Here is a 72,089-nt window from a genome sequence, read left to right on the forward strand (position 1 = left end):
ATTCATAGCAAATGATCGGGTCCTTCTCTTTTGGTTCATCTTTGAGGCCTTCATTTCGTTTGAATTTTCTTCCTCGGTAAGGTCTCATCATTTTTCTGAACCGTTTGGCAAACAATGCCATTTCCTCGTCATCATCATCATCATTAGAATCACTCTCATCTTTTGTGGATTTGAGAGCAACTCCAATGTTTTTCTTCTTCTCCTTCTCCTTTGGTGTCTCTTCAACTTTATCAAGGTCCACCTCATCTTCAAGCATCATCTCATGAGTGAGGAGTGAACCGATAAGTTCTTCAAGAGTTAAGGACGATAGGTCCTTAGACTCGATGATTGCCGTCTTCTTTGATTGCCATGATTTTGGGAGGGAGTAGACTAACTTCCTCACAAGCTTTTCATTTGAGATGATCTCTCCATATGATTTGAGACCATTGACAATCGTTGAAAATCTATCCGTCATAGCTTTGATGTCTTCATTTGGTTTCATCCTGAAATTTTCATAGCTATGCGTTAGAATACTAATTTTTGATTTCTTTACCTCATCGGTACCTTCATGTGTGACTTGAAGCTTGTCCCATATTTCTTTGGCGGTTGTACACGATGAAACTCTTCCGTATTCATCTGGTCCAAGAGCACAAAAGATAATATGGATGGCTTTGGAGTTGAGCTGGAACATTTTTGTATCTCCTTCACTCCACAACCTTGGATGAGTGATAGGCTTAATGTATCCTTCTTCTACGGCATTCCATGCTCCCATGTCACTTGCTTGAATGAAGTACATCATTCTATTCTTCCAATAGGCGTAGTTAGCTCCATTGAAGAAAGGAGGCTTGTTGACGGGACTCGAATCGAGACCGGAGTCGTAATTTGAAGTGGAGGCCATTGATGACTTGGTAATCGATGTAACTCTTCCTGGATCGACTCAAGAGGCGATTAAACCTTCAAATGAGTTAGCCTCTGATACCAATTGTTGAGTTAATCGAATGACGAAATTGGCCAAGAGGGGGTGAATTGGCAATAAAAATTTTGTGGAAGCTTTTGCAGAAAATTGAAAGTAATTGCACAACGATTTACAATGGTTCGACTTTCTCAAACAAAGTCTATGTCCACTACCTTAGCTATCCACACTAAGGATTTTCCAACAACTTCACTAATTTGTTCTTTCTTTTGAGGCCAAAGAGATAACCTTACAATTCCCTCAAGAGTATACCCCAACTCTTGAGAACACTCTTTTCTCAAAGAGAAGATTACAAATTTGCAAACTTACAAGAAAACCTCACAAGGTAAAATGTTTGCACAATTCTAGAACAAAGAAAAGAACACTCAAAGATGAATACAATTGAGCACAAAAAGTGTTCTTGAAAGCAAAATGAATATTGAATGAAAATAGGCTTGAAATGCTCAAACTTGAGGTTTGATGCTTTCTCTTTGATTCTCTCTTGATTCTAGTTGCTTGATGTTTCTTGTTATTGATCAATGGCTTCTAAGCTTGCTTAAATACACCTTGGATCACTTCTGAACGTTGGGGATGATTAGAGAAGATATTATAGTCGTTTTAGTGTGAAAACATTTAATAAAACAGCTTGGAGCATGGGGGGAAATCGGTTCCCCCTTGAAGGGAATCGGTTCCTAAGTGTAAAATTCAAATATTTCGACCGTTGTACAAGGGGGGAATCGGTACCCCCTTGGGGGGGATCGGTTCCCTCCGAGCATACTGGAATTCTCGGAGCAAAACTGTTTAGGGGGAATCGGTTCCTCCTATGGGGGGAATCGGTTCCCTCCGAGCATTATGGAAATCTCGGGGCCAAAACCATTTAGGGGGAATCGGTTCCTCCTATGGGGGGGAATCGGTTCCCTCTGAGCAATTTGTAATTTTTGGCTTTGAATTGGTTCGAAATACTTTGTAAAATTATTTTGAAATTGTTTTATGATTAAAACTTAATTTTACACTTAAGTAAGGATTAAAAATGATTTTTGAAATATTTGGAGTAATGTTTTGATATTCGAATAGTTATATCGAATATACTTAGAAAATCATTTGGAAAATCTTAAAATCCATTTAACTTAATTTGTTATATCGAAATATCAAAATGTTTCAACATATATGATCATTGAAGTCTCCCCCTATGAAAACTCTTTGGTCCTCCGGAATGCTCCTAAGTACATCATCTAACTGATCCCAGAAGCAACGTTTCTCCCCCTCCCCTAGGCCAACGTGTGGGGCGTACACTAAAAGGACATTCACCACTTCCTATTCTATAATAACCTTAATCATCATGATCCTATCCCGGTATCTACAAACTTCAACTACATTTTCCTTGAGCCTAGAGGATACCAAGATACCCACCCCATTTCTAGCGTTATCTACGCCTAAATACCACAACTTGTACCCATTACACTCTCTGGCGCGAGCCCCTTTCCACCTAGTCTCCTGAATACATGCAAAATCTATTTTCCTATTATTAAGTACGTCGGTCAGCTCCAGCAGCCTAGCATTTAATGTGCCTACATTCAACGAGCAAACTCTAAGTCTAGTCTCCTTGTCACCACTCTGTCGAGCCCTCCCCCTATACGCCCCATGGGCTCTAAAAGAAGGACATGACCTCAAGTAATCATCTATAGTCGAAGCTATGAGAAACTATGAAAAATGAATCCAAAGAAGACATAAGATGCACCAATAAAACACTAGAGAATTGAGGGGTACTAAAAAGCCTAGTTGGTTACTAAGTAGGATTTTAATTTATTGCTAGTAAGTTTATTAACAATTATAAGAAATTTGAAGTTTAAAAAAATTTGAAAGATCTAAAACAAAAATTTAAAAGAAGAAGCGAAGAAACAAATCAAAAAAGAAGAGCAAATCAAAGCGATTAACAATACCAAACCCAGATCTGTGAACCTAACATAAAGCAACATCCAAAATCTCGAACCTCAAAGAAGCTAAACGCTTTAAAGCTGAGGTCCACAAAACGAAACCGTTTTAGATGTCGGAAGTAGATCTTTAATCTGTGAAACCTGGTCTTGTAAATAACAGATCTCGGAGGTTTGAGAATGATGATTGAGGTATACACCCTAAGAACACAAATACAGATAACCGGTAACGCAATAATATCAGAATCCAAAAAATTTTGGAACAAGAAAACCAAAACCAGATCTATAAATAGAAACTTCGAATAAAATACGAGGGTATTCCTTCGAGTTAGTGCTGCTGCCCCTTGAGATAACTTGTTAAAAATTTAAAAAAAATAAAAAAGAAAAAGAAAGAGTTCAGAGGGAGGAAGAACCGATGCAGGTAAGGACTTGAAGAAATCAAGAGAGAATTGATATAGGAAAGAAGAAAAAGATTTAAGCAAAAGATAAATAGAGACCTAAAAAATATTGTACAGCATACGAATGTATAGAGCAAAATCAAAATAAAATAGATAGCACCTGGTCCGGCAGGTGCAAGCTCGATTCCGATGGAGCACGATGCACTCTCTCAGGTCAGGCAACTTGAATGGTAATATCCGCACTAAGCCTTACCCTAAAAACAGTTTAAGCCAACGAATTTAAGAAAAAATAACTTACCAATTCCAAAATCCGAAGGAAAAGGAGCAAGGAAATGTCAGATTGAAGTTTGAATCCGATTGGGGAAAAAAACGAGTTGGACAAAGAGTACGAATCAGGGTGAGTGTAGGAAGATCAATTTCAAAATTAGAAATGTAAGCATTATTCAAAGTTTTGTACTTTAATTTTTATTCAGTGGTTTATGAGTAGAGTTTGGTTTAATACGTAAAAGTTTACATATTTACGAAATTAGTCCATTGCATCGAAAATTAATTATTTGATTAATCTTAATCGATATAATTACATTTGGTATAAAATGATAACTCATCGGGTGACTCGAGTGGTTAGAGAGAGTGTTATTATTCTGAGGTTTTGGGTTCGAGCAATTGAGTCTCAGAGTATTATGTGTATCGTTAATTGTTAATAAAGATTATGAACAAATACTAACTTATAATCATCTCAGACTATTAAAAATATTTAAAATGACTATTAGAGATTATAAATGAAAAGATTAGTTGAACAGACTAAAAAAATACCATTAAATTTGTTTTAAACTTTTTAGTTTTTTTTAATTATTGTTGAATTGATTAAATTGAGTAATGATTTGATTGGTTCGACTATCAATTTGATATTCACCGCACATATTTTAAACACATTTCATTTTAAATCCAAGTTAACATTTAAGGATCCAATTAAAATATATTGAAGTTTAATGACAAGTTTAAAATCTTAATTATCGTCTCAAGTAGTACTTTGTAACTAAATCATTGCATGAAACGTCATCGTTTGACTTTAGGGAAAACCAACCAACCAGAGAGTGACAAACTATCCGACACACCACGTGTAATAAGATCATTGGTCATAAGGAAGAACATAATCTTTTTTTTTGACACTGTTGCCTGAATATTTTCACTTTAGTCTTTAATCTTGGTTTTTCTAAAAAAGAAGTTAATAAAAAAAATTGAAGGAGAGAGAGAGAATAAATTTCATTTATTTTTTGTTTTTAAAGTAAATGGGAACCATTACTTGCGTCAGTAATTTCACCAATCTCTCGAGAAAGTCAATTTCTTGGTCCTCATCATCATCATTGTCCTCATCGCTATCAATTTTCAAGAACCCGATTCTAATCTCCCGAAGCTTCAGCTTCTCTTCTTCAATGGCTGCTGCTTCTCTTCTTCAATTCTCAGCTTCATCCTCAACGGGTCTCTTTGATTTTTCCTTTTCCTTTTCCGCTTTCCTTTTTGTTTCTTTTATTTTTTTAAAATAATCTGGGATCTTTTTTTTTAAAATGAAGCAGGGAAAGCAATTGTGGGAGAGAATGATTTGCTAATTGTAGGACCTGGTGTTCTTGGTCGTTTGGTGGCTGAAAAATGGCGGGAGGTAAGTCAACTGTTTGATTCTTTACTTTAATTTACTCAACGCTCTATTGCTTCCATTTCACTCTATGTATTGAGCAAAAAACATCATTCAATGTAGTTTCAGGGGTTGAAATTCAAAGGGTTTTCTTGGATATTTATAAGAATTAGCTGATTGAAGGATTTGGCCTTTTAGTCTTAGTCGTCGTTCATAAAGAAGACAATTAACATATATGTATATATCACATAATTTGGGGAAGCAGGAACATCCAGGGTGTCGAATTTACGGGCAGACCGTGACGACGGATCACCACGATGAACTGCTCTCACTGGGGATTAACCCACTTTTGAAAGAGACCAAGACCGATCAAAAGTTCCCCTTTGTGATTTTCTGTGCTCCTCCTTCAAAAACTCCAGATTACCCTGGTGATATTAGGTAGTTCTGAGATTATTTTCCTTGCATCTCTGTTGTTTATATTTGTGATTTGTCACTCACATCTAGTCACTGGTCATAGTGGTGTGGTAGGGTAGTAATCATATACCAAAGAGCTTTGGCAAAACTTTGATCTTGAATTTTAGATTTCCTTTTAGTGGCAAAATGTTGATTGGCTATTTTTCCTCTTGGAACTGAAGTTGGTGCTATTGATTTTGCCTTGAATTGATCAGTTTGGCTGCTTTAAGCTGGAATGGTGAAGGTTCGTTCGTATTCACTTCGAGCTCTGCACCGTATGATTGCAACAACAATGGACCATGTGATGAGGTATTTAGAAATATCATAACGCATTGTTCTGCTGGTAACACTTCCTTCTTGTTGCTTTGTTTCATTACGCAGATATGTATTAATATCCATTGCTCTGTTTTCTCTATTGTATGATCACTGAGGCCTAATATCCTTGACAGGACACGCTGAATGTGCCGATTGGGAGAAGCCCTAGGACAGATAACCTTCTCAAGGCTGAAAAGGTGGTGCTGGACTTTGATGGTTGCATTGTTAGGTTGGCTGGACTATATATATCCTCTTTATCGGACTTTAATTATCGGATAAATATGTTTATATGTTTCATGGAGTTGTGGATGTTGCCAATATTACATTCATGATCACCTTAAACTTTCACACAAAATAGATAGAGGTGCACATTTCTATTGGTTGCATAAGGGGACTGTCGATGCTCGTCCCGATCACATCTTGAATCTTATACACTATGAGGTGAGAAATCACTCTTTAATATTGGTTATGAATGGCAGGAATTTCAACTTCTTTATTACCCTATCACGAAGCACTGGAAATGATCCCTTTTGGGATTTGCAGAAATCGTTTGGGTACCTTGAATGGTGTTGATGTTGATTTTTATACCTGGTATCACAGGATGCAGCTTCCCTCTCGGTCACTATTCTGAAGAAGAAACTTCGGGGTCGGATTTTCTTGGGTTGTGACAATCATCCTTTGTCCAGGTTGTCTGTTGTCTTCTTTTATGTTAAGACAGATGAACACCTGTCTGATACATTTCATGCAATGCTATTTATTGTCTAAAACGTTTATTTTGCTGAGTTCTTAACACTGCTACTTTCACTGCAGGCAAGAAGTAATGGATTTAGTCGATAAAAGTGGGAAGTTCGACATAAAGTTCTATGGCTTTACAGGTGGTTTTTCTATTTACACTTTCAAAACAAACGTATACCATTGATTATGGATTATAAATCGTATATCGGTAAGGGTTTATGATTATCCAAATACATAGGAAACTTGTACGAAAAGGAATCGAGCGTGCTTGATCACCGGGGTCCGAGTAACATTAGTTTTAGTTGCATGATATGTGAAATTTGCATTCTCTGATGTATGTTGCATGTTGCAGGCACTAGTGATCCCCTGGGAAAGAAGCTGAGCAACTCGAAAACTCGTAAGGAATTAGGATGGGAGCCAAAATATCCTAGCTTCGCCCACTTCCTCGGAGTTTCAGAACTCATATACAGTTTCTAAACGTTTCACATCAGTGTTAATAAGAACACTTTCAGTTGAGTCGTTGTACCTCGGGAGTTTCGGTTTAACTACTAGCCTAATCCGAATTGCCGAGACGTAATTATGCTCGACGAAACCGGATTTACTAGGCACTGCAAGTTCTTGACATGGAGCTGCTGTTGCCAAGAACTTTCATGCCTAGTACTTTAAATTGTCTTCTGAGTTCTAAAAACTTTAACTCGAACTTGATTCTAGATAAAAATTGAACTGTTCGAAAACCCTTCATTAGATTCTATTAAGTTCTTTTACATAGTAAAAGATAAACTCGATTCACGTATTCTACTTCATGCTTGAGTATTTATACTCTAGTTTGAATTGATAAATTTTTAATACTAAGAAAAAATATACATAATGATAAACAGAGCTCGATTAACTTGCAGACAACTCATTTGGAATGGAGATATGAATCTTATTACATTTTTGGGTAAATTGCACGTTTAGTATCTAAGCTATAAGTTTTTGTTAGTTTTAGGATCTAAACTTTCAAATTTTTTCAAAAACATACTTAAAGTTTAGTTATTGTTTTATTATAGTGCTCTTTCGTTAAAAACTTTAGTTTTTTTATTCATTTTAATATCTTCGTTCGAAATTTAACGTTAAATTTTGAAAAAAATAATTAAATGAGTCAAAACTTACAGTCTTCTTTTGATATGACCGTTGATAAACTTACATAATTTGTCATAGTCAAATATATTATATAACAATCATTGTTATTTGTCCTATCAACTGATGGATAACATAACCACTCTAGTAGGGATGATCAAAATACTCGAACTTTAAAGTCCCAACACTACCCTATAAGAAAGTTTCTCTCTCTCCAAATTTTGAGGTTCGAGACGGGACGAGATATATATATAACTTCTTAACAGATGGGGCCCACTTTAAATTGAAAAATCATCGATCCAACTTGACTCGGGATAAATTATTAATTAATTTATATATATATAATATTTAAGATTTTAGAGATTTTTTTATATTGTTAAAATATATTCTTTAATTATTTAAAATGTAAATTATTACAAAATATATTATTTTAAGCATTTAAAATTTAAAATATAATAAAAGATTATATAATATATTATTTTAATTATTTTAAAATATTAATATATATGAATAGGGTCGGATTGAGGTTTTAATATAAAAATTGGGTCAAATTCGGGACAGAAAAAAGTTAAAATTCATCAGGGCGGGACGAGTATAAGCAATATATTTTCGGGTTGGGGTGGCCTCCCTAGAGTCTAGGCTTGACATCAACACTAAAGATAAGTACACAAGTCGCCTTACAAGGTTGAAGAAGGAGATCGGGCTGAATCTCTCTCAATTTCTCACTTAGTTACCACTCTTCTCCTTATTGAATCATCAATCATGATTCTTCATCCAAATTAAACGAGGTTAACCATCTAAAACCATCACAAACACAATTTTGCCATCAAAATAACTCAAAATTTTCAACCATTAATGAATTATTGTGAAGCAAAATTTCCAACCCCAGAAAGCAATGAATATTTAACATCGAGAAGGCAATTTTTATATATTAAAAGATTAGTTGGGCAATGTTCCAAGAAACCAACTTCATAATAAACTATTCCATTTCAAGTTGACTTGAGAGACCAATGACTCTTCTATTTTCTCTATATCTTCATCATGTTTGAACAAAGGCACAAGATCTAAGTGTTCTAACACCAAGTTTTTTACAATGGGGAAGTTTTGTTGTATGGAATCAGATGATGGTGGCGGCTTAGATCTCACCGGGCTTCTCATGGTTTTAATCATAGCCCTAGCTCTCATGGCTCTCTGCTTCCAGCAACCGCGACCTGCCGGTTATACAGTGTACCGTTACAGATGAAAAACCTTCGGTTCAAGCTCAGTCGTCTCGTTTCAACCGTGTTTCGTTGCATCTGCAAAATAAGGTTATGGTGACAACGTTTGTTGCTTGTAAGAACTTGAAAGCTGTCTATTGTATTTCATTGGAACATATCGGATTTTAGATTCATTACTTTTCCCAATCTGAATTGTTGTTTATAGGAATCTGTTTCATTGTTGTTTTATGTTCTCAACTCGTAAGTTGTCGGATATATGTATCTATCCTACTCTATCCGACACTCACATTCGAGTCTGAATAACACAAGGTTTATACTACTGGATTTCTCATTGTTACAACTAACAAAAGATCAAATAATAGCAAATGAAATTGATAAAAGAAAGGTTATATATCAGTCTGCAATACACACACACACACACACATCATGAGATAAACACTGTACATATGCAAATTTGTTCATGATTGTTCCCCATGGTCTAAACTAGTCATTGTGAGCTAAGATTAAGCCAGGCACTGCTTGTGGAATTAACAACAGATATCTGAACTTCTAAAACCTCATGAATCGCTCCTCGGTGAAGTACCCCCAGCACGTCTGTGTCGTCTTTAAATGTTGCAAGATCTTCTAGAGAGAGACATCGAGAATGGAATTCATCACGCATACGGAATCCGTAGAACCATCTACCGAGCTTCCACCATTTGACATGAACTTGACGGTCAAAAATCTTGCTACTCTCAAGCACTTCCTTGACATCCGAAGCCTGCTTGTTATGATGCATTGAAAACATCATTAGCACAAAATCATAATGCATGATTGTAACAGAAAACCACATGAATGTTGAGTCTTTTGAATTTTCTTCACATACATAGAAAGAGGCACACCGGTTCAGTTCAACCCTTAATCTGGTGTTAGCATCATCAAATAAGTCTCCACTCCACTCATCACTAGAGAACGTATTCCATCAAATGGAACAAATAATACAGATATCATACCAACTATTCCGACCCCTCTCCCTCTTATCGTTCTCGATTTAGTCTCCGAAGCAATGTAAACTTAAACCAAATATCACACTACAACACAATACCCCCACTTTTAACATTTAAAACAAGCATCAAGAACATTAATTCAACAATTTAAGCAAAACAAAAACATGCAAGGACGAAAAGAAAGAAAGTTACCGGCACTCGAAGGATGTTAAGGCAGTAGTGAAGTCCAACCAGGTTAAGCAGAACACTCAGCTTTTGTTTGAACAGCAACATTTGGACATCTTTAAATCCGAACTGCAACGATTTCAGGCATTCGACCGCTTTCAGATGGTCGTTTACCTGGAGTGATTCGGATTTCGAACATTGTTCCACAAATTTAATAACGGATTCAGCTTGATCCCTCATCTCCTTGTGCTGCTTTATGTAAAATCCCTTCCACCCCTACAACCATTTATTTTTTTTCCAGGATTTTTAAATCCATACAAACAATTGAATTAGCCTAATTAGAATATAAAAATGTACCAACTATATTTCCAAAGCTATGCAACAAAAGCAATTAGCCAAATTACCCAATAATTCCAAACCTAAATCACAACAAATTAATCATTTTTTTTACAAAAAAGGAACTTCAGAAAACCTTGAAATTGGGGTCTTTCATGGTTTCTTTATACAGAAGAGGCCATCGTTGTTTGAATAGTGGCTCCCATACATAATCGGAGCCCCATATCTCACGCCAAACCCGAGAACAGCAGCTCAAAGAGGAAATATCAGGAACCTGAAAAACCCGAAGACCCGGGAAAATGAATCGGGTTTCGAACAGTACCCATAGAGAGGGAAATTAAGAAGAAATAATGAAATGAAGAGGAAGCAAACCGTAAGGGAAGAAGCGATTTTGAGAGCTACATCGTTATGGATTGAACTGTTTGTATAATCTGATTGATTCATTGGATAAAACTGATAAATTAATGGTTCATGAAATAATTTATCTTTTCCTCCCGGAAAATGGGAAATTTTCTGTTCAGATTTCGTCTTGAATTTGGGAAAGTTGAGCAGACCAGTTACTTGTTCATATTGGATTTCTTGCAAATCTTGGAACTCAATGAGTTTCCACGTGGACGGCTGTATTTGACGTTAGAAACAGCGTCTTTTAACTACAAGATTTGTTGAAGAACATAAAAAATCGTGGTAGATCGACGAAGTCCAATATAAGGTAGAGATAAAACAAATTTGTTTCAAGGAGTTTCTACAATGCAATGACGATGAAGAAAGATTGAGAGTTAAACAAAGATACAAGGGGACAAAGTGGGAAGCCAAGAAAACAGTGTGTTGAACTATGTTTCGATATAACAATTTAAGGCAAAATGGTTTTTGGACTTAAATTGAATTTACAAAATGTATTTGGACTTAATTGAATTTATTCAAAATTTATAAAAATAATTCAAAGTTCTTTTAATTTAAAATTGAGCACAAAAATATTTTTATGAATAGTAATTTACTATTTGAACAGTAACTTACTATTTGAATAGTAAATCACTATTTGAACAGTAACCCGAGGCTCAAAAATTCCAGTATGTAAAAGGGGAACCGATTCCCCCAAGGGAGTACCGATTCCCTCACTGTTCATCAACCCACCGATCATAATATTTGAATATTATGAAGGGGTATCGATTCCCTATGAAGGGTACCGATTCCCCCTATTCTGGACAGCCTAGTTTTGCAGAAAAATCATTCCCAAACGGCTCCAAAACATCCCCAACGGCTAGATATGTCTTCAAACACATTCCAAGCTATAAATACAAGCTAAGGACACTTGAAGAAGAAAGAGAACAACTATCCAAGTAATCAAACACAAGAGAAGAGTTTTTCATTCTTATCTCATCTTTCTCTTGTAAATATTTTGTTCTTGTGAGCTTAATTCTTGTAAACACCTACCTTAGAGAGGTTTTATTGTTTACATCTTTTATCCTTTTGTAAAGGGGAAAGGTTCTAGCTTAGCCCGTGTAAAAACTAGGGAAAGGTTCTAGTTTAGCCCGGAAAAACTAGGGAGTTGTAAGGTTATCTCTTTGTCCTCAAAAGAAAAAACAAATTAGTGAATTTATTGGAAAATCATTGATGAGGAGCTAAGGTAGTGGACGTAGACTTTGATTGATAAAGTCGAACCACTATAAATCACTATGCAATTCTCTATCTTTCAATCTCCTTACTCCCTAAACACAAAACCGTTCCGACCCCTCTTTGCAAATCGTTCCGGTTGTCATTTCGAGCTTCCGGAAATCCTAACACAGTGGCTAAAGCAAATGACAAGGCATATGAGGAAATGTATAAGAGATTAGACACCAAGGAAGGACAAAACGACATCTTCAAGCTTGCAAAATCCAAGGAGAATAAGAAAAAGGATCTAGGTAGCATTAGATATATTAAGGACAACAATGATGTTCTTTTAGTGAAAGATCATGATATTAAGAATGTTTGGGGTAGTTACTTCTTTGGCTTATTTAATGACGGTGCCTCTCCCTGTACAGATAGAACTGTTGATGGGTCTGCCGACCATCATACTACGGCCAATGACTGCCCTATTAGTAGAATTGAGAGTGAGGAAGTCAAAATGGCTCTTAGAAAGTTGAGGAGGGACAAAGCTGTCGGTCCAGATCAAATTCCTATCACTGTGTGGTTGACCCTAGGAGAAGAGGGAGTTAAGTGGTTGACCAACATCTTTAATATTATTTTAGAGACTACCAAGATGCCAGAGGAGTGGAGAGAGTCTACGGTGATATCAATCTATAAGAATAAAGGAGATCCCCAACGTTGTGGTAACTACAGAGGTATTAAACTACTCAGTCATACCATGAAGCTATGGGAAAGGGTGATAGAGGCTAGGTTGAGACAAGTTACTAGGGTTTCAGAAAATCAATTTCGTTTTATGCCAGGCAGGTCCACTACAGAGGCGATTCATCTACTTCGACGGTTTATGGAGAAATATAGAGAAAAAATAGAGATCTTCACATGGCGTTCATTGACCTTGAGAAGGCGTATGATAGCGTTCATCGTGATACGATCTAGAAGACCTTGGAAACGAGACGGATACCATATGCTTATATCCGGGCGATTCGTGATATGTACTGTAGATCTACTACATATGTCAGGACTACAGTTGGCGACACCAAGGTATTCCCGGTGGAAATCGGACTCCACCAGGGGTCGGCTCTTAGCCCTTACATCTTCGCCTTGATTATGGACGACATTTATTGTGCGACACCAGACGGTGTCCCATGGTGTATGCTTTTCGCTGACGACATTGTCCTAGTTGCTGAAACAAAACTGAGCTGAATAATAGATTGACTACCTGGAAGACTGCTTTGGAAGAAAAAATGTCTAAGGATCAATATTGAAAAGACAAAGTATATATGTTCAAACTTCAATGGGAACCAAACCGATGAAGATGTAGAAGTATGCATCGAAGGACACGTTCTCCCCTCAAATAATTGTTTCAAGTACCTAGGGTCTATGATACATAAAGATGAGAGTGTAGATGATGACGTTACACACCGTATAAAGGCGGGATGGCTAAAGTGGAGGGCTGCTACTGGAGTTTTGTGTGACAAGAAGGTGCCTCTAAAACTTAAGGGAAAATTTTATAGAATGACAATTAGACCAGCGCTGCTGTATGGATCAAAATGTTGGGCAATAAAGAATGATCACATAAGGAGGATGGAGGCCGCAGAAATGAGAATGCTTCGATGGGCATGTGGTAAGACTCTGTGGGACATGACACCAAACTCTGCAATTAGGATGTCCTTGGGGGTGGTGACTGTATCCGAAAAATTGAAGGAGGGAAGACTACGGTGGTTTGGGCATGTCCTTAGGCGACAACCGTCGGATGCGGTCAGGAGGGTAGAGTCGATTACAGTCGAGGGTGCCAGAAGGAGAGGACGACCAATGAGGAAGTGGTTAGAGTGCTTGAGATCAGATTTGAATGATTTAGCCCTTACCGAGGACATGACCTCTGATAGAAAATTATGGAGACTTAAGACCAGGGTAGACGAGTAGTTGTGGGTCACAGCCATAGAGTGTAACATCTCTGTCTTCTTTTTAATGTATCTGTAGTAATTTCCATGACTTCTACTTTTTATTTGTTTATGTCATTGGAATTTATGAAGTATTAGAATTAGGGTAGCGGAGTTGTGTTGATTTAGTTTAGGTTTTAACCCATTTGTCTTTATTACTTCTCATAGCTTGCTATCGATGACTTCTGTGTATCATTCTCTTCATGTTTTCTCTTTCTAAATTTAGCCGGTAATTACGTAACTGTCTATATGCAGAGATTTTTATACATGGATTTATTTGCAGGGATTACTTCCCATTACAGACGCACGTATGAAAACTGCATATGATGACTGTTCAACTATGTATTTATTTATTTATACATGCATTGGATTTTTATCTTTATTTTTAATTTTTTTGACTGCCGGAGGTCTTCTACGGAAGCTGTTCTCAACCTGACGTTGATGGCAACCTACTACCCTACCTCCCCCTTACCTTATTGCATATGAGAATAAGGTTTTTTGTTGTTGTTGTTGTATTTGTTGATGAATTTTTTATCACCCAACTTTAAAAAGTTAGAAAATCATCATTTAATTAATTAATTAAATTATTATTTTTAAAATGAAGTGGTTCATGTCAAATTCTTATATAATTTGAAGATATTTTATTTTTATGTTATATTAATGATTTAATTGTACACATAAATTTTACAGTTTTACATCCCCGAAAATTTTAATATAATATATTAAAGATTTGTACATGTAACATAAAATTTTACATTTATTTTTTATTGTTGCTTGTATTGCACCTACTTGAGTTGAGAAAAATGATAATCTCGTTGAGTTAGAGATGAATATAGATTCTACCATCAAATATTGAAAGTTTATTGTATCTATAAAGGCTCGAACTCGATTATAAATATCTCTTTATCCAGGGATAAGAATGAAAGTTTAAAAAGTTCATGGGTGAGACTAATATTTATCAATAACTATGGGGGAAAACAAGTAGTTCTATATTTTTATCATCTGGGCTATCGGCAATATTATCCACTGCCTATCCTCTGTAGATATTTTTGGCAATTTTTTACGATGAACTCACTCTATTGACCATGAAATCGCCTCAAATTTTCACTCATTTTCCTTTCCTTTCCTTTCTTTCTTCAAATTCGAGTGGCAGAGACAAATTTTCCCAAATTTCTCTTCTTTCCAAACACAGGTGAAGAGAGTAGAGAAAAATGTCACTCTGCTTATCATTCAATCCCTTCACAGTTCACTCACCGAAGTCCCAAACTCACAAAACACACTTCAGTTCTCAGTTCATCAAGCAAAACCAGGTAAAACCATCTCCTTTTACTTCAAAATCAAGACCATTTAACGGCAAAAGATCTGAACTTGTAAAAGCTTTGGCGACAAAGCCTTTTGAGACAGCTGTTTCAGCTTCGTTTAGGAACAAAAACCCCAAAGACATCAACGTTTTGGTGGTGGGTTCAACTGGTTATATTGGGAAATTTGTGGTGAAGGAGTTGGTTAATAGAGGGTTTAATGTGATAGCCATTGCTAGAGAAAGAAGTGGGATTAGAGGTAAAAACAAGAAGGAAGACACTTTGAGTGATTTAAATGGAGCTAAAGTATGTTTCTCTGATGTTGCAAATTTAGGCGCTTTGGTTGAATCTGTGAAAAATTTAGGATTTCCCATTGATGTCGTTGTGTCTTGTCTTGCTAGTCGTACTGGCGGTGTTAAGGATTCATGGAAGATTGATTATGAGGCAACAAAGAACAGCCTTGTTGCTGGTAAGAAATTCGGGGCTTCACATTTTGTGTTGTTGTCCGCCATTTGTGTGCAAAAACCCCTCCTCGAGTTCCAGCGAGCTAAGCTGAAATTCGAGGCGGAATTGATGAAAGAAGCCGACGACGACGACGGACTTACTTATAGTATCGTGAGGCCGACTGCATTCTTCAAGAGTTTAGGGGGTCAAGTTGAGTTGGTGAAAGATGGGAAGCCTTATGTGATGTTTGGCGATGGCAAATTATGTGCCTGTAAGCCAATTAGTGAACAAGATTTAGCTTCATTCATAGCCGATTGTGTTTTGAAAGAGGATAAGATTAATCGGGTTTTGCCGATCGGCGGTCCGGGGAAGGCATTGACACCATTAGAGCAAGGGGAGATTTTGTTTAAGCTTCTAGGGAAGGAACCAAAGTTCTTGAAAGTGCCTATTGGGATAATGGACTTCGCCATTGGGGTACTCGACTTCCTAGTTAAGATCTTCCCCGCTATGGAAGATGCTGCCGAGTTCGGTAAAATTGGAAGGTATTACGCTGCCGAAAGTATGTTGTTTTTGGATCCCGAAACCGGGGAATACAATGCGGAGAAAACACCGAGCTACGGCAACGATACGTTGGAAGAGTTCTTTGCGAGAGTCCTGAGGGAGGGGATGGCTGGCCAGGAATTAGGTGAACAATCCATCTTCTGAAAGTTGATTGCTTTACATTAAGTTGGTTAAATTTGGGTGATTCATTGAGTGAACCAGTTTTTTCTTAGAACATGATTTGAGATATGCAGATGCAGTCACCCCAACCTTAAAAACATCAAAAACTAGTGAATCTCATGTTGTCTTTGTGAAGAGTTCTTTTCCCTTGAAAATCACCAATGTTATGAAATAAATAGATTTATTTATATTGCATTGCTCTTCCCACACGGGAAGAGACTCTTCCAAACAACATATCTTACACACGACAAACTTCAATCAATGTCAGGCACAAATTATTAGAACATGATGGATGTATTGAAACTTTGAGACATAATATTTATCGGTAAAATTAAATTTTGAATAAAAAAATTATGATTTTACATTCTACTCTTTGAGAATTTTAAAACCATATATAATATACTCGAAGCAGTTAAGTAATGAATAAGAAAATAATATTTGAAGTAAACTATGTACAAATGTTATTGAGGAATGAAAAAAAAAATTATAAACGTTGCATTCGTAGTAAAATACCTAATAATTATAAACATGCAATATACTCGAAGCAGTTAAGTAATGAATAAGAAAATAATATTTGAAGTAAACTATGTACAAATGTTATGAAATAAATAGATTTATTCAAACGGTAAGTAACTTGATATCGCTTAAGTAAAGTCTCGGGTTTAGATCATTGTGTATGCAAAAAATCTTCGTTTGACAACTTACCCATCAAAACAAGATGTGCGACTTGAGTCGCACCAAATTAGTCAAAACGAATTTGGGCAACCAATATATATATATATATATATATAATTTCATTATATTAAGCAAGAGGGGCCCTTAGATATAGTTTCTAAAATTGTATATTATATGAATAAAAAAAATCAAAGTCAAAAAACCATTGGGGTGAATCTAAGACCATATCTACTGGTTTGGAAAGCAGGATGCCCACCACCTTTGAATTTTGATTCTGCACTTTAGAATTTTTTTAATAAATTATTTTTATAATTCTCAATCTATTTTACATATTTTTATTCCACTCTCTCACTCCAGCCGTCAAACATTGGACTGTACGAAAATTATTTTCAACTAAAATAACATCTTTAATTTTTATTAGGTTAAAAGATTAAGTAAGCTCTTTAACTTTGTCATCACATATCAAATTTTTTATTTTAATTTGTCTAGTATAAAAATAGTTTAATTATTTTCTAAAAGAATTATATGTAGATTATTGAATTATTGATTTTCAGATTAATGATTTAATATTAAATTTTAATATTATTAATTCATGATCTAATAGAATAAAGTGAATAAAATATGAGTCGGTGTACTAGCTCTCATAAAGACATAATATTAAAATGTTATATTAATATTTGATTGAATAATTATTTTTATAATTTTTTGTACTATGACCCTTAATATTTTATTTTAGGATAATTAAATTTTTCATGTGAGAATCGTCGGTCAACAAACAACTAATATATAGAGATAATTCAATAGATATTTCCGGACTATAGTATTGACATAATATATTCATATATGAAAGAAATAATGCGTAGCATGTAATGTCAATAAAAATATATATGTTTTAAAATTTTATATATTAAATTAAAGTGTCATTGCTGATTTAAGAATTAAGATAGAGAAAATAAGAAGAAAAATTAAGGAACAAATATATAAAAAAGAAAATTCCTCCAAATTTAGCACAACGAGAGAGGGAGAGAGAGGCAAAGACCCTTTCTTTCCCTACCATCCAATTTTCCATTGAACCAACGCACGGCACGCTCTTCCCTCTTCCCTCTTCCAGATTCTCCACTCAATTCCAAAATCTCCCCTTTACTTTCTCCTCACCTCAAACTCCACACTTATGCTTCTTTTCTCCCTTTCTTTGCCTTGTTGATCCAAGCACACTGGTGGGTTTTTTCTTCTTTTGTGTTTGTTGTACCCCAAGCTTTAGTTTTTATTATCATTTCAATACCAAGTTTCTTTTTTTTTTTTACCTTTTTTAATTCAATAGTTTAATGTTTTGTTTTATTGTGTGGTGTTAGTTGAACTAGTTGCTTTTATTTGGAGTTCATTGTGTTGTTTCGATTAACGTATTTTTTTTCTTAGTATTCACTGTTTTTGCTGTTTTATTGTTGAATAGTACACAAGATAAGCCCTTTTCGTATGTTTTAAGTCTTAAACGCTTATGTTAGTAATTGAGAATCATTACTTTTTATTATTTATGAAATTGGGTTTTGATGATGTGTTCATGATTCAGATCCAGTTCGTTGTATTCTAGTTTAAGATTCATGACAATGTCCTGCTGATCGTGAGATGAATTTATAGATAGTTTAGTTTTAGCAACAAAAGGAATGATTAATTCTTGTATTGGAAGTTTTGTGTTTAGTTAATTCGGTTTCTGATTGTTTCCTTTTGAGATGTTCATCAGATTTATTTATGTAAAATGCTGGATTTAGATGAAATTTGTATTGATTTTTCGGTCTTTAGTGTGCTAACAAGATGTTATGCTCACATTCTATGCAAAATTTACATAATGGAGATGTGTACTCTCTTTCAGACTATAATGCAAGGAGAAAGTTTCATTAATCCCGAAGGGGAAATTAAGGTTAGTTTTGGCTATCAGTGTAGCAGCCCCAAAGGTATTCCTTTCAGCGCTCCTAATGTGCGTGAAATCTGGTCTAGAAGTGAACTGCCTAGGAACGGCAGTTTCTCTTGCTTGTCGGGTGCTGCCTTAAGTGCCAATGCTACATTGGCCAATACGAATATCTGTAACGGTGTGATTGGAGCTGAAATTCTTCCTAGTTTGGATTCCCCTAATTCATTTCGTAGAGTTCCCTCTTCATCATCTCTTGCAAGGTTGGATATATTATCATCTTCGCTGCAAAGCAGTATCTCAAACTTAAGTTGCAGTCCACCAAGTCCAGTTTATTCACCTGATACTGATTCGTTTTTACTGAGACCGATGAGTGCTCCTTCTAGGACTGATAGTTTCCTTAATGCTATGGAAGTGCAAGTTGCAGGTGGAGCCGCTGGTGAAGACAGGGTTCAAGCTGTCTGCTCCGAAGAGAACGGGTGGCTCTTTTGTGCAATCTATGATGGTTTTAATGGGAGAGATGCAGCTGATTTTCTAGCTGGGACATTGTACGAAACTATAATATTTTACCTTAGTTTACTAGACCGGGAATCAAAGCAGGATGTCCCCAGATCACCCAATGGTTCGACTGCAAATGGATACTTTGGATATTTTCATGATCATATTACGGTTGGTAACAAGGAAAAAACCCATTCTAGGGTTGAAACCAAGAAGTATACGAGCGCTGAAAGCTTGATGAAGAAAACTGCAGATCGTAAAGTGGAAGTATCATCTGATTCCTTTAGGCACGGGGTGCTTGATAGCCTCCAACGTGCTCTAAGTCAAGCCGAGAGTGATTTCTTGTACATGGTAGAGCTGGAAATGGAGGACCGTCCTGATTTAGTTTCAATAGGATCTTGTGTTTTGGTTGTTTTTCTTCATGGTGACGATTTGTATACACTCAATTTAGGCGACAGTCGAGCTGTATTGGCCACATATGATGACGCCAATGACAAGGGTCAGAGTGAAAGGTTGAAAGCTGTTCAGCTGACCGATAGTCACACTGTTGATAACGAGGTTGAAAGATCTAGACTCTTGCATGAGCATCCTGATGACTCTATGCCCGTCGTAGCCGGAAAAGTGAAAGGAAAACTGAAGGTCACTCGCGCATTTGGAGTAGGTTACTTGAAAAAGGTAGGTGCTCTTATTTCTAATTACAATTTCCTTGTATTTTTGTCATTTAAATCTGCCCTCTCGATAAGAACCGCTGCATGCTAGTCAGGTAGTATTACTCTGACACGAAGATCACGACGGCTTTGTATTTCTAATCTTTATACCACTTTTACTTTATCCTAGCGTGGAAACTAATATTCAAGACTTGGAAATACCGGTTAAGTAATCAACAAGTGATATCTAACCTGCCTTGTTATAAATCGTGGTTGCTACTATTTCTGCAATCCCGTAATGGTTTATGCACGAGAACAACTGTTATATAACCTATCTTATTGTTGCTGATCCAGTCTTTACCGTTATCAGCATACCATTTTTGTTATTCCTTGTAGAAAAAACTGAATGATGCTCTGATGGGAATTCTTCGAGTTCGTAACCTCATTAGTCCCCCATATATCTCCACTGAACCGTCGCTGAATGTGCACAAAGTATCAAGATCCGATCACTTTGTTATAGTCGGTAGCGACGGTTTATTTGACTTCTACAGCAATGAAGAGGCTGTAAAGCTCGTCCATTCTTACATCTCAAGCAACCCTTACGGTGATCCTGCCAAATTTCTTGTGGAGCAGCTTCTAATAAAAGCAGCTCAATCTGCAGGTAAATTTTCTAATAATTTTTAGCTTTTGTCCTAATTTCATTTGAACCACGAACTGAATTTTCTTACTGCCTGTTTTTATGGTTGTCGACACACTCAGTTTTGTATAAAAGAACATACAACAAAACCAAAATGCATGTTTCGTAACTTTAGCTGTATGTTTATTTGTGGACTGGAATTTCTAAGACATGAACTTTACTTTACCATCACAGGTTTCAGTAAGGAAGAACTGATGAATATTCCAGCTGGTAGGAGGAGGAAATACCATGACGATGTTACCGTTATCGTGATTATTCTCGGGACAAATTATCGAACATCCAAGGCATCAACCTGTGCGTGAATTTTATGTCAAAGCTTTGCACATTTTTCATTTGTATATAGCTTAAATTCAGATAAGTTTCTCCTGATGTGTTGCAGACAAAATTTTGTAGTAATTAAATCATGCATTAGAGTCTTTGATGTAAATGTGTAGTTGAGTCTTTTCATTTTTCTTTGACATTTCACCACACATTCTAAAGTCTCATCTTCAAGTACTTGCATATGAATAATCAGAAGATTTGTTAACAGAATTGACACTATTCTTTTGAAAGTTGCTTGTTCATGCTTCCATCATCTTTCTTACCGGCTTTCTTTGAATGGCATTTTGATCTATGTGAGTAATAAAATGCAATAATAATAATAATAAATCCGAATCGAACCAGCTGAACCAATTCAATGGGGAAGCATGCTTTAATAAAGACAAATATTAACATCGAAGACGAGATTGAGGATGCTTTGGTTTCATATTTAAGCTGATTCTTCAGCTAGAAAACAAGATAGACTAGTGTAATTTTAACCTAAGAAACATGATAGTAGTTCACAACAACTCAGAGAAGAGTCATAAGTACAAGGATGCACATTCTATTTGTTCACTTCCTTGCCATTTTCATTTATGGGTGAAGTATGCATTTCCACATCCTTTCCTTCAACCTTACAATCTTCGGCCTCTTTCGCACCCTCTGACACATCCTGCGGCTGCAAAAGTTCCAATTGGTTCAACCTAGGAGCAGATTCTCGTTTCTAAAAGAATAGACGACTGAAAAACAAGTAGCATAAGCTTAAGTTATTCGGACTCGAGTGTGTTGGATACGTGTTTAACACAGAAATGTTCATTTTCTTCTATTTTTCCTAATGCCACATATCCAAATATGTGCTGAACACAAGTGTTGGATTTGAGTACTTCAAGGAAAATGAAAAGTCAAAAGCTACCATAGGTGTAAGGAATGTAAGCAAAAATTCGACACTAAACTTACCCCCAAATTTCTTAAGCTGGCAGTAACATCATCTTGTTGCTGATGTAGAGTGTTCCTCAGTTCTTGAAATTCCTTATCTCAAGAACGAAACATTTTAGATAACTTAAGTTTCCCTCACTTCGGAATGAAAAATCTTCTTTCTTTTAAGGGAAGAACTTACCGTATGGAGTTGCTCCACTTCAACATTAAGTGTTTTCTTCAGGTCAGTGAGCTCCTGCAAGAATACATGCAAATTAACCTAAGAAATGACAGCACCAAATGGTATTTTTGATTGAGATACCTAACTAAAACTGCCCTAAGACAAGTTATTGCTTGATTATAAGCATTCTTAGTAAAAAATCAGCCCTTCCATCAATGTTTTCAAACAATGACAAGATCCACGGCGTCAAATGGTGCGGATCAGACAAGAAAATAAGAGCCAGGTACTAGATATGAGACCAACATAGGTGATAGGTGTGCTTATTTTCTAAACATTTTTCTCATATAATTGGATGGTCATACATTTGCAACCTCGTGTTTATATCCGAGTACGTGTCAAGACGTACTCCAACGCAAATGAAGAATTTGCAGAATTCAACCAACATAGGTCTCAACCATTCCGTAGCAAGAGGAAAAGCATCATATGAAACAAGATTTCAATGAGCAACAAAAGGCAAACAAAATATAAGCAAACATAACAGCATTTTATTGAATTGCAGTTTAGTACAATAATATACCAAGGAAAAAAGTTTTAAAGCAGGGTACTTGGGTGTTTTAAGCCAGATTTCCCCCCTCGACTTGATATTACTTTCTCAGGAAACAAACACCCACATGTATATTTTCTTATCATGAACTTTCACTTGATAGTAAAAGGTTCAACTTCAACTGTTAACTACATAACTAGCATAACGTGAAACAAACATTCCCACAGATTTCATACAATATCAGCATGAATCAACAAATAAGAATGAAAAGAATCCGTGAAATTGTGAGATAAAAAGCAAAATTACTGAACGTACATCGCAGTAAATTTTAACTTGGGTGTCCAGTTTAGACCTCCAATTTTTCAGATACTATCGGGGAGAAAGATCAAACTCAGAATTGAAATATATATAACCCCAAAAAAGGACAATGTAAAACTTGTAAAAGAAAAAAAAAAGTTAAAATTTCCAGAATGACCTGTTTCAATCCTTGAATTCTATTGAGCAGCTCAGTCCTTGATTCTTTCAATTCCTAAAGCCCCGGATAAGATTAGATATTATAAATGAATTAAACCAAGCAAGTTCCTTTTTCCTATATACACAAATTAAATACAGACAAAAAGAAAATCCAAAACTTACTGCAATTTTTGAACCTACTGGAGTGGTATTCTCCTTTTTCTGTAAAAAGGGTACATAAAATTCCATTAATATTTCTAATATTGTAAAAGAAAAAGAATGATATTAAACCATAACTCCAAAAACAAATAGGAAAAAATGGGGAGATAAAAAAGGGGAAAAAGTAAGTACAGGAGATGGGGCGACAGGAAGAGGAGGGGTGGAATCAGAGGATGTCATTCGTATCAAATAGAAACAGAGAGTATTCTATGAATTGATTTGGTTTTAAACTTTGGGTTTTTCTTTTTTTCCCCCTCTTTCGTGGTGTGAAGAAGAAGAAGAAGTATTTAAAGTTTTTAGCAGTTACTTGTTTCTCAAGTAGATCTGGAAACTGGAAGAAAATAGAAAGGTGATAGTGAAAGATTTCTTCCTAAAGAAAATGGGATTTGATGAACTGGATTTTGAATTTGGGGAATTGGGGAGTGTTTGAGCGGGCAAGTTGCAGATCTTTGAAGGTTGGTTTTCTTTCAAAGACGGATAATTTATGAACATCATGCAAATGTTGCACCTTTACTTTTCCTTTGTTTGTTCATTTAGTGAAAGATTTACATTATTTTCCTATATCATGCACATCTTTGTTTGTTTGTTCTTTTGACTATAAGATATTATTTTGTTGAATATTTCGATTATTAAAAGTTATAAAAGGATTATTAGACTATTTATATTCTCCAAACTCGTCTTTTTCGTTAAACATTTGGCGGTAGTCTGAGCGAACGTTAACCTGTTGAATGAGATATGATAAAATTTGACCTAAAAAAAATTGAGTCGTATAGTCATTTGAGATTTTGATATAAGATTTTATCATATCTCATGCAACAAGTTAACGTCCAGCTCAAACTACCTCAATATTTTAATAGAAAAGGACAATTTTGGAACATATCAATAGTTGGATAACTATTTTGTAAATAGTCAAAGGATTAAAAAAATAACATCTTATTATTAAAGGATCCCTTTGTAATTTTTAATAATAGATAAATTCTACATTCTATATTCGAGAGATCATTTATATACTTTACCTTTAAAAGATTTGATTTTTAACAATTTCCCAATTAAAATTGAGTTAATTTCACTCTACGTCCTCAAACTACACCTTAGTTCTAAATTGGTCACAATATTCAAAATATTTTAGTTGACACAAACTATAAATATCTTATCAATCATGTCCTTCCTTTAATCTAATCATTAACTTGAATGTTAAATGTTAGCTTAAATATAACATTGATTAAATTGTACTTAGTTGTCCCATTAAAAGTCTCATTTTTTGTTTTTAGAATTATATTATTCAAAATGTTTTATTAGAAAAGTCAATCAACGACAACACTTATATTTTCTTTTTACCCTGAATGTTTCAATTTTTTTACATATATCAAAACAAATTAGTCAAATCTATCAATCATCTTTTAGGGATAATTTCAAATTATGGGACAGAGGAAATAAATATTTATACTAACCTACCACATGAACATGTTTGTTCTAATGTATTTATAAGATAGTCCTCCTAATTTTTATCGATTAGAAAATTTTGAGTTCGTCAAATTTAAGATTATTATTTTATCATTTAAGTAAAAAAATTAAAACATATAATTGATGAAAGAATGAAGAAAAAAATTTATAAAAGAAAAGAATTTGTAAAGAGATATAATCACAATATCAAATTGAATAAAATATAAAATTATATAATTAAACTAAAATATAATTATCAAAAGGGAGGAATTAGAGTTGTTGAGAAATATGTGATTTAAATTTAATCCGAAATGAAATTTAAACAAAAAAAATGAATAAATAAGAATTTTGCAATAACTTTGTTTCCCGATTTAGTCTAGAAAGTGTTGGTTTAAAATGTGAGAAAAATTTCAAGCCAGAGGCAGCCTTTGCTCCATAAACTAAAGTAGAATGTTGTCACCTGAAGATTAGATTCGAACAGCTGTATATACAGGATAATGCGTATATTAATAAGCTCTGTTATCTTGCTTTCAAGATTTCGAAGGTCAAAAGTTTGATATTGGTTGTTTCGACTCAATTTATGCCAGGGAATTCCTAGGAGATGTCTTATAAAACTACCCAGATTCATCCTGTGAGTTCACATCCTGAGGTTTACGAACCCCGTGATGACACGTTCACATTAGTCGATCGATGCGCTTTTGTCCGATCAATGATGCTTGCTGGAACATAAACCGGTATGGAAGTGGTCATGTTGTTGTTCGATATAAGAACTGTAAAACTACACCGTTAGCACTGATTAGAAATATAAACAGTAATTAAAATGAACAGATTCGTAAACTGTGTCGTGGTATAACCACTGCCTTAGAAACGAATTCGCCCCGATGCGTGTAATTGCTGCAGTAGGTGGACCGTCCCCCGAGGTTAACACGGTCGCTCCGAATTCCGTACACCCGAAATCGGAGTGGACTGCCGATGGTATTGCTCTTCTTATCGGAAAGCACAAAAAGAATAATTGCATAAAACACTTTGAGAGTGAATTGTGAATGTTGAGAGTGAGTTGAGAAGCTGAATATAGCCCTCTATTTATAGGCTATAAATATGGTTAAAATCGTCCATAAAATTTCAGGATTAAATCTATTCTTTTGTAACAGCTGAAACGTCTAGATGAACCTGACTCAAAAATAGTCCAGGTTCATTGCATCATTGTTCAGCTGTTATAACTGTCGAAATTATATCATGTAACCCATGGAATTATATCAAATAACTCCTGTAACTCCTGATATTAACAGCTTGTCTAGTTTGTATAAAGCTGGAAATCAGTCCAGATACATTTTAACGTTTTTGATTTAATTTAGGAAAAGCTTTTTAATTTCTGATAACTCTCATAAACCAGCTGTTATCATTCGAAATTAAACAGTCCTCAGCAGCCTATAAATATCAGTTAAAATCTTTCACATTTTTCCATTTGTTTCTTTCAAAGAGAAATTCCTCGAGAATTTTCTCTAAAAAGATAGTATCCGCGCGGACGTGTCGAAGACACGTATTACCACGACCACGACCATGACCACGAGTCGAGCCGTGCCGAGCCGAGCAGAGACGGACGACGGCGGTGGCGGTGCGCTAGAGTCCCCATTGTTCTCTTTCACTCAACAAGGTAGTGGGAATTCCATACTATAAATACCCATTCCCAATAATGTTTCCAATACTATGTGGGATTGAGCATTACCAACATTCCCCCACTAATGCGAAAGAATTCTTCTGAAACTCGAAAACAAACTTTCCAGAAGAGCAATAGCGAGATTAGTTGCTTAAGCACTAGTGAACGTATCTGTAACTAGTACATAGTGATGATGAGCAATCCTTCTCTTAGATAAGTGAAACTAGTCTGGAACTTTCTAAGATGAGGGTAAACTCATAACACACAACTAACCCCTTCATCCACCTGAGTCCTCGATGTGTAAGATATATATATACAAAAGTATATATTTGGCCATCTTACCTCAGGATTCTAGTAAGTGTGCTAGAAAAATGGCCCAACATTTTTCATAGAAGGCGGCTAACCCTTCTCACTTACATATGTTATTTCATCAAGTTTATCTCAACATAAACCACCCTTAAAAGGGATATAAAATAATTAAGAGCTTTTATAATAGCTCAACCTCACAAAGGGTATGGTGACTTTCTTCAAGTTCATTATAAATGAACCACCCAAACTCTGGCCTAAGAAGTCATTAAGAATAAATATTTAACCTCATTTATCGGTAAATTCAATAAGTCCTTCTCACTAGAACCATCCAAATACTTGGATTTGAATTTATTAAGAGTTTAACAAACTCAATCTTTCTGTCGGTAAGTTCATCATTTCCTACCCATTCACTCTGGGTTATGAACTTATTAAGAATAGATATTCAGCCAAAATCGGTAAATTCATCAAGTCTTTCTCACTAAGACCACCCAAAGCCTGGGCTATGAATTTATAAAGAGCTCTTAAGCTCATTCTGGGTATGCACATTATTCGTCATAGGGATAGGCAGTAGGAATGTGCACTATGAGTCTTTCCATGGTTTCGTTTGACCACATGGAACTTAGATAACTAAGTTGGGTATCCACCATGAATTCCTCAACCAATGGGCTTTAGACCCATCCCCCTCGACGAATCTAGGACCAGTTTCCGACTTAACACTTTGGTAAGTGGATCTGCTAGGTTCCTTTCCGACTTCACATACTCTAAAGAGAGCACTCCATTCTTTATTAAGTGTCTAACAGATTCATGTCTTATGCGAATGTGTCTTTTCTTACCATTGTAAGATTGGTTCTTAGCCACACATATCGCAGCTTGTGAATCACACAATAATGAAACTGGAGGAGTCGGTCTTCCCCACAATGGAATATCTGCTAACAAGCTTCTGAGCCACTCGGCTTCTTGCCCAGCTAGGTCAAGAGCTATAAACTCTAACTCCATGGTAGAACGAGCAATACAAGTCTGCTTTGATGATTTCCACAAGATTTCTGCTCCATCCAAAGTAAAAACATACCCACTCGTAGAGCTTACCTCATCATTATCAGAAACCCAGTTGGCATCACAATATCCTTCCAGTACCGTAGGAAAGCCAACGAACTCAAGTTTCCAATCCAAAGTACCCTTAAGATACTTCATTAAGCGTTTAAGAGCAATCCAGTGTTTACCACTCGGATTATGAGTATATGTACTCAGTCTACTCACAACATAAACAATATCAGGCCGAGTATAGTTCATTAAGAACATTAAGCTTCTGATTAATTTAGCATATTCAGTTTGGTAAACGCTACTTCCTTTATTCTTAACAAGATGAATGCTAGGGTCATAAGGAGTTCGAACAGGGACGACATCAAAACTGTCAAATTTCTTTAGCACTTTCTCTATATAATGTGCTTGACTTAAAGAATATCCCTTTTCAGTTTTGGTAACTCTGACTCCTAAGATTACATCAACTTCTCCCAAATCTGTCATCTCAAACTTAGTGGACAAGAAACTCTTAACTTTGTTAATGGACTCGATGTTAGAACTAAAAATCAACATGTCATCAACATACAGTCTTATTATGACACATTCAGTGTCAAACATCTTCGAAAACACACAAGCATCCAAACCATTCACAACAAAACCAAAACTAAGAATAGTTTTATAGAATTTTTTATACCACTGTTTAGGAGCCTGCTTAAGTCCATAAAGTGACTTTTTAAGTCTACAGACTTTCCCTTCCATACCAGGTGCTTCAAAACCCAGTGACTGCTCCATGTAAATCTCCTCATCTAGATCCCTATTCAAGAAAGCAGTCTTAACATCCATTTGATGTATATGTAACTTATGAATAGAGGCTAGCGCAAATAATGCACGAATCGTTGAGATTTTCGTAACGGGAGAGTATGTATCAAAGTAGTCTAAACCAAACCTTTGAGTAAACCCTTTGACGACTAACCTTGCCTTGTACCGCTGAATCGAACCATCTGGCCTTAGTTTCTTCCGAAAGACCCATTTGTTGGAGATTGGTTTAAATCCCTTAGGCAAGTCAACTAATTCCCAAGTATGATTAGACATTATCGATTCTAGTTTATCATTAACAACGCTTTTCTAAAAAATAGCATCAATAGATCTTATAGCTTCTTCAAAAGTTTTAGGATCCTCATCTAACAGAAAAATTTGAGCTATATGATCTGAAATGGAGTCTAAATCATTTATCTCAGAAATAAAGAAAGTAATAAAGTCTGGTCCAAAAGAGGTTTTAACTCTTTGCCTTTTACTTCTTCTAGACTCAAAATCAATTTGTTCAGAAGAGCTAGCAAGATTACTAGAAGAAGTTGATGGAATATATTCTATTTGTGTTTCGACATTTAATCTCGGTTCCTTTAAAGGAAAGGCATTTTCAAAGAAAACATCATCTATTGACTCACAAATAGAATAATCTTGTAAAAGCATAAATATGTATGCAACACTATTCGTAGCATACCCTATAAACACTGCATCAACGGTTTTAGGTCCAATGGTGGACTTCTTAAAGTCTGGCAAACCCACTTTAGCCAGACACCCCCACACTTTCAGATATTGTAAATTAGGAGCGTATTCTTTCCACAATTCATATGGGGTAGAATCTAATTTCTTATGAGGAACTCGGTTCAAGATTTGAGTTGACGATAGAATGGCTTCCCCCCATATGTTATCAGATAACCCTGAACTTATTAGTAAAGAATTCATCATCTCTTTTAAAGTTCTATTTTTCCTTTCAGATATACCATTCTGTTGAGGAAAATAGGGGGCTGAAGTTTCATGAATTATGGCATTCTTTTCACAAATATCTTTTAAGAAATTATATCCATATTCACCACCTCTATCAGTTCTAACCCGTTTGATTCTCCTATCTAACTGATTTTCAACTTCTGCCTTATAAATAAGAAAGAAGTTTTCAGCTTCATCTTTAGTCCTTAGGAGATAAACTTTTGTATATCTTTAATAATCATCTACAAAAGTTATGTAGTAGTGTTTTCCTCTTTTACTTTCAGTGTTTCTAAAATCTGCTAGATCAGTATGAATAAGTTCTAACATCTCAGTCTTTCTATTAGAAACAATCTTAAAGTGAGGTCTAGTATGCTTAGCTTCTATACAAATTTCACATTTGTTAAAGCTAGTTGTGTCTAGTTTAGGCAGAACATTCATATTTATCAATTTCTTTAAAGCATGAATATTCACGTGTCCTAATCTAGTATGCCACATATCAATGGATTCAACAATATAAGCAGAAGTGGTAGCTTTATTTTCATTAAATTGAGTTTTTATGACAAATAAACCATTGCTTAAAAACCCTTTCCCAACATAATCACCATTTCGGGAAAGTACAAGTTTATCTGCCTCAAAAACTAACTTAATGCATGCCTTATTCATAAGCCCACCACTTATCAAATTTCTACGCAAGACAGGTACATACAGAACATTATTTAAAGCCAGAGTTTTACCAGAGGTCAGCTTGAGTAAAACCTTGCCTTTACCTAGCACTTCAGAGCTGCTAGAGTTCCCCATGTACACACGTTCACCTTCGTTCCCATCCTCGAATTTGATGAAAAACTCATTCCTTGCGCAGAAATGCTTTGAAGCGCCAGTGTCAATAACGCATTCTGAATTATTTTCCACCAGATTGACTTCTGAGACCACTACAGTAATGATCTCATCATCTTCTTCTACAACGCGCATCTGTGGCTTGTTGTCATTCTGGCGATCTGAGCGGTGTTGGCATTGGTAAACTTTGTGGCCGGGTAAACTGCAGACATAACACTTGAGCGTCTTTCCTTCAAGTTTGGCCTTTCTTGACTTTTTGAAGTTGGTAGCCTTATGAGGTTTCGTATTCTTATCTTGATTCCCACGTTTCATGATCTTCTTAAATTTAGACTCAACCATGTTAGCTCTAAAAGATAAATTACTCATAGAATTAGTAAGATTATCTTTTAAACGGTTGGCTTCTTCAATCTTCATATGGCCCATAAGCTCTTCAAGCGAAATTTCTCTCTTCTTATGCTTAAGAGAGTTACGGTAGTCAGACCAGGACTTGGGCAGCTTCTCAATGAGAACATTGGCTTGCAGCACCTTACACATTTGCATCCCTTCGGTGATGATGTCAACAACTAAGTTCTCATAGTAATGGACTTGATCCATTATCGGCTTGTCATCAGTCATCTGGAATTTGAGCCATTCACCGACAACGTACTTCTTGATTCCAGTATCGTCCGCACTATACTTTTTATCGAGAGTATCCCATATTGTCTTGGCACTCCTTTCTCTAAGGAACATATCAAATAATTTATTTGACATGCGACTGAGCAGATGTCCTCGCACCGTTTTGTTGTCTTTCTCGTACTTCTCGTAGGTAGCGAGTGCAGCAGCGACAGTTGCTAAGGCATCATTATTGAGGACCGCATCAGCATCATTACCGGTAGCTGGGTTGGCAGCATGGTAGGTGGTGGCTTGAGCAGGACATAGTTAAGATCAAGTTGCTCGAAGAATATCAGGATTCTTTGGGACCACCTTCTATAATTCTTTCCATCAAGTGCATCGAGCTTGGAAAGATCGGGTATCAGTTTGCTCAAAGGTGTTGACATGATTGTAGTATATAGAATTCGTTTCTAAATTGTTGGATATATGAACTGCAAAACTACACCGTTAACACTGACTGGAAATATAAACAGTAATTAAAAGGAACATATTCGTAAACCGTGTCGTGGTATAACCACTGCCTTAGAAACAAATTCGCCCCGATGTGTGTAATCGCTGCAGTAGGCGGACCGTCCCCCGAGGTTAACACGATCGCTCCGAATTTCGTACACCCGAAATCGGATTGGACTACCGATGGTATTGCTCTTCTTATCGGAAAATACAGAAAGAATAATTGCATAAAACACTTTGAGAGTGAATTGTGAATGTTGAGAGTGAGTTGAGAAGCTGAATATAACCCTCTATTTATAGGCTAGAAATAGGGTTAAAATCGTCTATAAAATTTCAGGATTAAATCTCTTCTTTTGTAACAGCTGAAACGTCTAGATAAACCTGACTCAAAAATAGTCCAGGTTCATTGCATCATTGTTCAGCTGTTATAACTCCCGAAATTATATCATATAACCCCATGGAATTAAATCAAATAACTCCTGTAACTCCTGATATTAACAGCTTGTCTCCTCTGTACAAAGATGGAAATCAGTCCAGATACATCTTAAAGTTTTTGATTTAATTTAGGAAAAGTTGTTTAATTTCTGATAACTCTCATAAACCAGCTGTTATCATTTGAAATTAAAAAGTCCTCAGCAGCCTATAAATATCAGTTGAAATCTTTCACATTTTTCTATTTGTTTCTTTCAAAGAGAAATTCCTCAAGAATTTTCTCTAAAAAGATAGTATCCGCGGGGACGTGTCGAAGACACGTATTACCACGACCACGAGCTGAGCCGAGCTGAGAAGAACGACGGCGGTGGCGGTGCGCGAGAGTCCCCCTTGTTCTCTTTCACTCAACAAGGTAGTGGGAATTCCATACTATAAATACACATTCTCAATAGTGTTTCCAATACTATGTGGGATTGAGCATTACCAACATTCCCCCACTAATGCGAAAGAATTCTTCTGAAACTCGAAAACAAACTTTCCAGAAGAGCAATAGCGAGATTAGTTGCTTAAGCACTAGTGAACGTATCTGGAACTAGTACATAGTGATGATGAGCAATCCTTCTCTTAGATAAGTGAAACTAGTTTGGAACTTTTTAAGATGAGGGTAAACTCATAACACACAACTAACCCCTTCATCCACCTGAGTCCTCGATGTGTAAGATATATATATACAAAAGTATATATTTGGCCATCTTACCTCAGGATTCTAGTAAGTGTACTAGAAAAATGGCCCAATATTTTTCATAGAAGGCGGCTAACCCTTCTCACTTACATAGGTTATTTCATCAGGTTTATCTCAACATAAACCACCCTTAAAAGGGATATGAAATAATTAAGAGCTTTTATAATAGCTCAACCTCACAAAGGGTATGTTGACTTTCTTCAAGTTCATTATAAATGAACCACCCAAACTCTGGGCTAAGAAATCATTAAGAATAAATATTCAACCTCATTTATCGGTAAATTCATTAAGTCCTTCTCACTAGAACCATCCAAATACTTGGATTTGAATTTATTAAGAGTTTAACAAACTAAACCTTTCTGTCTGTAAGTTCATCATTTCCTACCCACTCACTCTGGGTTATGAACTTATTAAGAATAGATATTCAGCCAAAATCGATAAATTCATCAAGTCTTTCTCACTAAGACTACCCAAAGCCTGGGCTATGAATTTATTAAGAGCACTTAAGCTCATCCTGGGTATGCACATTATTCGTCATAGGGATAGGCAGTAGGAATGTGCACTATGAGTCTTTCCATGGTTTCGTTTGACCACATGAAACTTAGATAACTAAGTTGGGTATCCACCATGAATTCCTCAACCAATGGGCTTTAGACCCATCCCCCTCGATGAATCTAGGACCAGCTTCCGACTTAACCCTTTGGTAAATGGATCTGCTAGGTTCCTTTCCGACTTTACATACTCTAAAGAGAGCACTCCATTCTTTATTAAGTGTCTAACATATTCATGTCTTATGCGAATGAGTCTTTTCTTACCATTGTAAGCTTGGTTCTTAGCCACACATATCGCAGCTTGTGAATCACACAATAATGAAACCAGAGGAGTCGATCTTCCCCACAATGGAATATCTGCTAACAAGCTTCTGAGCCACTCGGCTTCTTGCCTAGCTAGGTCAAGAGCTATAAACTCTGACTCCATGGTAGAATGAGCAATACAAGTCTGCTTTGATGATTTCCACGAGATTGCTACTCCACCCAAAGTAAAAACATACCCGCTCGTAGAGCTTACCTCATCATTATCAGAAACCCAGTTGGCATCACAATATTCTTCCAGTACCGCAGGAAAGCCAACGAACTCAAGTTTCGAATCCAAAGTACTCTTAAGATACTTCATTAAGCGTTTAAGAGCAATCCAGTGTTCACCACTCGGATTATGAGTATATCTACTCAGTCTACTCATAGCATAAGCAATATGAGGCCGAGTATAGTTCATTAAGAACATTAAGCTTCCGATTAATTTAGCATATTCAGTTTGGGAAACACTACTTCCTTTATTCTTAACAAGATGTATGCTAGGTCATAAGGAGTTCGAACAGAGACGACATCAAAACTGTCAAATTTCTTTAGCACTTTCTCTATATAATGTGCTTGACTTAAAGAAAATCCCTTTTCAGTTTTGGTAACTCTAACTCCTAAGAATACATCAACTTCTCCCAAATCTGTCATCTCAAACTTAGTGGACAAGAAACTCTTAACTTTGTTAATGGACTCGATGTTAGAACTGAAAATCAACATGTAATCAACATACAGGCTTATGATGACACATTCAGTGTCAAACATCTTTGAATACACACAAGCATCCGAACCATTCACAACAAAACCAAAACTAAGAATAGTTTTATGGAATTTTTCATACCACTGTTTAGGAGCCTGCTTAAGTCCATAAAGTGACTTTTTAAGTCCAAACCTTTGAGTAAACCCTTTGACGACTAACCTTGCCTTGTACCGCTGAATCGAACCATCTGGCCTTAGTTTCTTCAGGAAGACCCATTTGTTGGAGATTGGTTTGAATCCCTTAGGCAAGTCAACTAATTCCCAAGTATGATTAGACATTATCGATTCTAGTTCATCATTAATAACGCTTTTCCAAAAACTAACATCAATAGATCTTATAGCTTCTTCAAAAGTTTTAGGATCCTCATCTAACAGAAAAATTTGAGCTATAGGATCTAAAATGGAGTCTAAATCATTTATCTCAAAAATAAAGGAAGTAATAAAGTTTGGTCCAAAAGAGGTTTCAACTCTTTGCCTTTTACTTCTTCTAGGCTCAAAATCAATTTGTTCAGAAGACCTAGCAGGATTACTAGAAGAAGTTGATGGAATATATTCTATTTGTGTTTTGACATTTAATCTCGGTTCCTTTAAAGGAAATGTATTTTCAAAGAAAATAATATCTCTTGACTCACAAATAGAATAATCTTGTAAAAGCATGAATCTGTATGCAGCACTATTCGTAGCATACCCTGTAAACACTGCATCAACGGATTTAGGTCCAATGGTTGACTTCTTAAAGTCTGGCAAACCCACTTTAGCCAGACACCCCCACACTTTCAGATATTGTAAATTAGGAGCGTATCCTTTCCACAATTCATATGGGGGTAGAATCTAATTTCTTATGAGGAACTCGGTTCAAATATGAGTTGACGATAGAATGACTTCCCCCCACATGTTATCAGATAACCCTGAACTTATTAGTAAATAATTCATCATATATTTTAAAGTTCTATTTTTTCTTTCAGCTATACCATTCTGTTGAGGAAAATAGGGGGCTGAAGTTTCATGAATTATGCCATTCTTTTCACAAATATCTTTTAAGAAATTAGATCCATATTCACCACCTCTATCAGATCTAACCCGTTTGATTCTCCTATCTAACTGATTTTCAACTTCTGCCTTATAAATAAGAAAGAAGTTTTCAGCTTCATCTTTAGTCCTTAGGAGATAAACTTTTGTATATCTTGAATAATCATCTACAAAATTTATGTAGTAGTGTTTTCCTCCTTTACTTTCAGTGTTTTTAAAATCTGCTAGATCAGTATGAATAAGTTCTAACAGCTCAGTCTTTCTATTAGAAACAATCTTAAAGTGAGGTCTAGTATGCTTAGCTTCGACACAAATTTCACATTTGTTAAAGCTAGTTGTGTCTAGTTTAGGCAGAACATTCATATTTATCAATTTCTTTAAAGCATGAATATTCACGTGTCCTAATATAGCATGCCACATATCAATGGATTCAACAATATAAATAGAAGTGATAGCTTTATTTTCATTAAATTGAGTTTCTATGACAAATAAACCATTGCTTAAAAACCCTTTCCCAACATAATCACCATTTTGGGAAAGTACAAGTTTATCTGCCTCAAAAACTAACATAATGCCTGCCTTATTCAGAAGCCCACCACTTATCAAATTTCAAGCCAGAGGCAGCGTTTGCTCTATAAACTAAAGTAGAATGTTGTCACCTGAAGATTAGATTCGAACAGCTGTATATACTGGATAATGCGTATACTAATAAGCTCTGTTATCTTGCTTTCAAGATTTCGAAAGTCAAAAGTTTGATATTGGTTGTTTCGACTCAATTTATGCCCGAGAATTCCTAGGAGATGTCTTATAAAACTACCCAGATTCATCCTGTGAGTTCACATCCTGAGGTTTACGAACCCCGCGATGACACGTTCGCATTAGTCGATCGATGCGCTTTTGTCCGATCAATGACGCTTGCTGGAACATAAACCGGTATGGAAGTGGTCATGTTGTTGTTGGATATATGAACTGCAAAACTACACCGTTAGCACTGACTGAAAATATAAATAGTAATTAAAAGGAACAGATTCGTAAATCGTGTCGTGGTAGAACCACTGCCTTAGAAACGAATTCACCCCGATGTGTGTAATCGCTGCAGTAGGCAGACCGTCCCCCAAGGTTAAAACGGTCACTCCGAATTCGTACACCCGAAATCAGAGTGGACTACCGATGGTATTGCTATTCTTATCGGAAAACACAGAAAGAATAATTGCATAAAACACTTTGAGAGTGAATTGTGAATGTTGAGAGTGAGTTGAGAAGCTGAATATAGCCCTCTATTTATAGGCTAGAAATAGGGTTAAAATCATCCATAAAATTTCAGGATTAAATATCTTCATTTGTAACAGTTGAAACGTCTAGATGAACCTAACTCAAAAATAGTCCAGGTTTATTGCATCATTGTTCAGCTGTTATAACTCCTGAAATTATATCATGTAACCCATGGAATTAAATCAAATAACTCCTGTAACTCCTGATATTAACAGCTTGTCTCCTCTGTAAAAAGCTGGAAATCAGTCCAGATACATCTTAACGTTTTTTATTTAATTTAGGAAAAGCTGTTTAATTTATGATAACTCTCATAAACCAGCTGTTATCATTTGAATTTAAACAGTCCTCAGCAGCCTATAAATATCAGTTGAAATCTTTCACATTTTTCTATTTGTTTCTTTCAAAGAGAAATTCCTCGAGAATTTTCTCTAAAACGATAGTATCCGCGCGGACGTATCGAAGACACATATTACCACGAGCCGAGCCGAGCCGTGTCGTGTCTTGTCGTGCCGAACCGAGCCGAGATGAGACGGACATCGGCAGTGTGCGAGAGTCCCCCTTGTTCTCTTTCACTGAACAAGGTAGTGGGAATTCCATACTATAAATACCCATTCCCAATAGTGTTTCCAATACTATGTGGGATTGGGCATTACCAACATTCCCCCACTAATGCGAAAGAATTCTTCTGAAACTCGAAAACAAACTTTCCAGAAGAGCAATAGCGAGATTAGTTGCTTAAGCACTAGTGAACGTATCTGGAACTAGTACATAGTGATGATGAGCAATCATTCTCTTAGATAAGTGAAACTAGTCTGGAACTTTCTAAGATGGGGGTAAACTCATAACACACAACTAACCCCTTCATCCACCTGAGTCCTCGATGTGTAAGATATATATACACAAAAGTATATATTTGGCCATCTTACCTCAGGATTCTAGTAAGTGTGCTAGAAAAATGGCCCAACATTTTTCATAGAAGGCGGCTAACCTTTCTCACTTACATAGGTTATTTCATCAAGTTTATCTCAACATAAACCACCCTTAAAAGGGATATGAAATAATTAAGAGCTTTTATAATAGCTCAACCTCACAAAGGGTATGGTGACTTTCTTCAAGTTCATTATAAATGAACCACCCAAACTCTGGGCTAAGAAGTCATTAAGAATAAATATTCAACCTCATTTATCGGTACATTCAATAAGTCCTTCTCACTAGAACCATCCAAATACTTGGATTTGAATTTATTAAGAGTTTAACAAACTCAACCTTTCTGTCAGTAAGTTCATCATTTCCTACCCACTCACTCTAGGTTATGAACTTATTAAGAATAGATATTCAGCCAAAATCGGTAAATTCATCAAGTCTTTCTCACTAAGACCACCCAAAGCCTGGGCTATGAATTTATTAAGAGCACTTAAGCTCATCCTGGGCATGCACATTATTCGTCATAAGGATAGGCAGTAGGAATGTGCACTATGAGTCTTTACATGGTTTCGTTTGACCACATGAAACTTAGATAACTAAGTTGGGTATCCACCATGAATTCCTCAACCAATGGGCTTTAGACCCATCCCCCTCGACGAATCTAGGACCAGTTTCCGACTTAACCCTTTGGTAAGTGGATCTACTAGGTTCCTTTCCGACTTCACATACTCTAAAGAGAGCACTCCATTCTTTATTAAGTGTCTAACAGATTCATGTCTTATGCAAATTTGTCTTTTCTTACCATTGTAAGCTTGGTTCTTAGCCACACATATCGCAGCTTGTGAATCACACAATAATGAAACCGGAGGAGTCGGTCTTCCCCACAATGGAATATCTGCTAACAAGCTTCTGAGCCACTCGGCTTCTTGCCCAGCTAGGTCAAGAGCTATAAACTCTGACTCCATGGTAGAACGAGCAATACAAGTCTGCTTTGATGATTTCCACGAGATTGTTGCTCCACCCAAAGTAAAAACATACCCGCTCGTAGAGCTTACCTCATCATTATCAGAAACCCAGTTGGCATCACAATATCCTTCCAGTACCGCAGGAAAGCCAACGAACTCAAGTTTCCAATCCAAAGTATTCTTAAGATACTTCAGTAAGCGTTTAAGAGCAATCCAGTGTTCACCACTAGGATTATGAGTATAACTACTCAGTCTACTCACAACATAAGAAATATCAGGCCGAGTACAGTTCATTAAGAACATTAAGCTTCCGATTAATTTAGCATATTCAGTTTGGGAAACGCTACTTCCTTTATTCTTAACAAGATTTATGCTAGGGTCATAAGGAGTTCGAATAGGGACGACATCAAAACTGTCAAATTTCTTTAGCACTTTCTCTATATAATGTGCTTGAATTAAAGAAAATCCCTTTTCAGTTTTGGTAACTCTGACTCCTAAGATTACATCAACTTCTCCCAAATATGTCATCTCAAACTTAGTGGACAAGAAACTCTTAACTTTGTTAATGGACTCGATGTTAGAACTGAAAATCACCATGTCATCAACATACAGGCTTATGATGACATATTCAGTGTCAAACATCTTCGAATACACACAAGCATCCGAACCATTCACAACAAAACCAAAACTAAGAATAGTTTTATGGAATTTCTCATATCTTTGTTTAGGAGCATGCTTAAGTCCATAAAGTGACTTTTTAAGTCTACAGACTTTCCCTTCCATACCAGGTGCTTTAAAACCTAGTGGATGCTCCATATAAATCTCCTCATCTAGATCCCCATTCAAGAAAGCAGTCTTAACATCCATTTGATGTACATGTAACTTATGAATAGAGGCTAGCGCAAATAATGTACGAATCGTTGAGATTTTTGTAACGGGAGAGTATGTATCAAAGTAGTCTAAACCAAACCTTTGAGTAAACCCTTTGACGACTAACCTTGCCTTGTACCGCTGAATCGAACCATCTGGCCTTAGTTTCTTTCGAAAGACCCATTTGTTGGAGATTGGTTTAAATCCCTTAGGCAAGTCAACTAATTCCCAAGTATGATTAGACATTATCGATTCTAGTTCATCATTAACAACGCTTTTCCAAAAACTAGCATCAATAGATCTTATAGCTTCTTCAAAAGTTTTAGGATCCTCATCTAACAGAAAAATTTGAGCTATAGGATCTGAAATGGAGTCTAAATCATTTATCTCAGAAATAAAGGAAGTAATAAAGTCTGGTCCAAAAGAGGTTTCAACTCTTTGCCTTTTACTTCTTCTAGGCTCAAAATCAATTTGTTCAGAAGACCTAGCAGGATTACTAGAAGAAGTTGATGGAATCTATTCTATTTGTGTTTCGACATTTAATCTTGGTTCCTTTAAAGGAAAGGTATTTTCAAAGAAAACATCATCTCTTGACTCACAAATAGAATAATCTTGTAAAAGCATGAATATGTATGCAACACTATTCGTAGCATACCCTATAAACACTGCATCAACGGTTTTAGGTCCAATGGTGGACTTCTTAAAGTCTGGCAAACCCACTTTAGCCAGACACCCCCACACTTTCAGATATTATAAATTAGGAGCGTATCCTTTCCACAATTCATATGGGGTAGAATCTAATTTCTTATGAGGAATTCAGTTCAAGATATGAGTTGACGATAAATTGGCTTCCCCCCACATGTTATCAGATAACCCTAAACTTATTAGTAAATAATTCATCATCTCTTTTAAAGTTCTATTTTTCCTTTCAGCTATACCATTCTGTTGAGGAAAATAGGGGGCTGAAGTTTCATGAATTATGCCATTCTTTTCACAAATATCTTTTAAGAAATTAGATCCATATTCACCACCTCTATCAGATCTAACCCGTTTGATTCTCTTATCTAACTGATTTTCAACTTCTGCCTTATAAATAAGAAAGAAGTTTTCAGCTTCATCTTTAGTCCTTAGGAGATAAACTTTTGTATATCTTGAATAATCATCTACAAAATTTATGTAGTAGTGTTTTCCTCCTTTACTTTCAGTGTTTCTAAAATCTGCTAGATCAGTATGAATAAGTTCTAACAGCTTAGTCTTTCTATTAGAAACAATCTTAAAGTGAGGTATAGTATGCTTAGCTTCTACACAAATTTCACATTTGTTAAAGCTAGTTGTGTCTAGTTTAGGCAGAACATTCATATTTATCAATTTCTTTAAAGCATGAATATTCACGTGTCCTAATCTAGCACGCCACATATCAATGGATTCAACAATATAAGCAGAAGTGGTAGCTTTATTTTCATTAAATTGAGTTTCTATGACAAATAAACCATTGCTTAAAACCTTTTTCCCAACATAATCAACATTAAATTCCTCAAGAATTTTCTCTAAAAAGATAGTATCCGCGCGGACGTTTCGAAGACACGTATTACCACGACCACGACCATGATCACGACCACGAGCAGAGCCGAGCCGAGCCGAGCCGAGCCGAGATAGACGTCGGCGGCAGCGGTGCGCAAGAGTCCCCCTTGTTCTCTTTCACTCAACAAGGTAGTGGGAATTCCATACTATAAATACCCATTTCCAATAGTGTTTTCAATACTATGTGGGATTGAGCATTACCAATAGTTATTACTTCTTTAATGCTTATGTCGGGGGATGATGCCAATGGGACAGTTTATTGCCACCGACATCAATCCTGCTACTAGAGCGACTCGGGAAACAATAGAAGCACAATGAGTTCATGCGGAGTTGTTAAATACCAACATCGCATTTAGGCTGGATAACGGTTTGTGTGGTTCAATAGACCATCTTGTCGTTAATCCACCTTATGTGCCAACACTTGAAGATATAGTGTGTAGAATGGTCCAAGTGTGATAGATAAGTAGGCCTGTAAATGAACCGAACGCACGCGAACGGAGGTATGTTTATGTTCGTTCATTTAATAAATAAACGAACACGAACATAAATGAACAAAAAAGTTTTTGTTCATGTTCATTCATTAAGGAATATAGCTTGTTCATATTCGTTCATTAAGGAGTATAGCTTGTTCATATTCGTTCATGTTCATTCATTTAAGATCATGTTCGTTCATTTAAATGATAAACGAACATAAACGAACACAAACGAACGAACATAAACGAACAACACAAACACACACAAAAAAACTTATTCGAACACAACAAATGAATGTCAAAAAAAGTAAACAATAAGAATAACAACTTAAAATTCTTTAATATAACCTGCAACTTTAGAGTTAATTTGTTCGAATACGACAAAAACATACATAAATCATAAATAAGCTATATGAACAAAATAAAGTCTTAAAGTTAATTTGTTCAACAAACAATCTTCTTGAAATCCAAACAACTTCAATAATCTTCGTAACATATTCAACTTGTCATCTGTTCGAACATAAATGAACATAAATGAACGAACATAAATGAACATAAATGAACGAACATAAACGAACGAACATAAACGAACATACACGAACGTAAATGAACGAACGAACCATTTGTTCGTGTTCGTTCATTTAATTAAACGAACGCAAAATATTGTTCATGTTCGTTCATTTAATAAATAAACGAACATAAACAAACTTTCCGCCATACGGTTCATGAACGATTTACTGAACGTTCGGTTCATTTATAAGCCTATAGATAAGAGCACAAACTACAAATACAGACGTTGAATTTTATGTTAAAGAGCACGAACTTGGAAAGTTATATTAAAAATTTAAGGGATATAAAATTATAAAATCTCAATGGTATAAAATTAAATCATTAATATAAAATGCAAAGATAATATTTAAACTATGTGATAATTTAATATTTTCAAGGATGAGATCGTATCTAAGTATCCATGAAACTGAAGGAAGTTTTTAACTATGATATAGATTTGATTCTTTTGGTAAAGTAGTTTGATTATATTTCTAGGTTTATCTTGCTGGAGCGTTCTTCATGAGATAAAAGAAGTAAGAAGTTGATTTAATTGATCTGTTCAGGCTTGTCCACTTAGTAAAAGTATTAACTCGATTACATGTTCATCAAACTCCATTATTCATGTTTGAGTTTGGGTTAAGATATTAAAATAAAAAATATTATGACTATAAAATTGGTAAATTACAAATTTCATCATTGAACTTTATTTTCTCTCCTATTTTGCTCATTAAACTTTAAAACTTTTTAATTTCCTCATCGAACTTAATACATTGGGTTTTTTTGTCTCTGAATTTTACTCTCTCTCAAATTTTGACCACTCCACCGTTAAATATTTAACGACATTAAAAACGATGCTATTTTAGAAAAAAAAAATTTCAACAAAACGATGTCATTTTGCATTTATATAACAACTCATTTTAACGCCGTTAACTATTTAATGGATGAGTGACAAAAAAACATAATATATTAAGTTTGATGAGAAAATTGAAAAGATTTAAAGTACAATGAGTAAAATAGGAGAGAGAATAAATTTCAGTTACCAAATTTGTAATTTACCCATATAAAATGAATACACGCTTTGGATTAGGAGTTAATTTCAATTGTTCGTACATCCAACTGTCGGGTGAGATATTCTCTTTTGTATTTTATAAAACGCGTAATATATAAATAATTGTTTAAATTATTATTTTTATTTAAGTGTTTATCAATGCTACATTTTTAGGTGGTTAGATCATCACAATTGTAAAATTCTGTCATTAAATGGTACATGTCGCCTTCATGAAATTTTAAAATTTTATATATGTTCTTTTAAAAAATTAAAATTATATATTTATATATAATAAAAAAACCCCAAAAATTTCTCAAATATAAAAAACTCAAAATTTTGAAAATCCTAATTTCTGTTATTATACCCATGCTTTTCCCTGTAATTTATCGTCGTTACCGTCGAAGAAACCTCTACCCTACAAACAATTAAACACGACAATTGATAACCCATAAACCCAATGAACATTCTACAAATCAAAGCTTGAAAATCACGATACCTATGTGATGCGACAACAACAACGACAACGAACGACAAGAGAGATGTCAAGGGTGGCGAAGGTAACTGCAGTTGTGGCCAACAATAACGATGGTAAGGTTAGGAATAAGATTAGATATTTTAGGGATTTAGGTTTTTTTTGCAATTTTATAAAAACTAAGGGTTTTAAAAAAATATAATTTAAGTTTTTTTAAATAAATTTTTTCAAAATCACTTGAATGTGACACGTATCACTTAGCGACGAAATTTAATGTCTGTTACGATTGAGGCATCTAAAATTATAACATTAAAAATATTAGGCAACTGAATTGATCAGGGAAAAACTAGACACCTAAACGAAAAGAGTGTAAACTTTTTTTTTGTATCAAACCTTTATAAAAACTATATATAAAAACGGATTGATGAGTACTCGTAATTTGGATCTAAAAGTCAACAGATTGATGAATACTCATAATTTGGATTAAAAAGTCAACACATTAATGCGTACTCATAATCTAGATTTAAAAAAATCTAGGACGGTAAAATTTGATTTAATTTAATTTTTTGAGTTATTTATGTTAATTCAAAATTTTGTTTTAGATTTTAAGTTCGATGTTGCGTGTTGTGAGTACTATAAATTGGACGCAAAATATGTGCAAGTATACACAATCACACAAATAATAAAGAGTGAGTATCGTTCCCACGAGGATTGGAGGAAATTGCAAGTTAAGTTAAAACACAAATACTAAATAATCTAAGTATAGTTAGTGTAGTAGTATGCACGAATGAGAATCTTATGAAAAAGTGGAATGTGTGCGGATGTGGATTTAATGATATTGTGGAAATGTGATGGCAATGTGACAATGTAGTAAATGGAAATGTTGTGGCAATTGGAGATGTTCTTAAAATAAAAATAACTGAAAATGTCAAAGCAAAACGAGTTGAGAATTCGAAAATAAGTAAACTTAATAATCCTCACACAACAAGCTATTATGAGAATGAATGGTGGGGTTACTAAGGAATCCTAATCCTTGTCATTTAGAATGGTCTAAACTTCTATGGTTCACTTGCTCAACAGAGTTCATTAAGAGTGCTCCTATGCTATCTCTAGTCATGGAACCTGACAGACAATAATGCCACGAAAAATCCTCTCGGCCTGAGCAACAATATCTAACCTATCGAAAAAGCTAACTCTTATTAATCGTTGAAATCATACCTTAGTTTCTCTATAACACTAATGTTGGATTAGGCTCTAGTTATCCGCTATAACCCATTGTTCATGTTGATCTTCCCCTAGTTTCTCTCGAACACTAAGGATCTTTAACTTAGTTTCTTTTGAACACTAAGTAATATACTTAAGAAATTGTTACTCTCATGCCTCCTACAATCTTAAGTAATTCAAAACAATGAACATAAAAGTATAAACCATTCATTAAAGCAAATACTTAATCATCCATAAAACCCACACCACATAAGGTTTAGTTCATGGTGGAGTTCAAAATATCCAAAAAATAATTCAAACCATAAAACCTAAATATTTGAATGAAAATGAAAGCATAGGGGTGGAGGAAACTCCCAATGCTCGCTGCCGGTTGCTCCTCGGACCAGCATGAACGACAGCTTAGCGTACTAGCTCGTCTCGGATGTCTAGCTCGTCACTCTCTCGATCTTGGCTATAGAGGAACCCTTTGAAAAGATGAAAGGGGAAAGAAAGTTGAGAACTTTCAGCCGCTTCTTGCTTAGCTCACTCTTTCCCTCTAAAGAATCATCCCCTAATTTTTGTGGCCACCTTTTCTGGTTATAATATGAGAATGTTCTAGGTTTTAGTGCAAAAATTCATATAGTATCCTAGGGTATATTTCCCTCAGGTGAAAATGGGTACAAAGGTGGCAGTGGTCCCTTCATTGGTGGTTAGCAGCAGAAAACACGTGAGTGCTGGACAGCTGGCAGCTCCCATAAAAATATCTTCTTCATTTTTGTCTTTTTCTGCGCATATGAGTAATCCCAAATTGCCTTGGCAATTCTCCTTTGCTTATCATCTAGGAATGCTACGGCAATTCTCCATGCTCACCCTTTGCTTCATCAACCTGCACATCATCAGGAAAATACAATCTTCCCCGTAAAATAGCACCATTTAAAAAATAAAATGTCACGACAAACATAAACCACCAAATGCAATTATATGCTCATAAATGCATCTATATGAATCTATATGTGCCTTAAGACAATCCATAACTTAAGTGAAAAGACCCTAAATATATCTTTTTTACGGAGCTATCATTTGAGTCAAGTTTGGATTTAAAAGTTTGAAAAAAAAATCAAAAATCAAAATAAAGTTTTTTAATATTTAGTCAAATAATTTGATTGTATTATAATTTGGTTCTTAATTTCATTGTTTCTTTAATTTATTTTGTCTTAAGTTTATTTTAGCTAAATCTTAACCACATGTCCCTCAACCATTGTAGAATACATATATAGTTTTAATTCATTTTTTGACAACAAATTCTCTTTTTTACAATTTAGTATTTCAATTGTGTATCAATTTTTTGTATTTTTTTTTAATTTCACTTTCGTTTTAAGTTTATTTGATCAAATTTTAACCACGCACCCCTCAATCACTATAGAATACATATATAGATTTTTTTTTTCCTCTTTTTGTAATTTAGTCTCTCTTAGGGGTTCTTCGTTTCTTCAAATTGTCCTTTGTTATAAGTCCATTTGAAATAATTTTGAACCACATATTCCTATACCACTATATAATACTTATATAACTTAAATTCTTATTTTTTACAATATTGTTTTTGCATTTTAATCTTTCAACTTTACATTTTATTTATTTTGGTCATCTAATTGTAACTAATTACAAATTATTTCTTCTCATCCTTGGCTACTTATACTATCATCAACACTTTGTCCTCAAAATCTTACTTACACAGGTAAAAAAATGCCATAAAAATATGTGTGCATATTGTATATATTTAAGAAGAGTCATTTAAAATGGAATCAACATGTATCATAAAATTATAATAATTACATTTTAATTTAAACATCAACTTTAAAATATATTTTGAATCGACTAATCATCCCTAAATATAATTGATACAAAATATTTTAATATGAATGGTCATGTGTAATATGTTAATATGAAAGACAAGAAAAAATGTATGGGTTAAACCCAATAATGGATCCAATGAGGGACGGGTAGAGTAGTCGTCTCACTTGAAAATTTTAAATTAGTATATATTTTAGATATCTTTTTATATTTTTAATTGATAATATATTTTCATCCCTAAAGTTTTATAAATTTGTTCTTTCATAAAATTTTAAAAATTTATTCTCCTAACATATAAGTTCACCATGGACTAAAACCCTAAGGGGCGTTTCGTTCACGGAAAGTAAGATTACCTTTGAGAATAATATTACTGGGATGCAACATTACTATGAGAATGTTGTATTACCTTGTTTGATTTGTTTATAAGGAATGTAAAATTACAATGTTTGGTTAGACTAATATAAAATTATTTGACTGTATATTTTACCCAATTATGATTGTGATATGTATATTATTAAAAAAGTTAAAATTTTAATATTAAATTATAAATATTTGAATGAAAATTCATAGAAATATTTTAATCATTATATTATCCAACATTTGAGAAAAATATATGTAATATATAATTAGTGTATTAAACTTATATTTTTAAATAATTTTCATAAGCATCATATTGTATATTGAAATATAATATAATATGAAAAAATTAATATTATGATCTCGAGTGAAAAAATATTATTTTTAATGTATAAAATCTATTTTTTAATACTTAAAGTTAGATATTATTTTAAACAATTATATTTTTACAATCATATTAATTTTTACCTCATAAAATTATAAATAATTAATATTTTACTAAATTAAACTCTTCATATATTATCATTATATTTATAATTTTGAGTAAAATACACAAAATAAGGATTGAAAAGGATTATTATAAAAAGAATTCATTAATCTATGAATATTATTATTCAAAATGGTGAGAATTGTCTAATACTTAAATATTTAAAGATATTATCATTCCCACTATTTTAACAAAAAATACTACTATTAAAAAAATATTATTTCATTATAATAATTTTTTTCTCAAACCAAACTTAAAAATATAACTTTAAAAAAATTATTCTCTTTAATAATATTTTTTTTCGTGAACAAATACTCTCCCAATAAACTTTATAAGTCGTTAGGTCTCTCTCATTTCATGCCGTTGACCCATGCAGGTTACGGATAGGATAACAAAGAAGCAGCTTTTCTCTTCGCATCATGTTCTTTTCTGACACTTCCATCTACTTTTGTAAGATATTATTTGATAGGATTAGATTTTTTAAAATCTTTTTCATCAATTTCCTTTTTTTTTAAAAAAAAAACCTTCATCTTTTAGAAAGCTAATTAAATATAAGCGATGGGTTTTTATTAATATTTATTTGTAAAATTTAAAATTTTTATTATATATAACAAGTATTTAATAAAAGAATAGGACGTATTATATATTTTATAAAAAAATTAAAGATAATATTATTAAAAGAAATAAATACGACTCTTAAATCAAATACAAATATAAAAATATTATAATTGCGATTCCTCCGTCCACTGGCGGAATGAGCTTTCCAATCTCCCATAACTCAAACTAAGAAACAAGATCTCTCTATAAAAAGAAGCTTTTATTATGAGCTTTTCTCTGCAATAATAAAAGCTCATTTCCACACAAGTGTGTATCTAAATTTAGGACCAAGTCTTAAAGAACATGCTCCTAAAACTTGGGAAGTAATATCTAATTTTCTGCCCCTATTTCCCTTGGTCCCTCGAAATTGTCATTTCATCAACAAAGTTTTTTCACCCTTCCCATGAAGATCAATCTCCTTTTAATTAGTTTGTATTTTTTTTATAAATCTGAGGTGTGTAACAAAGCAATATCTATCTAAATACTCTCAATCATTTGATAATGAACGTTCATACTCCTGACATATGCGGTGATCGAACCTAAAACCTCAAGGGATAACAACAAGTCCCTTAACCACTTGATATGTGCAGTTTATCTATTTTTTTAATCAAAGTTACGTTGTTTTCTTGTATTATTTCTTTTGATATTTAATAATCATATTAACATGTTATCTTATTTAATGTAAACGATTATACAATTTATAATTTTTTGGTTACAATGAAAAACTTACATTAGATAAAGTTTAGGGTTTATAATCGAAAAATTATATAATTTATAATAATTTCGATTACAATCAAACATGTTATGAAAAGGATAATATTTTTTATTTCAACTTGAAATGCTATTCTATCTAACCTAAAAATTACTGTTTTGATGAGATTTCCAATTACAATTAGGGTTTGTTTTATAGACTATAATTGGTTTTCTGATTTTTTTTTTACAGAAAATGGATAACCTGAAAACTGCTTTATGTAAAATGAATTACATGAAAACTGTTTTACGTAAATAAATTACATTTTCTGGAAAATATTTTTTGAAAACTATTTACGGTGTTTTGATCATATTTTGTAAATCATTTTTCACAAAAGTTTGGTATACTATAATTAATTTTATAGAACATGATTTACATGTTTTATAATTAATTTTATAGAACATGTATATTTTACAAAGAAATACCAAAATCGAAAATAAATCCATCATTACATACCCAAATGTAAGGAAAGAAGAAGAAATCAAGATGGTCAATAGCATGCAAATTAGTGTTGTTACATATCTCTAACTTCAAACACATTCCGGTTTTTTACAACGATATTGTACATGTGAATCGACTTGAACTTGTTGAAATCTTTAGGGAGAGAGATCAAATGCACGGTCGATCTTTTGTGGAATTGGAGGAGATCAGGGTCGTCATAGTATCTTTCCCATCCGAGAGACCATAGCTTGCGCTCGAGCACCGCGTAGGAAGTGATCACTTCGTTGGAAGGAGTGTGTACAAGCACTTTGTTGCGGGTGTTGGAACCTTGTCGGCTCCTGTCCAATGACTCGGTCCCCGGGTTCTCGACCAAACGAACCACACCATTCTTGAAAACCCAAACGCCGGACATTGTTGTTGCCTAAGAAGAAAACTTGAAACTAATGGATGGAGCCAAAGAGAAGACGATAGTGGCCTAAAGCAAAGCTAGCTCTTGGAGATGGGGTACATGGGTTGATGGGATTGTAGGGTATATATATAGGGTGGCTTGAGGGATGAAATAGGGATGTTTAGTCATAGTTAGGTAGGTCCAAAGTAAGGAATCATAATATCATATTCATGATAAAAAAAAATTACGGTATAAATTTAAAGTACGGTCGGTATAGATTATCATGATTAAATATAATAAATATTTACGATAAAAAATAAATTATAAAATAACAATCATAATATCATATTATAATCAAATAATCTGAATCGAAGTTACTAGAGACACCCAAATTGTACAAACAATGTGGGCATAAGAGGATTGAAAGGAATCATATTTCTTTTTGGCAAGTCTTTTAAATAAACCCCACAATGGGAATCTCTGTCTTTGTTTTTGTAGAGAAATATAATTGGGGTTGTGTGAGACTAGTTCTACAGAAACCTAAACGAATATGACTTTATATATGTATTACATATTAAACAAATGAATATCCATTTATATATATATATGGTTATTGACTATTCATCCCTTTTCATTTATGTGGAGAGTTATGCGACTATAAAATGGAAGAGGATAAACAATGGTATTAGAATGGAAGGTTTTCAGAAAAAGAGAGAAGTCACATGTTCAATTATACATGAGATTTATATACATACTTTTAGTGTTGTTTTCTCTAGAGGTCATGAGTTCGAACAACTACGTTTACAGAGAGTGTGTGCGTTGTTAATAGCTAAAAAAAATTATGAACAAATATTACCTTATAATGATTCTAGACTAATAAAAAAATATAACCTTGATCATAACGACGTAAATGGAATTAGAAGATTTCAGCAAAGGGAAAGTGAGTGTGAGAATGGGTTTTGTGAAGATTGTAAGGAATGAAATGGGACCAAAATGAAAAGAAAAAAAATTCTAAATTGTGGGAATGGTTGGGAAATGGGAGAAGTTTTGTGGGGTTTTCCTAACTTTGGCCTAACTGTTTTTTTTTTGTTACTATTTTCTCCTAAATATTTCCAAAACCATCATTTATAGAGGCATTGCAAGTTGAATGTAATGACAAATGATGTGTGAAAATTGTATACGATTGCATCAAGTTAAAATTTAGGGTAAAAAACTTAAATGATCACTTAATTATGGATTGGTGTCGATATGACTTGTGGATTTATGTCGATATGACTATCATATTTTTAATTGTTGCAATATGATCACATAATTATTTATGTGGTTTCAATGTAGCCACTTGCCGTAAAAAACAGATTGTTTAGCTTATGTGGACCTTTGACTCACCGTTAGCCAATAACAGTCGTCAACTATGCCACCTATTTTTAATGGTGAGTGACTACATTGAAACCACTCAAATAATTATGTAGTCATATTGTTACAATTAAAAATATGATTGTCATATCGATACCAACCCCATAATTAAATAGTCATTTGAATAATCTACCCTAAAATTTACATATTTTATTATACATTTGGTCAAAATTCTCATATACAAATTTAAGACCTATGCACTTCTTTCATATCATCTAAGTCTACAATAATTAATCTTTATTTAAATCGTTAAACAAATAAATTAGTTCATAAAAACTAAATTGTTTTATGTAATTAATTAAAGCAACATTACCAATTACTATTGTTTATTTGGTTAATTTGGGGTAAGTACATGATAATATTTGTTTATAAATAACTCTTAATCTTTCGATATTGATCACTCACACCCTTGTCATCTATAGTGTTCGAACCCGGGTCTTCAAGGAATAATGACAATTCTTTTACCACTAAGACCACTTGGTTTGTGCTCCTATTAAGATTGAGTTGTCATATATCAAAATTTTTAGGAATAAACCAGTAAGTGTAATTGATGTGGGCCGAGGGATAGTTGAAGATAATCATTTTCTAAAAATTTAAAATAGTTATATATTTTAGATTTTTATATATATTTTTTTATTAAAAATCTATTTTATTCCTTTGAAACTTTATAAATTTGTCTCTTCTTAAAATTTTAGAAATATGTATTTTTAATAAAATTCTGCGTAAGTTTCTTAGTTTCTCCTTGTTTACGATGAACGGAGACCTAACTTCATCAAAAGCGGACATTGCCATTCTCATTTCACGTGACCAAGATCTCCTAATCATATTCCCCATGCTCTCGGGTTTTTCTTCTTTATCGTAAAACACATGCAAAAATTACTATTAACGTCTTATCGTCACTATGAATTGTCTTGGATTCCGGGTGTTAATAACCAGAAATCGATCCCTTTAACATCATCCTATATAAATATAAATACGTATAAATTCTTTTTTTGACTAAAAAATACGTATATATTCTTGAATCTCTATACCTTAATTAGTTTAATGTTTCTTGATTCACAGAATATGTTATTATTGAATGTTTAATGTTCTCTTTGAAATATATGAATATAGCTTTCATAAATATGCCGTTTTTATATGTATTTATATAAAAATAATAATGAGATAATATTGTTTTATTCACTTATATTATTCTCTATTATATTATACAATATTAATAAATGAAAATATGAAATATAAAACCAAACATTGATACTTATCTTTTTATTATATTTTTGAAGCTAAGGTTCCAAGATGATACCATTAGGGTTGAACAATGAAACCGAACAAATCGATCTAAACCGAATTATATGGTTCAATTTGATTCAAGTTTTTAATTTTGTGATTTAATTTTGATTTGGTTTAAAAATATAATTTTATTTGATTTTAGTTTTGAATATAAAATTCGTTTATTTCAAATCAAATTGAATTAAAAAAATAATTATTTAAAACAAATTTATTTTGAATTTTTAATAAGATAAACTTAAATAAATTAGATCTTAAAACTAATAATATTTTTATGAATTTAAAATTGTATTTTTGCACTCGATTTAAGCTTTAAGTTTGCTTTCTTTGAATGTTGAGTTTGAAAAGTAATGAACAATTAAAAAAACGCAAACCCAAACTAAATTGTACCAAATAGAATTGCAAATCATTTTTTTATGTCGTTTGGTTTCGGTTTCAATTTTAAAAAACGTAAAGCATGATTTAGTTTATCTTTTTTGAAACATCGAACCAAACCGAATCGGATATACCCTACTTACCATTGCAAGAATTGATCTAATTTTCTAAGTAATAATGAGCTACTGGATTCCACTTACATACTTAGTGATCAATTTTTAGATACCAAAAAAGAAAATTCTCTCTTAAAGTGAAGTGTCCACCTTATTCCAACTTATATATATATACTGATCCATCGACTTTCTATAAATACATACATCAACACTGAATTGGATTTTATCACTTAATTAAAAATTAAAAATAGATATATATTTTTAAAATATTTTAATAAAACAATATCATCTAATTTACTAATAATATTATATAGTATTAGTGCACTAAATATTTTATTAGTAAATGATCTCTAATGTAGATGAACTTATTCTCCACAAACTTCATGTTAAAAAGAATGAAGCGATATAAACTCATTGGGTCCATAAAAGTTTTGTTGTATATTTCAATGGGGAATTGTGTGGAGATCAATTGGAATTTTTTTAGAGTATTTAGAGAAAGGAATTTTTGGTATAATCTCTATAATTATTTGTTAGGAATATAATTAAAAATAAAAGTTTAAATAAAGAATGCTTTGCTTATCTATATATAATATAGTGCTAGGATTATGCCCAGCTTTGATTAAAATAAGATAGAATTAGGCTATTCACATTGATTTTGAGAATAAGGTACTAAAGACATTTGGAATGTGGTATCAATCATTAATTCATATATATATATATATATATTGATAAGAACAAACACGTCACGTTGTTCATACGTGATTTATCCCTTTTAATTTAAGGAACAAGTAGCAATCATTGGTAAAATGACTATCGGTCAGTGTCAAAGTCTTCCATCTCCATAAGGAGGTAAATAAGTGATTAGTAAAGAGAAAAAAGCCCACTCCCTTCTTTTAGTCTTGATCAAAAGATTTTATAGTGATTTTAATGTTCATATCAAATATAAGACCATGATGGCCATTCATATGATGACAAGATAGATGGACCCAGTTGATGTGGCTAGTTGTTAATCAATTTTGACTTGACAAATCACGTGATGCTTGTCAAAAGTCATAACAAAGATCACGATTTCTTGAGAGATGTAAGACTTCGAAGACTCCATGTCTAAATATGTTCTTTCGATGCCTACATTGCAAAGATGTTTTGTCAAAAGTCATTACCAAAAAGGTCATGACTTCCCGAGAGAGATGCAAGACTCTAAAAACCCTATGTCCAAAGATGTTCTTCCTAGGCCTAGAATGCAAAGATGTTTTTTTGGAAGTCTTGATATACTAAAATGGTACAACAATATTTATAAAAGAATGACGTTATAAAAAATCTTATAACAAGATTATTATATATATACACATACATTGTCACAGGATTATTATCCTTGTTTGATAAAATGTCCAAATATCAATTTTATTTCAGGTCAACATATTCCATAATTTATTGAACGCGAGTGAATTAGATGCATCATATATTAATAATTAACCAAAGAAATGAATTAGTAAAAGTTACATTGTAAGTAGACCATTCCATGAAATGGCACAATCAAATAAAAAGAATTCACGGAAATGACAACCTACATTAATGTGCATGCATATGAAGCAATATAGCGTTTGTTTTGCATCTTTTAAGCGTGGAATATTGTGAATATATATTACATTTGTGTTAAATATATGAATCAGAGGATGAACATATCGAATAGAACAAGTAATTGCGGACATGACACATACATGAACTTGTCAAAAGTTATACAAACACACATGCACAAGACACCTTTCAACAAGTTTATGATATAAAAAAGTACATGAACACAATACGAATGCACGAATTCGCGAGTCTGCTATCGAGGTCCATTGGAACACTTTTAAACATTCAACATTTGAGTATAGAGATAGATGAACCCAGAAAACCTAATCTTAACAAGATCATGTGTAATGATGTTAGTATACAAGATCATGCAGAACATAAATGCATGCAAAACAAACAAACAAAACTCCAGAAAAAAATTCATCTGAAATTGTATTAACATGAATCTTGCGTATAGTTGTATTCACATGGACTAAATTTAAAAACAAAGATCAAAACATCATCTTGTGTGAGACTTCTGATGCGAAAGCCAAAAGACAACCAATTGTTCGCACAATCACAGTTTCCAATCTTGACTAATGGTTTTCATATGTTTGAAGCAATAAGAAAACTATACTACCACCAAGCTGAAACTTAAACAAAGTAATGAAATTCCAAAGTCAAATCTTTCATAGTTTCACAAAAGATAATATTAGACAAGACAATATATATTGAAACACCTCAAACATGAATATAATACGAGAAAATACACAAACAAAGAATACACTAATAGCTGAGTCTATCATTGAATAAATCTATCGGCAACCAATCCATTGGAAAACTGCTACACAGATTGGACTTTGGGATAATATGAACCAGATAAAAGTAATCTTAACAAACCAAAACCTGTAGGAAGATTTTATCTGAAACTAAATCAAACCATATTTTCAACATATGATTGTAGATATAATTATGGTCTGCAGATTTATATAGACAATTGAAAACAAAAATCAAAACATAGTCTTGTGTGAGACTTATGATGGCCAAACAATTAATTTGTCTTAAACGTCAAAGGATTCAAACTGGAATTCAGAATAGCTCAGAAAATTTTATTCCCGTGGTATTTATATGTTTCAGGCAAGAAGAAAAACGGCATACCGAGCAGAATGTTAAGCAATGTTATGAAAATCCAAATTTGAGTCTTTCATATTTTCACCTAAGATAAATCAACAGACAAATTGCAACGATAATGATAAAAGAAAAAACTTACATTTCTCACTCATAAATTTAGACTAATACAAAAAGCTTATGCCAAATTGATGGTAACATAAGAAGCAGCAAATACATAAAATAAGAAGAAGAAAAAACAGGGTACAAGTTGAACCAAGCTCCCCAGAGTAATAGTAAAATCCAGCCTCAAAACCAGAAAAAAAAACTGAAAACTACCGGATAAAACAAATACCCAATTCACTCTTCAATTAGCTGCTCACTTTGATTCTCCATCCTCAAATACTCCCCAATATCAGCCTGGTGAAGCACAACAATGGCGTTAGGATCCAATTTCCTACAATCTTGAGTACTCTTAGCAGCAACCCCAAACCCCAAAGGCAAATCCGACATGGAAAAAACAACGACCCCATCACCAGGCGCAATGCTCTCGGTTATCCTTCCTAAACCGCCTTTCAAAACATGATTAGCGTAGAGAAACGACATCTCCGAGGTGGGTTTCAGCCAAACTTTGTGCTTGGCGTTGGTAGCCAACAGGTTTAAACACTCGATGGTCAAATGGAAGTTACCACCGTGCGTGAACCTGCCTATGCAGGTTCCGATGGACGCAAGCTTGGGTCTGGCGACGTTGGTGGCTCGCTTCACCAGCGAGTCGCTGACGTAGTAGACCTTGTTCTTGTGGAGGCGGAAGCAGTAGCGGCCGGGGTCTTTGTCGGGGCCCTCGTGAGATGGGTTTTCGACTATGTTCTTCAGGTTGTTGCCGGTGAATTTGAACAGCTTTTCAAACACCACGGTGGTTTCTTTCTCGTCTAAGGGTCTCATCTTGGAGATTTGTGGATTTTTTTACTAGGGTTTTAGAGTAGGGAATTTGTGTGTTTCGGCTAATAATAATTATAATCTCGTGTGTGCGCATAACAGGCCAAATGGACCCAATACCACTTTTATTCATGATCCGCATCAAAACCAAAACTCTATAATCTTTTTCTGATGAACATCTACTAGATTTAGTTCAGTTTTATAATTTTAAGGCATGTCTCTATATTATTTGGATTAATATTGATTTTTTAAATAAAAATCGTTAGTCTTAATATCATTATAATACGAATCTACAATTATTATTGTAGATTAAATATATAATTTGGTTATTTTTTTATAACATTTAAACTAACCACTTTAAACCGTGTGAGGACTATACATGGAAATGTTAAAAACCTAACAAAAAAGACTTAAACGAAAAATAAATATGAACAAATTCGATTGCATCAGCAAACAAACCACAAAAAGAGATTAAATAAGCTATTGAAAGACCATAGAGATCCGCAAATCAGAGCAGAGAGTAAAGAGAAACTATTCACCAACGCGAAATCGCATATCCAAATTTAATATGAGGGTCCATAGCATGAGAGATCAACAAGATTACAAATAAGTGTCATATTGATTAGTTGTGGCATCATCAAATCAAACCTTGAGAAAATATAAAATAAAAAAATCGATCAAACGATCGATAAAAAATACGAAAAATCTGTCACAAAGATAAAAAAAATGTACTACAAAGACGAATCGATAGTTGACAACTAACATCAAAACTGATATGTTGCTAGCTAAACAAAATCAAAGAAAAAAATTAACTCAGTTTAAAAACTAAAAAAAAGAGAAGAAGAATAAGAAGAAGAAGAAGCAACTAGGGTCAATTACAATTGAAATTTTAAATGAAAAGTATAAGAATAAAAGTTAACTGAATTAAATGTTGAAGTATGAATTATAATATCTTAATATAATAAATATTTATAAAAATATTTTTAAGTTTGATTAAATATCTAAAAAATAATATAAAATAAGAAAAATCTAAAAAAATCATTTTAAAATGCTTTTCAACAACTTAACTAAAAATTTTCAAAATATTCCATATTTGTCTTTACACCTGAAAAAAAGTTTTCTAGCTTTTAAGATTAAAATTATCTATCATTTTCAAAAGAATTAATTCCTACAATTTCAGTAGTAAAAAATATTGATTCTTTCTCACGATGAATCGATCCCTTGAATGACAACAATCATATTTTATTAAAGAAAGATTGATATCTTTCATAAAAATATCGATCTTTCATGTTATAAATATTTAATTTCTTTGTATATAATGATCATTTTGTATCCCGACGATTTTTCACAACCGATAACTTCAGATGGTATATAAAATTAAGCTCAAAGCAACTCAACAATTATGAGAAACAATCTTAAGAAGATAACCAACGTAAAAATGAATTCTTAATACTTAATTATCTTATTCTTGTTGTAAGAATATTAGTGATCATTGTTAAAATTACTCAAATATTTATTTGGTTGAGAGTTTATTTTTGCAAACGTTTAGTTATTGCAAGGATTATTTTCAATTTATGTATTTATATTTCTATTTGAGTGATTGTTGTAAAGGTCTTGGAGAATAAATCTTAAAGGTTTGTTGTTGTAAGGTTACATATTATCCTCAAAGGTAAGCATATTTAGTGAATTTGAGAAAACATTTAGCATATATAGTTAAGCTAGTATATGTAGATCTGGTTTAGAAGTTGCATCACTCTAAATCATTGTACAAATTATTTATTTTTTATAGCTTCTATAAAAATTTAAAAGAGTCAATTCACCTACTATTGATATTATTCAATTGATCAATCGAGCTAATAATTAGTATCAAAGCAAGTCTCTATCGATAGTTTAAAAAAACTTAAGAAGGTCTTCGGAGAGCTTTATTAATATATATATATACATACCGTGAAAATGACTTTCACATTCGATTCTTATTTCATCGAAGATTCTCAATCGATCAATAAACCTCTATCCTTTAATGAAAAAAATTATGTTTATTAGAATAAACTTCTATATAAATTTTAGTTTGCTTATTTGTATTTCTCTTTAAGAAAGTGTTCTTAAGGTTTTGGATATAAACTTTAAGGGATTATTGTAATGTTATATTTTATCCTCATAGGAAAACAAATCTAGTGGATTTGAGAAAATCCTTACTGTGAATATAGACTTGGTTTAGAAGTCAAACCACTCTAATTTATTACATACTTTTTTCTATTTTTCTATAGCTTCCAAAAAAATATTAAAGAGTCATTTCATCCACTTTTGACATTATTCGGTTGATCGATCGAATTAACATTTAAGGACTAATTCCATAAGTTATACATAATACATATACGAACAATATAATTTGACCTTCTGTAGCATGATAAGGACTAAATTATTTAATTTTTGCATATTCTTTTATTTATTTATCTTTTTTTTAATATGAGAAAGTGACCAAAATGGGATTTGAACCCAAACTTATAAGAGAATTATGGAGCACATAAACCATTTAAGCAACTCTAAAAATTTAACCCTAGTATCTTTTATAGTAATTTACTCCTAATATTTCAAAAATTACAAAACAGTCCGGACCTGATGAAATTTTGATCTAAGTCTATCGACAATCCCAAAATCGCAAATAACTGAAAATGATTAATTTTAATTTAAATAATAATTAGTTTTATAAATCCAACATTAACAAAATTAATTCGTTAATTGAATAAACAAAGAATCAAATTAGACATGTTTATCTCTTTCTTTGACATTTTCCTTTTAGTCGAGATAAAATGTAATGTCTACATTATATACATACATTATTCAGGTTCATGGTTTAATTTCTTTAAAAGCATTTTTGATAATTTAGAGAGTCGTATGCTTATGCTCATTTATAGACATATGTAATACAAATATTGAATATATGCATATATATTATAAAAATAGATAATACAATTAGCATAAGTTTAAATTTGATACGTTAATATTAATCAGATCATTATTTCTATAATTTTTTTAGAAAAACTGATTCTTCTAAGTTGAAAAATAAATAGAAAATGGCAAAGGGGAATCGAAGAATGGTTTATCAGCAGACGGCATAAAAACGAATTTAGTGAATCGAACCCCGATCGGTACCGTAGGAGGGTACTATGATGCCGCCACGCTAGATGCAGTAATGTATTATATTTTCTGTTGCAGAATCAACTAATCATGTGTAAATGAGATTGAGAATTGTTTAATTTAAGAGAAAATAACCTCAGTGGCCGAAAATGCCTTATAATATATGATTTTAACTAACTTTTTTTGTATTTTCCAAAATGACCAACAAATTCGCAATGCGAACTCCAATTTCGCAACCCAGTTTCCATTTTCGTAACGCGAATCTGTAAATCGCAACGTGAATTTGTAAATCGCAACACAGAAGTCAAATTCGCAACGCGATAGTCAAATTCACAACTGAATTTCAAATTCGCAACACGAATTTAGTTTCGCAACACAAATATTTTGGGTATATAACAACGTAGCAGCATCAACTCATAACCTAAATCCCTAAATCGCAACTTATTCCATCTCCATCTATCATTCTCTCCGGTGACATCCGTTCCTATATCCAACGACATCCTTCCCCATCTCTAATTTTTTTTTACATAATTTTATTTCTATATAATTTTTCAATGATTTCTCTCCCAAATTATCAACTATCAACTTAATAAAGGTATGTTTTTCTCTAAGTTAGTGATGATATCTAGTTTATAGCTCGTTTGTTTAGTAAATTAATTTACAATTTGTAGAATGAAATCATCTAATGTTGATCATGTTTTGATAGATTTGTGTTTTGGAGGGTCATGGGAGAATGTTCATGGTGTTTTACAATATGTGTCTTTACCCATGAATCTTCAACTAAAACTGTCATTAAAAAAGTTAACTTATGAAACTCTAATGTTACGTGTTGCAAAAAATTGAATTTAGAGCCTTTAAGTGGATTTAGGCTATCTTATCAGAGAAAAGGTAAAGTTTATTTGTTAACCGAAAATGAAGATGTTGAACGATTCATTGCTTACATTAGTGTTTCACAAGAAGATGATGTTACATTGTATGTTGTTGAACCTAGAAGTAGTGAAGTTGGGTCATTAGCGGGTAGTAATCAACTAAGTTCTTCAACCCAAAATTTAATGGTTCCACCACAATTTCATCGCCAAGCAAATTTTGTTTCACCACATTTCCAATACCAAACACAATCTCAAAACCCACAACCTTTTCCTAATCCAAATCCCAATCAACTTTCAGCACCAAATTCCGGTTTTCGTATTGACCAGTTAGACGATTATGAGCCAACAGAAAAAATTATGAGTACTAGTCAGTATTCAAAATTTGATCTTGGTCAATACCTGGACTTTGATCTTGGTCAATACTCAGATTTTGATGATGTGATGGAAGAAGAAACAGACCCTGCATGTAATGATTTTGATGGTCAATACCCGAATTTTGATGATGAAACAGCCGCTGTCGAGGAAGATGTTGTTGATGATAATGAGGAGGAAATTATGACTGTGAATGAATATGTTGAACATCCATTATGCAATTCATATAACCCTGAAGAAGAAAAAGAAGAAGAAGAAGTCCCCGAAGAAAGGAAAAAGAAGAAAATGCCACGGGAGTATAACTGGAATATGCCAGAATTACTTCAGATACCGGAAGAAGAGTTGCTAAAGATAGCAGTTGATTGTTACATAAAAGTTATTCGTATCAAGAAAGATGATTGTTTTGATACAAAGGAAGACTTGAAGATAGCTTTGCATACGAAATGTGTGGAAGATGGATATCAACTAAAAGTTAACAAATCAAGCAAAGATCGTTTCGAAACAAGGTGTATGATTGACAAAAACTGTAAGTGGCGTATGATTGCAAAGAGGATAAAAGATTGCTAAATGTTTCAAGTTAGGACTTTTATTGATAAACATACATGTTCAAGAACCCAAGTTTTTCCTAACCATAGACAGGCAAACAAAAAGGTTTTGGGTGGTTTTCTGGCTGAGTTAATGTTTTTAAATGGAAGGGTATATCGGGGACATGAAATTATGACGGACATGAATGCTCGGTTCAAGATTAGTATCTCATATTCTCAAGCTTGGAGAGCCAAATGTTATGCCTTGGAATTGTTGAGGGGGTCTCCAGAAGCATCGTTTGCCCAACTGCCGGCTTATTGTCACAATTTAAAGCTGAAAAATCCTAGGTCGGTAACTCATATCAAAACAGATAGAGATGGACGCTTTGAGTTGCTATTTATCGCCATTGGTACTGCGGTTAGTAAATAATTATAATTTTGTTGACTAATTTTTGTTAGTTATATGCATTTCACATTTAAATGATTATGTTTCTAGTGTATATGATTTTGTAGATTCGTTCGTTTATTACTTGCATGCGCCCAGTTATTATAGTTGACATAGCACATTTGAAAGGTCGATACCTTGGAGTAAACTTATTAGCAGTAGCCATGGATGCTAATAATGGGATACTGTCAATAGCTTACGGGGTTGGCAAATCTGAAACCTCTAATTCATGGACATGGTTTATGGGGCATCTTAGGGATTACATAGGTCCTATTAGCAATCTGAAAATCATATTTGATAGGGCAAACTCAATTGACAATGCTGTTAGAAGGTGTTTCACATATGCTTTTCATGAACTTTGTGGTATTCATTTGTACAGAAATCTAAAATCAAGGTCTGCTGGTATAAAAAATCACAAATGGACATACTAGAAGGCTGTAAAAGCTTATCGGGAAGTGGATTTTAATAAGCATATAAATTGTTTAAGACGTGTTTTGCCTCAATGTGCTCAAACACTAGAAGATGTCGGGTTTGAAAGATGGTCAAGAGTACATCAACTTGGAGTAAGATATGGTTTCATGATGTCTAATAGTGCAAAATCAATCAATGCTCTAAGTCGTCATTCCTGAAAATTACCCAATTACTATGTTAATGGAGTTTTTTCGAGCCTCTATTCAACAGTGGTACTACAAGAAAAGAAACTATGCATGTATTATTTCTTTAAATTCGTAACTTATCATATTTAATATATTTTACTAAGTATTATTTATTTAAATTTACAGGAACATTGGAACGTCGTGTTACACCATGGACTGAAAAAAAAAATAACGAAACGTGTTGTGAAGTCAACGTCATGGAGAGTTGAACCATGTTCAAACACTTTGTTTGAAGTATTGGATAATAACTTAAATGGGCTTGTCGATCTAAATGCAAAGACGTGTAGTTGTAAGAAATGGAAAACATCTGGTTATCCGTGTGGCCATGTTATAAAAGTTGCTCTTCATCTAAACCAAGATGATTCAAGCGCATACGCTATGGATTGCTACACTATAGTAGTATATCGACATACTTATGCCGAGATTGTCTACCCATGTCCACATCCTTCTGAGTGGGACATACCAAATGACTTACAAACAGTTTTGCCACCAGTCATGGACAATGCTACCTGGCCGACCAAAAAATCACGATCGTATACCGTCTAAGGGTGAAGAGAAGAGGATATTGACATGTAATCGATGCAAGGAAAATGGTCATACAAGGTTGACCTGTGGATCACCAGTGCTATCACAATCATCTTTTCCTCTACCAAAAAATGGATCCTCATCAAAATCCAAAGCTCATATGGTGCCAAGCAAAAGGAAATCAAAATTGCAATCAAAATCAAAATCCCAATCACAACCGGCTTCACCTTTTGGGACTTATTAACTTAGGTATTTTTAAATGAAAACATTGTATTATGTGTGAATGCATACATTTTTAGTTAGACATTCATTAGTAACTTGAGTTTGAACATTTCTATGATCTGTTCAGTTGTTATCATGTTGGGATTTTCTCTTGTGTTTGATTGCTTGGATAGTTGTTCTCTTGCTTCTTCAAGTGTCCTTACCTTGTATTTATAGCTTGGAATGTGTTTGATGTTGTATATAACTTGGTGTTGTATGTTGCGATCAACGAGAAAGTCAAATTCGCAACGCGAAATAAGCGTTGCGATAGCCAAATTCGCAAACCGAAAATCGCGTTGCAAATTTGACTTTCGCGTTGCGAATTTGACTATCGCAACGCTTATTTCGCGTTGCGAATTTGACTATCGCAACGCTTCAACAAGTCTTTTTTCCTTCAAACATAATGCATATTGAATTTTTAGAAACAACATATCAACTTTTACAAATCAATTAAACAAGCAAAAAAATAATTCTTATTTACACATCAAATTAAACAAATCAACTTTTACAAATCAATTAATCAAAAAATAAATCTTATTTCCTCATCAATAATCAACTTTCAATGTAAAATTCAATTAAACAAAGAAAAAAAGTATACCTCAGACTGTTGTTTATGCACAAATACATCAATTTCACTCAGCTCACTTCAGGATTAACCTTTAGAAACCAAACATTTGCTCAAACAACACTTTCTACACATCTAAAACCAACAAACAACAAATTACTGAATTTTAGGTACTTAACCAAATATTTTCAAACCAATTAAAGAGTATATATGTTAACAAAACTTGCTCAAACTTACCAATTGTTTATGCACACTTTCAGTATGCGAATGCAGGTAGGCAACGTCTCGTATATATCGATCTGGCCATATAATGCCAAAACCACAATCCTACTGCACCTTTATCTCTATCTGTGGGAGGTAGATAATGTTTACTTCCTGTCGTCAAACGTTCCAAGCACAAGCATACGAGAGGACCACATTCCCCTCTGGCTCCCTACGTTTATTGTGGCACAATCTCGTCTCTGATCATTGTAATTTTGAACTTCTTTGGCTTCTTGTTTCCAGAATTTATTTAATAATCAATCGCATCCAAGTATTTAGCCAAATGATCGCTCCATCCCTTTGTAATAATATCTCTCAAATCAGACAATGGTATGTAATTCAACATGCTGTCATATATCATTGTCTTCAGGGATGGGAGCTAAAGCTCGACGAGAAGCCAATGACGACATTCCAAAACAGGGATAAACACCTGGAATCATAAATAATTGCGCACATCAAATAAAATTTATGAAAACCTTTAAAATATTCAAAAAAATAAATACTAACCTTATCAACCTCCCACCACGCAGGATAAAGTTTAGCTTTTCCATTACCCAACGTATATGAAGCATCTATAATTTCCTTATTATTAGAAGACGTGACACCCATGCATCAATATGTTGTTTTATAAAAAAATAAATATATTAGTAAATTTATTAATAATTTAAAAAAATTTAATCAAAATGCAATATAAGAAGAATATAAGACTTACCACCCATTCGAGATAGTCATTATCTTCAACCCCTAATAAAACACCCCACCAAGACCGATCAAGAAACAAATGAATAGCATCATCGATTTGGCATAGGTCAGAATAACACCCCTTGCTCCGCTCATGTAGATAAAAATCAACTGCGGTCTTAGCCTAAAGGGTATTATCCGTAATTGTATCCGGTAGTGTTTCCCTCTCCTGCTGAGGAATGGTACTGGTCGGTAACACATACGAAATCCAACTCGCATCCATCATATCGGGCACGGTAGGGGGTTTATAAATATGTCGACATATGAATCGAGCTCTTGAACGGCGAGCGGGACCTCTTAAACGATGAAGGGGGCCTCTTGAACGGTGGGAGGGGCTTATTCGATGATGAGAGGGGCCTCTTGAACGATAGGAGACGCCTCTTGAATGATGATAGGTGCATCGAACTTCTTATTACAGAGTCTTGGCACTAGTGGGGTGAACGGAGATGTAATGACATGTGTACGACGTCTGATGCGTGAACCCTGTTGTGCAAAAAAAACTCGACGTAAAACATCTACCTTATCGGGCCGCTGAAAATAAATTAATACATAAATCAGTAAATAAATAATGTCGAAAAAAGGTTATTTGCATTTTTAGTATAGTATTAAACAAATTTACCTCATTGAGTAGAGTATGAACCTCATTCTGCAACGATAAAACAATCTCGCGTAGAGCGGCAACCTCATCAAGTAAAGTAGATACCTCACCACGTAGCGCACCATTGTCATCGCGTGAAAAATCCACCTCACCATGTAAAGATCAAACCTCATCACGCCATGCACCATTATCTTCACGTAAAGTATCGACCTCATGACGCAAAGCACCGACCTCATCACGTAATTCCCCTAACTCATCACGTGGAGGTGGAGAACAGGGAGATAAATGTCGTGGCCTCTTTGTCGGTCGCCTATCATGAGGTGATGGTGGAGAAGAGACTCGATGATGTGATGGAATAGGTGATGGTGGAGGTAGAGAAGAGGCTCGATCAAGTGATGGCTCCGGGTGTCGAGCTATAGAATCGTCCCGATCAGGTGATGGCTCTCGAAGTGGGGGGGTGCTCATCACCCGTCCCATCAAAAAACCGCTTACTAGCTTGCTACCAATCAGTGGTAAGCTCAGCCCCTGTGGGTGTCAGCCTCTGTAATGGATAGTTGGCCTCATAACAATATAAAAGCTCAAACAAAGTTAAACTTGTACTAGTAATAACTTGTTTATATATGGTATTATTTGTGTGTTAACTTACATCATTCATCGTCGTATATGGGAGTAAATCTTCCCAATCCAACATGCGGATCCTCTTCCAGGTAATAGCCCTAGGAATATCATTTGATCTTTTTATCGCATATGTCCACATGCTGGGGAAAACCTCAAATATCCAAATCTACAAAACAATATAATACACAAACATTAGTAATTATTAAATAATTAATTATAATTTTGGAAACATTATATAGAAATTCTTACCTTAAAGGCCCAAGTAAAGCCTGTCAAAGTGTATTTAGAACCATCGCCCCGCAATCTTTTTCGGTCCTCAAAGGCAGACGACAACTTTTTCCAGGTAGCTTTCCATAGATATGAACCCCACGGAAACATGTTCCATGCATTTAGGTCATCTACCAATAATATTAGGTCCTCGGAGATAGGTTGTCTGCCCTCTTTGCCTAAAAAGCCGCATGCAAAAGTAATAAATGGCATACTTGGACAACATCAAAGTCATCTATCATAGTAAAACCATCTTTATCAAATAATCTCTTTAAGTCGTCGACGTGTAAACTCGACTTCAACTTTTCCAGCTCAGGAAAAACCCGAGATAACCATGATGGGCGGGCGATATGACTAGTGTACCGACCTATATCATCGTGTCCGAAGCGTAGACCAGTGATTAAACAAAACTCCTCCCGCCCAAAACAAGTATGTGCCGGAGGAAAATGAAACCATATCTCCTCATCACCACGTTGTATCCCCTCGGGTAGATTGTTAGTCATGGTCTGAAGAAACAAATGTGTCAACATAACATCTCCACCCATATATTGCACTTTCAGCCATGGCCCGAAGCAAGTATCCTTAAACAATTTTCTTTATAGAGGTGTAAGTTTCGACGCAATTTTAGTGGCTAGGCTTAATTTATTCCTTAAGGCCAATGCAGCTGAAAAAAATTTCTACAAAAACAATAAACGTACAGTTAGATATACCAAAAACTACAAATTATACACTATAAATAGACATGATATTAAACAGTGAAAACAAAGCCAAATATGTTTCAAACTAGCACGGTATTCACCCAAGTCATTATTCCATCATAGTTCAAAAAATGTATCATATAACATTTCAAAAGTAAGTACTTAAATTAGCAACACTGTGAAGTTAATATTTGTCTTTGTTTTTTGGTTGAAGTAATGCAATTCATTCAAGTTTCAATTTGCAGAATAAAAGAAGTTTCTGAAACTTAAATTCGCAACGTAAAAATGAAAATCACAATGGGAAAATGAAAATCGCAATGCGAAAATGAAAATCGCAACGCGAAACTAAAATCGCAACGTGATTTTCGTTTTCGCGTTGCGAATTTGGTGTTACGATTTAGGGTTTCTTCAACAAAAAGATAAAACAAAGACAAATATTAATTTCACAGGGTTAAAGACTAAACAGTTTAGCAGTATTAGCAGCAACCGAATGAATTTACTAAGCAATCTCAGTGAAATGGTTAATCTATATATATTGAAATTACCAGTAAATTTATCATCAATATAAGAAAAATCTAATAATAATACAAAAATTTCAAAATCAAAATAAGAGATTAAAAAAACTAACCCTCGGTGGTTGATTTTCCATTTCTGACCGTGAATGGTTGTGAGGGTTGCTCTGAGAGATGGAGATAGACAGATTTCGTCGGAGATGGGGACGGATGTCACCGTAGAGAGTGAGAGATGGAGATGAGACTGAGTTGTGATTTAGGGTTTTAAATTAGAGATGATTTGCGATAATACTGTTTACATTTGTGTTGCGAAATTAATATTGTGTTTCGCGTAAAAATATTTGACTTTCGCGTTGCGAATTTGACTTATGTGTTGCGATTTATAAATTTGCGTCGCGAATTTGACTTTTGTGTTGCGAATTTGACTATCGCGTTGTGAATTTGACTATCGCGTTGCGAATTTGACTTCTGTGTTGCGATTTACAAATTCACGTTGCGAAATTGGAAACTGGGTTGCGAAATTGGAGTTCGCATTGCGAATTTGTTGGTTATTTTGGCAAATCCAAAAAAAAGTTGGTTAAATTCGTATATTATAAGACATTTTTTGTCACTGAGGTTATTTTCTCTTTATTTAAAACTAAACCCAAATTGCTGAATTTCAAACTTGTAAAGAGACAAATAAAGTAGCTAACTTCAACAAAAGATTTCTTTTTTTTTTTTGATAAATTCTAATATAATTCTAATTTTTCCTGGAGGGAAGAGGAAGGGATACTCTAGGAGAATACTAATAAGTCTAGAAACCAAAACCTAAAAAAAATAGGGGAACAAAAATAGTAATTTGGTCAACCGGACAAATATACTTTCTCAACGAATGATTTTGTTAAGAATGAAGTATTTGAAATGTCTCTTTGCAATTATGAGGTTTTTGAACAAAATTATTTATAAATTTAATATAAAAATATTTAAAAAATAAACATACTTTTTAAAAATTATTGATACCCTTAAACATAAAATAACATCTTTTGAAAAAAATTATATAATTTTTAAATTTGACACATTAAAATAACTTTTTTTTTTTTAAATTGACACCCAAAATAAATTTTATAGCCCAGGTTATATATAACACAAATGGAGGCTTCACAAGAACAGCTGCGCTTAGATTTGATCAGCAGCAAGAAGAAATCATCTGTTTTATATATTACAATCGTTTGTTAACTTGTACAAGAGAAACACATCCAACGATTAGCAATTTAGCATCGCCTTATGATTTTGGAAACAAATGAAGAGTAGGTGACATCCATTGCGAGGTCTTGGGTGTATTATGTCCATTAATCAAGCACATAAAATATCTCACCAGGGATAGAGGATATAAGTTCATGTTGGATCATCGGCACGTCACGTTACATACAAAAAATTTAATTCAATGGTTTTAACCTATACTTGTTTAGGTACTAAAAAGTATAATTTACCCTAAATACAGATACTAAAACAGAAATAATTATTTAGGTACTAAACGTGTAACTTACCCTGAATTTTAATATTTATGTAGAACAAAGTAACCCCCTCAATTACCAATTCCTCACTTCTATCATAACACTGGGCAACCGGGTTTTCGAATTTGCAAACTATTCTTTTTGTTATCCTTTCCAACAGATGTGGACAATTCTAACCTCAGAGTTTTCCAGATATTACAATGAGTCTATTGGTCTAACCTAATTTCAGCACAAGGAGAGTCATATTCATTGAAACAAAACTACAGAATGTATACAAAATCTGTATTTTTTTTTCTCAAGTCCTCACAATGAACTATCAGTGTTTCACCTAGTTTAATATCAGGGTCTACAATTCAATGTAATTCTAGATTCTCAAAAATTGTCGCAGCCGAGTCTTTGCTTGTACAATATAATGTTTGCAGCCACTTTAAACTACACTTGAATCTGGCTCGATAATAGACCATAATCCCCCACGAACCATCATTTGCGAATAGAATTCAGCATGCTCCCGGAAACAACATATTCATTTATCCATATTAGTCACTACAATTCAATGTCATCCCAACGGTTGTATTTCAAAAGTTCAAGCACGCAAATCATTTCCATGTACAATTATAGGACATAGCAACAGTAGAGTTAATTTTACCGCTAAATATTGCTTTAGCTATAGGTATTTTCTATGAACGCCAATCAGAAATTACTAATGCAATCACAACAACCAGTTATTTAGGTATTCATCAATTTTGAAACCACATTGCAGGGCTTTCTGTGCACCTAAAAAGCGTAATTTATTAACTTACACAAATCTTATCTATTAGAGTATAATTCTTCGGCAAAATTTATACAACAGGACCATCACTGATTTCAATGAAGATTCATCTTCACCATTAGCATACAAAATGATGACATAAGAAAATTTTAAATCCAAACAACGCAGCCACTTATGACTTAACTATGCAAACCATACGTGCAACAGATATAGCTTACATAAGAGACGAGAAAAAATTGTACTAAAAACAGCAGACAATGCTTATATGAGGAAACAAAATGGTGAGTGAGGGTGCAGATGAGCAAAGGGCAGCTTTACTAGCTTAGTCCATTTTAACACTGAATATTGGCAGGTTCTTCCTAAATTGATGAACTAGCACATTGTTTAAAAACGTTTCTACTTTATAATTGCACTGGAGAATAGGGTAAGCAGACAACACAGTCATATTATAATTTAGACACAAATTATTTAACCTATGCTTAAAGGGAAGAGCAATAATAATACATGCTGCATCCTCGACTCTTGATTACGGACTTCATACATTGATTTGATCAATACATGCTTAGTCAAAATATTCATGATGCCAGCATATAAACATATACCTTAACCGTGACTATCACAATTGCCACCCCATTTTCACGTGATTCACGAAACAGTTCTCTAGCATCATCAGGTGTAATAGATGGAACAACTTGGGGCAGGACTTTCGCAACTGCAAGAAAATAACAGACACAAGTACAAATAAAATTTTTGATAAATACGCATGAAAAATACACAGATTGGTTAAAAAGTTTTAACAACATAGTTTGCTCGATAGGGTAGCGGATTTCCACATAACCGGAGCATTAGAAGCTGCTTACAGATGAATCAAGTACTGCCTTCTAGACTATTTTTTTTAAGTTAAAATAACTAGACAGCCCTTGTACAATATTGCATTTTAGTCCTGCACCCCGGAGCTGAATAATTTATCCATTATGTTTCATACAAAAAGCAAACAAGCAAAATTTGAAAATACAAAACTGTTAATGAAAGCAGCAAAATAATTTCTTTTAGTCCTATTAAAGAACATCGAACATGTACATTTTCATATTTAACTCATTTATGCTAACCTATATTTTTAGGTATGCTCGATGCTATGCAAATAAATTACCTAATTTTTCTGAAAGGCGGGCATCGTCAACCAGCAAAACTCTATAACTGTCTCCACTACCAGTACCTTTTCTATCTGTTGAGCGACCGATACACCACCTGTTATCACGGTAAGTGAGTTACCATCACAGGCCTTACACACCGTCAAAGTACTTTTTTTCTTTGTAGCCTTTAACCAAGCTATATTATCTAAGCCCTTCATTTATCTAATGTAGCAGTGCCAGCCACTTATGTCCCACATATTCAAACACTCAGACTCCATTTCCTAACAACATAGCAACCAAGTAATAATGGTACTATTTTTGAAGAGCTCATATGCTAATCTACATCGTTTCGCAGTTCATAGTTTGAAATCTTGAAGCAAACTAAAATGAAACACAAACCACTAATAAAGAATGAAAGAAAGTTGTACAACTAAAATGAAACACAGATCAAGTTAAGACATCCATGCTTAAATCAGAAAGTAAAATTGATGGAACATTGAAGCAGGAAACGAAAATGGAACCCAGGAATCATATAGAGGAAAAATCAAATACTCAATCATTTCACTTTCACCAATTATAAAGATACTACGAACTGAAGAACCAAATCTGCCGTCCTCTTTCTTGTCAATCTTTTAAACAATTAATTAAAATACAATCAAACTCCGTTCTCTCATGAAGCTTCTGGAATCATTTGGGTTTCCCATGATTCTTGTGGTGACCAAAAAAACAAAACAAAACCATGCCACATGTATATTATTCATTTGAAAATTTCTAAAATAAATGTCATTTAATATATACTATTAATTTTATATGATAAATATTATTTTATTAATTTAGGGTGATTACAAATGGTAGCCTCTAATTTAGATATTCTCAATCACTAAAGATCATTTGATTTGTGATATAAAATACAATCAATTTCGTTTTTATTTAATTAAGGTATGATTATTTTCGTTTTTATTTAATTAAGATATGATCACCACCAGTTAATTGTCGTTAATAGTTAATGGATTATGTGACATGATATTTTGGTATACTCACACATTTGGTCATGTTATTTACATATTCTTAATTTAGTCATATTTTTTAATAAATTAAAATAAATTTAATCATCCAATAAAATGATGTTTGTGTCATTAGTGACATGTGTCGTGTCGTATGTCATCATTCGGTTGGAAGACTAACTTAATATAAAAATATAAAAAATATTATGAATTTAAATCTATATTTTTAAATTAAAAAATAAAATATTTTAAAATTAAGTTAACCCTCCAACTGAGTGGTGACATGTCATACGATATGTGGTACTAGTGACACATGTCATCATTTGATTGAAGGAGTAAATTTATTTTAATTTATTAAAAATATGACTAAATTAAGAGAATATATAAATAAATAGACCAACGTATGATTATA

The 72,089-nt window shown here is 33.8% G+C and overlaps 7 protein-coding genes across 10 annotated transcripts; 3 read left to right on the plus strand and 4 right to left on the minus strand.

The window, feature by feature from the left end:
• The first annotated feature begins 4,509 nt into the window (after positions 1 to 4,509).
• On the plus strand, positions 4,510 to 7,121 carry LOC120201874. 2 transcript variants are annotated; one of them, XM_039202404.1, is made up of 9 exons: positions 4,510 to 4,739; positions 4,832 to 4,917; positions 5,156 to 5,328; positions 5,559 to 5,652; positions 5,793 to 5,903; positions 6,010 to 6,099; positions 6,259 to 6,344; positions 6,469 to 6,533; positions 6,746 to 7,121. In XM_039202404.1, the coding sequence occupies exons 1-9, from the start codon at positions 4,550 to 4,552 to the stop codon at positions 6,868 to 6,870; spliced, it is 1,020 nt and encodes a 339-aa protein (XP_039058335.1). In that variant the 5' UTR covers positions 4,510 to 4,549; the 3' UTR covers positions 6,871 to 7,121. The 2 variants fall into 2 exon arrangements, with proteins under 2 accessions (XP_039058335.1, XP_039058336.1); XM_039202405.1 differs by having other exon boundaries at positions 4,835 to 4,917.
• A 1,962-nt stretch (positions 7,122 to 9,083) lies between these two features.
• LOC120201875 lies at positions 9,084 to 10,724 on the minus strand. Its single transcript, XM_039202406.1, has 4 exons — positions 10,589 to 10,724; positions 10,353 to 10,490; positions 9,908 to 10,156; positions 9,084 to 9,489 (listed from the first exon to the last, which is right to left on the minus strand). Exons 1-4 carry the CDS (start codon positions 10,658 to 10,660, stop codon positions 9,217 to 9,219), a joined length of 732 nt encoding a protein of 243 aa, XP_039058337.1. The 5' UTR covers positions 10,661 to 10,724; the 3' UTR covers positions 9,084 to 9,216.
• A 4,143-nt stretch (positions 10,725 to 14,867) lies between these two features.
• LOC120201876 (divinyl chlorophyllide a 8-vinyl-reductase, chloroplastic-like) lies at positions 14,868 to 16,342 on the plus strand. The gene has a single exon (XM_039202407.1). The coding sequence runs from the start codon at positions 14,991 to 14,993 to the stop codon at positions 16,224 to 16,226; it is 1,236 nt and encodes a 411-aa protein (XP_039058338.1). The 5' UTR covers positions 14,868 to 14,990; the 3' UTR covers positions 16,227 to 16,342.
• A 1,591-nt stretch (positions 16,343 to 17,933) lies between these two features.
• Positions 17,934 to 20,978, plus strand: LOC120201877 (probable protein phosphatase 2C 40). Of its 2 annotated transcripts, XM_039202409.1 has the most exons (4): positions 17,934 to 18,133; positions 18,784 to 19,992; positions 20,361 to 20,625; positions 20,836 to 20,978. In XM_039202409.1, the coding sequence occupies exons 2-4, from the start codon at positions 18,790 to 18,792 to the stop codon at positions 20,961 to 20,963; spliced, it is 1,596 nt and encodes a 531-aa protein (XP_039058340.1). In that variant the 5' UTR covers positions 17,934 to 18,133; positions 18,784 to 18,789; the 3' UTR covers positions 20,964 to 20,978. The 2 variants fall into 2 exon arrangements, with proteins under 2 accessions (XP_039058340.1, XP_039058339.1); XM_039202408.1 differs by lacking the exon at positions 17,934 to 18,133 and having other exon boundaries at positions 18,451 to 19,992.
• Positions 20,979 to 21,376: 398 nt separating this feature from the next.
• Positions 21,377 to 23,735, minus strand: LOC120201878. 2 transcript variants are annotated; one of them, XM_039202410.1, is made up of 7 exons: positions 23,403 to 23,735; positions 23,235 to 23,273; positions 23,074 to 23,127; positions 22,914 to 22,967; positions 22,076 to 22,129; positions 21,916 to 21,987; positions 21,377 to 21,637 (listed from the first exon to the last, which is right to left on the minus strand). In XM_039202410.1, exons 1-7 carry the CDS (start codon positions 23,448 to 23,450, stop codon positions 21,524 to 21,526), a joined length of 435 nt encoding a protein of 144 aa, XP_039058341.1. In that variant the 5' UTR covers positions 23,451 to 23,735; the 3' UTR covers positions 21,377 to 21,523. The 2 variants fall into 2 exon arrangements, with proteins under 2 accessions (XP_039058341.1, XP_039058342.1); XM_039202411.1 differs by lacking the exon at positions 22,914 to 22,967.
• A 25,383-nt stretch (positions 23,736 to 49,118) lies between these two features.
• LOC120201886 (flowering-promoting factor 1-like protein 3) lies at positions 49,119 to 49,564 on the minus strand. Its single transcript, XM_039202417.1, has one exon. The coding sequence runs from the start codon at positions 49,468 to 49,470 to the stop codon at positions 49,132 to 49,134; it is 339 nt and encodes a 112-aa protein (XP_039058348.1). The 5' UTR covers positions 49,471 to 49,564; the 3' UTR covers positions 49,119 to 49,131.
• Positions 49,565 to 55,435: 5,871 nt separating this feature from the next.
• LOC120201885 (60S ribosome subunit biogenesis protein NIP7 homolog) lies at positions 55,436 to 56,272 on the minus strand. The gene has a single exon (XM_039202416.1). The coding sequence runs from the start codon at positions 56,232 to 56,234 to the stop codon at positions 55,653 to 55,655; it is 582 nt and encodes a 193-aa protein (XP_039058347.1). The 5' UTR covers positions 56,235 to 56,272; the 3' UTR covers positions 55,436 to 55,652.
• Positions 56,273 to 72,089: the final 15,817 nt, after the last annotated feature.

This window comes from Hibiscus syriacus, unplaced genomic scaffold (assembly GCF_006381635.1).
Source record: "Hibiscus syriacus cultivar Baekdansim isolate YM2019G1 unplaced genomic scaffold, ASM638163v2 tig00008013_pilon, whole genome shotgun sequence".
Lineage (NCBI taxonomy): Eukaryota > Viridiplantae > Streptophyta > Magnoliopsida > Malvales > Malvaceae > Hibiscus > Hibiscus syriacus.

Excerpts from the sequence above, each read along its gene's own strand:
- LOC120201874 (XM_039202404.1), top strand. The coding sequence starts at position 4,550 with ATGGGAACCATTACTTGCGTCAGTAATTTCACCAATCTCTCGAGAAAG. Across the intron at positions 4,918-5,155 it reads TGGCTGAAAAATGGCGGGAG|GAACATCCAGGGTGTCGAAT; the intron begins GTAAGTCAACTG and ends TTGGGGAAGCAG. Across the intron at positions 6,534-6,745 it reads AAAGTTCTATGGCTTTACAG|GCACTAGTGATCCCCTGGGA; the intron begins GTGGTTTTTCTA and ends TGCATGTTGCAG.
- LOC120201875 (XM_039202406.1), bottom strand. The coding sequence starts at position 10,660 with ATGAATCAATCAGATTATACAAACAGTTCAATCCATAACGATGTAGCT. Across the intron at positions 10,157-10,352 it reads TGAAAGACCCCAATTTCAAG|GGGTGGAAGGGATTTTACAT; the intron begins GTTTTCTGAAGT and ends AAATGGTTGTAG. Across the intron at positions 9,490-9,907 it reads TTAACATCCTTCGAGTGCCG|GCTTCGGATGTCAAGGAAGT; the intron begins GTAACTTTCTTT and ends CATAACAAGCAG.
- LOC120201876 (XM_039202407.1), top strand. The coding sequence starts at position 14,991 with ATGTCACTCTGCTTATCATTCAATCCCTTCACAGTTCACTCACCGAAG.
- LOC120201877 (XM_039202408.1), top strand. The coding sequence starts at position 18,670 with ATGCTGGATTTAGATGAAATTTGTATTGATTTTTCGGTCTTTAGTGTG. Across the intron at positions 19,993-20,360 it reads GAGTAGGTTACTTGAAAAAG|AAAAAACTGAATGATGCTCT; the intron begins GTAGGTGCTCTT and ends TATTCCTTGTAG. Across the intron at positions 20,626-20,835 it reads AAAAGCAGCTCAATCTGCAG|GTTTCAGTAAGGAAGAACTG; the intron begins GTAAATTTTCTA and ends TTACCATCACAG.
- LOC120201878 (XM_039202410.1), bottom strand. The coding sequence starts at position 23,450 with ATGACATCCTCTGATTCCACCCCTCCTCTTCCTGTCGCCCCATCTCCT. Across the intron at positions 23,128-23,234 it reads CAGTAGGTTCAAAAATTGCA|GAATTGAAAGAATCAAGGAC; the intron begins GTAAGTTTTGGA and ends CCGGGGCTTTAG. Across the intron at positions 21,988-22,075 it reads AAGTGGAGCAACTCCATACG|GAATTTCAAGAACTGAGGAA; the intron begins GTAAGTTCTTCC and ends TCTTGAGATAAG.
- LOC120201886 (XM_039202417.1), bottom strand. The coding sequence starts at position 49,470 with ATGTCCGGCGTTTGGGTTTTCAAGAATGGTGTGGTTCGTTTGGTCGAG.
- LOC120201885 (XM_039202416.1), bottom strand. The coding sequence starts at position 56,234 with ATGAGACCCTTAGACGAGAAAGAAACCACCGTGGTGTTTGAAAAGCTG.